At 36.6% G+C, this 72,089-nt stretch overlaps 4 protein-coding genes across 6 annotated transcripts; 1 reads left to right on the top strand and 3 right to left on the bottom strand.

Moving 5' to 3' along the window:
• Positions 1–26,945: 26,945 nt before the first annotated feature.
• LOC120069963 (disease resistance protein Roq1-like) lies at positions 26,946–44,823 on the bottom strand. 2 transcript variants are annotated; one of them, XR_016530323.1, is made up of 7 exons: positions 44,162–44,823; positions 42,832–43,936; positions 42,438–42,713; positions 29,456–30,763; positions 28,874–29,367; positions 28,313–28,570; positions 26,946–27,791 (listed from the first exon to the last, which is right to left on the bottom strand). XR_016530323.1 is itself a non-coding variant. In XM_039021807.2 (6 exons), exons 1-6 carry the CDS (start codon positions 44,716–44,718, stop codon positions 27,215–27,217), a joined length of 4,317 nt encoding a protein of 1,438 aa, XP_038877735.2. In that variant the 5' UTR covers positions 44,719–44,823; the 3' UTR covers positions 26,946–27,214. The 2 variants fall into 2 exon arrangements, 1 of the variants encoding a protein (XP_038877735.2); XM_039021807.2 differs by lacking the exon at positions 28,313–28,570.
• A 1,976-nt stretch (positions 44,824–46,799) lies between these two features.
• LOC120069965 (tagatose-6-phosphate ketose/aldose isomerase, putative (Mog1/PsbP/DUF1795-like photosystem II reaction center PsbP family protein)) lies at positions 46,800–50,923 on the bottom strand. 2 transcript variants are annotated; one of them, XM_039021811.2, is made up of 8 exons: positions 50,421–50,923; positions 49,622–49,701; positions 49,334–49,394; positions 48,837–48,894; positions 48,606–48,663; positions 48,008–48,080; positions 47,654–47,778; positions 46,800–47,323 (listed from the first exon to the last, which is right to left on the bottom strand). In XM_039021811.2, the coding sequence occupies exons 1-7, from the start codon at positions 50,742–50,744 to the stop codon at positions 47,686–47,688; spliced, it is 747 nt and encodes a 248-aa protein (XP_038877739.1). In that variant the 5' UTR covers positions 50,745–50,923; the 3' UTR covers positions 46,800–47,323; positions 47,654–47,685. The 2 variants fall into 2 exon arrangements, with proteins under 2 accessions (XP_038877739.1, XP_038877737.1); XM_039021809.2 differs by having other exon boundaries at positions 46,800–47,058.
• Positions 50,924–52,195: 1,272 nt separating this feature from the next.
• Positions 52,196–55,077, top strand: TLP18.3 (thylakoid lumen 18.3 kDa protein). Its single transcript, XM_090314641.1, has 3 exons — positions 52,196–52,742; positions 54,154–54,346; positions 54,701–55,077. The coding sequence occupies exons 1-3, from the start codon at positions 52,296–52,298 to the stop codon at positions 54,946–54,948; spliced, it is 888 nt and encodes a 295-aa protein (XP_090170767.1). The 5' UTR covers positions 52,196–52,295; the 3' UTR covers positions 54,949–55,077.
• Positions 55,078–55,194: 117 nt separating this feature from the next.
• LOC120069964 (GDSL esterase/lipase At1g54790-like) lies at positions 55,195–63,992 on the bottom strand. Its single transcript, XM_039021808.2, has 5 exons — positions 63,695–63,992; positions 62,708–62,908; positions 62,462–62,628; positions 55,742–56,012; positions 55,195–55,649 (listed from the first exon to the last, which is right to left on the bottom strand). Exons 1-5 carry the CDS (start codon positions 63,927–63,929, stop codon positions 55,381–55,383), a joined length of 1,143 nt encoding a protein of 380 aa, XP_038877736.2. The 5' UTR covers positions 63,930–63,992; the 3' UTR covers positions 55,195–55,380.
• Positions 63,993–72,089: the final 8,097 nt, after the last annotated feature.

Below are 72,089 nucleotides of genomic sequence, written 5' to 3'. Positions count from 1 at the left end.
AGCTCCCTTAAGGGTTGATTCCAGGGCTTGAACGATGTGGTGCCACACACCTTTTCTTGGCCCGAGAGGTATTCACACATAGTTGGACTATGTTGTATTGTTCATTAGAGAAATCAGTGGTACTTAAGAAGTGAGATGTAACTACAAGGGTAAAACGGTAAATTGGCCCAACTGTACTTACGAGCATCAATAAATCAAGAGAGAATCTGATTTGCAAATGATCTTATAATATAAATGATTATTAAAAAAACATAATATTTATTGATGGTCCCTTCTTTGGATATAATATAAATTCAAGGTCAAATAATATATATATACACCATTTGTCATTTTAAGTGACATCAATCATATATATTTTGTAGGTCCAGCCTATAGAGACTTGATATTATTAAAGAATGTGCAATACTAAAATGACAATTTATTTAGTTTATATATGAATTTTCAAACTGGTCCCCTAATTCTTTTAAATATTTTAATTTCATTTTTTATTTATATTAAATTTATTTCAATTAATTTATTCCCATCAATAAATGGTACAAATATCCTAGATATATACAAATTCATTAAAAGATTTTGAAATTGTTTTTATAGTATGTGTATCAACATTTTATAATTGGTTTTAGGTAAAATACGTTTTTTCAAGATGTGTTAGACAATCAAAAGGTTTGTAGTTTGAATTAGGGGTGTTGAAATGATCCGACACTTCGAACAATCTAGACTATTCAATCTAGGGGTGTTCGGGTTTAGTTGGGTTGAAAGACTTTTCAGACCCAACCAACCCAATCCAATTGTTCGGATTGTAAATTTTTTCAATCCAAATAACCGTTATTAAAAAATGAACCCAACCCAATCCAACCATAAAATATTCGGGTTGGGTTAGTTCAGGTTAATCGAGTTGTTTATTTAAATTTGTGTTCTAAAAAAAGCAAAACACAAATATGTAAAAATCTAGTTAATTATTTTCATATATTGAATTAAGATTAACAACTCAATTTTAATTTATATAGTGAAAATTTTCTTTCTAAAGTGTAAAGCAAGTTCAGCGATTTTTTTGCACATCAGGATTGGGTTTTTTTGCACATTGGTAGAGACTAATTTTATCTTTCGCGTTGTGATCGTGCAGGTCGATTAATTGTCGATATTTATACTCAGGGGAGCCAAACACACAGTTCTTGTTGGTCATCTATATGGGATTAGATTCCATCTCTTCAAAATTTGCATTTCTTAGTTGGTAGTATTATGAATATCATATTTCTCTGTTTTATTTCTCTCTCATGTTAATTTTTATGTGAAGGTGGTAACAGTAAAAGCTTGAAGAATGAAGCAAAATCAGTAGTGTGCATAAAGAAGAAGATGGAGATCCCCAAAGGAAGCATGAGATGCATTGCAGGTAGGATTTCATGGTTAATACTTACATTGTACATGCATTTTTATTGATCAAGTTATCATTGATTTATTGATGGTTGAGAATGATTTTAACCTCAAGGCGAGGAATTTAAACCCATATTTCTTGGTTGTTTAATATAACTACATGTCGATTGAATTATGCTCATATTTTTGAATTATTAATAATATAGGGCTATACGGACTCGAACCGTAGACCTTCTCGGTAAAACAGACTTGAATTCCCTTTGTACCCGCCTGTCCTTAAAGCCTATATGCGATGGATAGACTCCTTCAAAATTTACTTATGAACCCTAGAAAGTAGTTTTGTACCATTGTGGACGTTCACATAGGCACAAAAAGGTTAAGAAAGAGTCTGAAAAAGATGAACTTTGGATTTCTACAAGTGAAAGTCTGCTATGACACAAAATTTGGATGAAGTTTAGTTCAAAAGGTAGTTATGAGCCCTGGAAAGTAGTTTTGTATGATTGTGGACGAACTTAGGCACAAAAGGTTGAGAAAGAGTCCGAAAAGGACAAACTTTGGATTTATAAAGTGGAAGTCTACTATGACTAAAAATTTGGACGAAGTTTGGTTTAAAAGGTACTTATTAAAAATAGTTTTGTACCATTGTGGACGAACTTAGGCAAAAAAGGTCGAAAAAGTGTCCGAAAAGGAAGAACTTTGGATTTTTACAAGTTGAAGTCTAATATGACTAAAAATTTGGATGAAGTTTGGTTTAAAAGGTACTTATTAACCCTGGGAAATAATTTTGTACCATTATGGCCGAACTTAGGCACAAACGGTCGAGAAAGAGTCCAAAAAGGACGAACTTTGGATTTCTACAAGTGGAACTCTGTTATGACTAAAAGTTTGGACGAAGTTTGGTTCAAAAGGTACTTATGATCCATGGAAAGTTGTTTTGTACCATTGTGAACGAACTTAGGCACATAAGTTCGAGAAAGAGTCCGAAAAAGACGAACTTTGGATTTCTACAAGTGAAAGTCTGCTATGACTAAAAATTTGGACGAAGCTTCGTTCAAAAGTCACTTATGAACCCTAGAAAGTTGTTTTGTACCATTGTGGACGAACATAGGCACAAAAAGGTCGAGAAAGAGTCCGAAAAGGACGAACTTTGGATTTCTACAAGTGGAAGTCTGTTATTACACAAAATTTGGTTATATCCAATGGACACAGAAATATATCTGTGGTAAGAAGAGTTCAACTGTTGGTCTTTAGTGGAATGCCTGGCAGTTAACGGATGGTGGATCTCGTGGCTAAAGAGTTTAGTCAGCTATTCACGTACCATTGGAGCTTCGAGCCACAAGTCCATAAGGTCCCTTAGGTAGCTTGGATAAAGTCGAGAATCAGTGTTTGGGTTAGTTTGAAATGTTCAAATTGACAAGGGGGAGTTTGATTATATATGATATAATTGAACTGGATAATTATATATGATATAATTGACTAAATATATGAGATACATTATTTTGGAGGAAATTAGATATAAATATGATTTATATCAAGTAGAGGAGAAATTACTATGATAGATATATGATATCAACTATAAGTTAAGAATATAATATGATTATATTCATTTATTAATTAATTGGTTAGTTATGTGATAATTGGCCAGATATTTCTCCTAAATCGTGCATTAGTGGGAAAATCAAATTCGGTTATTATAACTAAAGAATAAAATGAAAATTAGTTTCATTTTGCAAAGAGTTCGAAAAAAATTGCTCAAGGTGTGGAAACGTTACGATCGCTTAGTTGAAAGCCTATACGATAGCGTCTAATTGCCTAAACGAACGCACACCTCGCGTACTAAACGATCACACATGCTCTAAACAATCGCTTACTAATTACTAAATGATCGCTTAGTAAAACCTACACAATCGTGTACCTTCTCCTAAAGGATAAGCATTCAACTATACAATAGCTATCTCCCACTTGCTTGTCATTCTACACGAGCGTTCCTTTCCTCCTTCCTCTACCAATTCCATCAAAGTCCACTCTTTGGATTCTCACTCCGAGAATACAAGGGCTCTAAGTGGTGGTGTCGGCCTCGGTCCTATTTGTCCGCACGCTGCCCTTCGTGTAAACGATCTTGCTGTTGGTAGCCGACTGTTTGTTGGGCGATAAAGACCGTAGAGAGTTTGCTTCTGCTGGATTAAGTCCCAGTGAAGATAGTCTTCAACTGGTATGTGCACTCAATCTATTGTATTTTATTTGTCAAAGCATGCCTATAATTAGTGTGAAAATGCATATCTATTTGTTAGAATGTGTGTGTGGTAATTCGGTCACAATGAAATAGGAAAGATCCGAACCCACTCATGGATACTCTTGTTTAAGAGTTCCTTCACCATTTGGACTGACAAATGCCCCAGCGGTATTTATGGACCTTATGAATAGGATATTTCATCCTACTTGGACCAGTTAGTGATAGTATTCATTGATGATATATTAGTATATTCCGGCAGTAGGGAGGATCATATGACCCACCTGAGGATAGTATTGCAGATGCTGCAAGATAGGTAGTTGTATGCTAAGTTCAGTAAATGTGATTTCTGGTTAGATTAGGTTGTATTCCTTGGGCATGTTGTTTCTGCTAGTGTAGATCCCCAGAAGACAGAAGGGATAGTTAACTAGGAACAACCTACGACTGTTTCAGAGGTCGTAGTTTCCTAGGTCTAGCAGGTTATTACAAGAGGTTTGTGGAGGTTTTTTCTAAGATAGCCCTTCCATTGACGAATCTGACCAGAAAAGGCGTGAAGTTTGAGTGGTCGTCAAAGTATGAGTATAGTTTTTAAAAGCTGAAACATAGATTAATATTAGCGCCAGTGTTTACCTTGCCTACTTCAGGTAAGGAATTTGAGATTTATTGTGACGCATCCCGACAAGGACTGGGATGTGTGTTGATGCAGGATGGGAAAGTGATTGCATATGCGTCTCGTCAACTTAAGAAGCACGAAAGCAATTATCCTACTATGATTTGGAGCTAGCGGTAGTTGTATTAGCTCTAAAGCTGTGGAGACATTATTTATTTGGAGAACGTTGCAGAATATTCACAGATCACAAAAACCTGAAGTATATTTTTTTATCAAAAAGAGTTGAATCTGAAACAGAGAAGATGGATTGAACTGATCAAAGACTATGACTGCTCCATCGAGTACCACCCTGGTAAGGCGAATGTTGTAACAGATGCGCTAAGTAGAAAATCCTCGGGATCCAGAGTAATCATTAGATTAGCGACAGGAATGTTATTTCAGGAGTTCAGAAATTATAGAATCGTCTTATCATAGGATAGTCAGGGGGGGATTGATAGCTACATTCCAGGTAAGACCTACCTTAATAGAAGACCTTAAGTAGGACCAGCTAGAAAACCCTGATCTTCAAAAGATTGCTGATGATGTAAATAAGTGAATCAGAGCTGACTTTCAATTGAGAACAGATAATGTACTAGAAAAAGAGGGAAGAATGTGTGTGCCTAATAAACTACAGCTTAGGTAAACCATTCTGGAAGAAGCGCACAGTTCTACTTATGCTATGAATCCAGAAGCATCAAGATGTATAGAACCTTAAAAAGATCTTACTGGTGGCCTGGGATGAAAAGAGACATAACGGAATATATAGATTGATGTTTAGTCTGTAAACAGGTGAAACCTGAGAGGAAGAGGCCAACAAGATTACTAAACCCACTTCTAGTGCTTGAGTGGAAGTGGGAGCATGTGACAATGGACTTTCTGTTTGGATTGCCTAGGACGCCCTCAGGATATGATGGTATTTGGGTGATAGTTGAGAAACTAACCAAGATGACCAAGTTTATACCAGTAAAAGTTACATTTACGCTGGATCGTCTAGCTAAGATTTATGTAGATAAGATAGTCAGTCAGTATAGAGCCCGAGTGTCGATAGTGTCAGATCGAGACTTGAGGTTTACTTCAAAATTCTGGTCTAGTCTGCAGAAGGCTATGGGCACTAAATTGCATTTCAGTACGACTTTTCATCCACAAATAGATGGATAGTCGGAAAGAACTATACAGACACCGGAAGATATGTTAAGAGCTTGTGTGTTACAATTCAAAGGAAGATGGGATACGCAATTACCGTTGGTCGAATTTGCGTACAACAACAATTACCATTCAAGTATCGGAATGGCTCTCTATGAAGCATTGTATGGCCGACCTTGTAGGACCCCAGTATATTGGAATGAAGAGAACGAAAATTACCGGGTCCAGAATTAGTTCAACAGACAACTGAGAATGTGAAGCTTATCAGAGATAACCTTAAGGCAGCTCACGACAGACAGAAGAGCTATGCGGATAAGTGAAGAAGAGAACTAGAATTGAAAGTTGGAGATCAGATGTTTCTTTGATTGTCCACATGGAAAGGAATTCTCTGGTTTGGGAGGAAATGGAAATTAAGTCCACGATACATCGGACCATATGAGATTGTGGAACGAGTTGGCCTAGCAGCATATAGATTGCAGTTACCTATAGAGCTAACTCGTATTCACGACGTATTTCATATGTCAGTGTTAAGAAAGTATGTGTCTAATCCTATGCACATACTAGCAGCACAACTAATACAACTCAAAGAAGATTTATCATACGAGGAAGAGCCTTTCGAGATTTTAGACAGGAAAGACCAAGTACTCAGAACTAAGACGATACCTTTGGTAAAGGTATTATGGCGTAATCATGGAATCGAGGAATCAACCAGGGAATACGAAGAGCAAATGAGAAGGAGGTATCATCAACTTCTCTAATGATATATCAGGTAAATTTTGAGGACAAAATTTATTTTAGGGGGGAGGTAATTGTAAACCCCGAATTCTACATTTCCTATATAAGTATGTTTAGCCATGAGGATGTTATGTTAATTAATTGATAAGTGGAAATTTATGGTTTAATTACAAGGAGTTATGACTGAAGGAAAGGAAAAAAAATTAAATTAAAGAGATTTATTATTTGAAGTTGGCTGAGAAGCATTAAGTTATTGCTGGGTGAGGTGGCGGTTTGATATTCAATCATCGGAGGCAGCCGGAAGTATAAAAGAAATATGAATTTTAGAAGCTTGGTTTTGGCAAATTACTTGAGCGAATTAAGTGAGATCAGTGCCATTTGAAAGCTGGGAGAATCTAATTTTTAAGGTTGTTTGCAGAGAAAGATCTCACAGGAAGAATGACGAAAAGTAAAGAAATTGCAGAAGGGCTAGATTCTCTGATTAATCAAGGCCAGGGGTGAATATTGGAACCTCCAGGCCAAATTAAAAAAAATTTAGGGCTGAAATTTTAAGGTAAAAAAGTTAACTCAATTCTAAACAAGTTTGTAGAAGGAAGTTTTTTTTTTAAAAAGAATTCTGAATTTTATTTATGAATTTTTGAGTTGAAACAGGATTTCAGTGCATAAACAGGAAACTACTTGGGAAGATCAAGCAAGCAGCTCACCATAGAGAGCGAAAGCGAGAGCAAGACATGAATTGTGGAAATCTCGTTCAGGATGATAATCTCGCTGATTTTGTGCTGAATCTCGCTCAAGAGAAGAATCTCGCTGAATTTTTGGTGTAAATTTCATTGGTTTTCTACCTAGTCTCACTAGAAATTACATTAAGTCTCGCTAATAATTAAGAATGAAAAATCTCACTGGTTTTCTGCCTAATCTCACTGATTTTCATGCTAAGTCTCACTCAGAAGATGATCTCGCTAGTGATGATCTCTTTGGTGATGATCTCGCTAGTGACGATCTCGCTAGTGTTGATCCCGCTAGTAAGGGTCTCACTAGTAAGAAAACTATTTGAAGCATCTTGATGAGAATTCTAAGGAATCTAACAAGGAATTATGTTGCTTCAGGCCAAGAGGAGCTAGAAGAAGCCTATAAACCATTAAGAGCCCAGATGAGTTGTGAGTGACTAAAATGAACTTAATGTTTTCAATGTTTATGTCTAAAAGACCATGCAATTTTCAGTAATGTTGATGATGAGTTTGTATATTCTTAAGCAACAAATATTTTATAAATTGCATAGAATTTCTTCTCCAGCTTGTATATGTTTTAATGCGTGCCAAGGTATAATGTAAATTTATTACAAAAGTTAAGTTTTTATGATGAAACATGCGTTTCTAGAGAAAGGCTATGATAGAATGATTCTTGATGTAAATGTTTTACTATTAAAGCTTGATTTGATGCTAGAGAAGAACCTGGTACTGAAGGACACAGAGAAGGTATCTGGGTAATAGTATCTAAGATGTTTACGATACTTAGAAAACTCCACGTGCACATAGGTAGTTCTGAATGAGAGGCCGAAGTATGGGTCTCCTAAGCCATATACCAGCAAAAAGAGGCCGAAGTATGGGTCTCTTGGCCGGCTATAGACATTGGGAGCTAGAGCGATGTATGCTCGTTCTCAACTAAGGATTAATGATGTTTATTGATGTTTAATGAGTTTTCTTCTTAGAAGCTTGAAGACATGACCATGTTTATGTTTTAAAGGAAGTTGCTTGAAACATTTTTTAGTATGTTTACATGTTTTATAATAATGTGATGCATGACATAATATGATTTCTATAGTCACTCACTGGGCAACTAGCTCACAGTTTTTCTATGTTTTCCTTTTCCAGGTAACGGTTAAATTCCTAAAGGTTGATCCTACTGTTGCTTGCCACTGAAAGGCCCGACTAGTATAAAGAACTTATGTTGATAGTCTATATCCATGTACACATGTTTTGAGAGGGATCAAGGCTTTGTTAGTGAAGTTTGGGCGCAACTATAAATATTTTACCTGTAGATGTTATGTCATGACTGTTTGCATCTGATTATATAAAATTACATAGAGCCTTCTGGGGGCGAGTTGTTTGTGTACATTAATGATGTTTATCAGGTTGGTACTCAGGTTAGAGGATTAAGGTGGTAAGTGCTGGCAATAGGGCAATAGCTGCTATCGTCACATCTTCTTCCAAATTAAAAGGGTAATCTAGGAGGGGGTATGACAAAATGTCTCAATAGCTCCAAACCGACCTATGGCTCAAGTTGATGAGAAAGCGATGGAAGCAAGAATTGGAGAAGTTGTTATTTCACCCCTAGTGAAGAAAGAATACAAGATTTGATCCACAGTGCAAAGGCAGGACAAACATCTTAAAATCAGACTCAGCGGGAATCAATACCATCGGTATAGGTACAATCAACCCAGCCATACAATCGGAATATGCAAAACTTGTCTCTTGAAGCTAAGCACTAGAGGGATTTCAGGAAATGTGACCCTTGTACCTTCGATCACACTATGCATTAGTCTTGTTTGACTCCAGTTCATCTCACATATTCATATCATCAGCATTTATAAAGCATGTCATGTTAGAATCAAAACCTTACAGTATGCTCTGTCAATTTTCACTCCATCAGAAGAAATCATGTCATCTACTAAAAAGATAAAGGCATGTCAAGTAGAGGTAGCAAATCATGCATTAGATGTGACCTTGATAATTCTAGATATGCGTGATTTTGATGTGATACTTGGTATTGATTGGTTAGTTGCTAATTATGTCAGCATAGATTGCTCTCGTAAGGAGGTCATCTTTAACCCAGCCAATTTTAAGTTTAAGGGGGTTAGGACTGTGGTCTTACCCAAAGTGATTTCAGCATTGAAGGCCAGTAGGCTGTTTAACCAAGAAGCCTAGGGTATTATGGCTAGTGTGGTCGACAATAGAGAGGCCGAAGTCACCTTGACTTCAGAGCCAGTAGTAAGAGATTTTCCAGATGTTTTTCCAGAGGATCTTCCTAGACTTCCCCCACAATGGGAGATAGATTTTACTATTGAGTTGGAGCCAGGCACAACCCCCATGTCGAAAGCTCCATTCAGGATGATACCGACAGAGTGAGGGAACTTAAAGTCCAGTTGTAAGAGTTGTTGGATATGTTGAGTTTTATGTCCTAAAACTTATGGTTTGTAAACAATAGAATTATTCTAAAAATTCAATAAGTTGTTATTGAATATTTTGTTTTTTAGAAATCTAATAAACCTAAAGTCTCTTGACTATTACATTAGTACTTGAACTTTATGTGGAGACATACAAATAGATCAGGTTCGAGTAAATAGTCAAAACGATCTATAGTATATGAATAAGGTTGGATGCCTTATTCTTGTAACACTATTGGATGCGGCCTACTCTGTAGTTGTTACAAAGAGTTATAAAGTGCTACATACAAAGTGATCCTGATTTGTGCATGTTATGACATGAGGAGTGAGAGCGTCTTGTGCAAATGAGTTTTGTACAAGATCTGACCATGAAACTAGTCACTCTTAATTTATAACGTTGTTTACTGTTTAAGACTGACTATTTCAAAGCAATGACCTAGGTAACTTGACCTTAATTCTGAGCTAACTATGAACTCCTGTTTGTTCGGGATTATCCTTTGATCTGCAAATGGTAAGAGTAGACCAACGTTTTTGCTCAATAAGCCTCCCATTTTGGGGATAAAACCGGATGAATAGTTGGGGACATAGGGTGCAAGACAGAATTCACTCCTACCCGGTTAGGGTTAGTAGAGAGGTTGTTCCCTTTAAGTGTTGATTCTAAATCTTGGTCAAGAGGCCTCACCCTCTCATTGGCCCGAGAGGGATTCGATTTGTTGATTGGATCACAAATAAATTGTTCATTAAAAGATCAGTGGGACTTAAGAAATAAGAGGTAATTTCGAGGGTAAAACAGAGATTCGATCCAGCCGTTATTAGAACAACCTGTGAAGGGTTAACTTACTAATCATGGTTATATTGAATGGACAAAATATATCTACAGTGAGTAGAGTTCAACTATGGGCTTTAGTGGAATCACCCATTAGTTAACGAATGGGAGTTAGTTTGGTCTAATGAGTTTAGCCGATTAATCCCGGATTGTTGGAGCTCATGATCTGTAGGTCCACGAGGTCTCCCTACTAGCTCGTAAATGGATTAGCTCTAGAATAGCGTGATAAATTAATTTGAAATGTTCAAATTAGAATTAAACGAAATTGGAGAAATATAATTTAAATATTTGAAGATGGAATTGTGTAAAATTAATTTAATATTTGATCTTAAATTAATTAGAATTATTTAAATAATTATTTATTAATTTTATTATGAAAATTAATTTATGAAAATAATTTTGTAAAATTAATAATATTTTCACTTTTATTAAATAAATTGATTTATGAAATCAATATTTGAAAAATTGAAAAAGAAGAAAAAAAAAACACAAAAGTGGAAAATAAGCATTTTCCATTATTTCTTTAAGTGGCTCACTGACAACCCATCAACTTAGTCTTCCTTTACTCCAAGCATGAGTTGCATCTCATGCAGCTAATCTCTTTGCATGAGTGTATGCAATATATTGAAGAGATTGGAGTGTTTTTGAGGCAATGCAACCGAAAGATTTTCTCTGAAAAATACGGGTGAAGAAACTGTTCTTCTGCTGGGTTGCTACTGTGAGTTTGTATCCTCTTCCCTTAATTCAGGCTTATTTTGAGTCACACTACTTAATCTAGAGCACCAAGAGAATAGTAGGGAAGGTCTTGGGGTGGTCGACAACAAGATTCAGAGGAGATTAGTAGCTGGATTCAAGCTTTGAGGAAGTTCCACAAAGGTATGTCAGGAAACCCATTTATTTCCATAGGAGGCATGCTTTCATTTATGCCAAAATTAATGAATTAGAGTGCTTATGGATCCTGGTCACTTCCGCTATGTGATGGTATGTTCCAACAGGATAAGGGCTTCATACGACTCAGTGTGTCACCATGGGGTGCACTAGTACTTTTTGTAAAGAAGAAGGATGGATCATTGCTATTGCGCATTGACTACAGAGAATTAAACAAAGTGACCATAAAGAATAAATATCCACTCCCCATGATTGATGACTTGTTCGACCAGATGCAAAGAGCTACGATGTTCTCAAAGATTGAACTTCAGTCAAGATATCATCAGCTGAGGATAAAGGACAGTGATATACCCAAGATAACTTTTCGTTCGAGGTATGGGCATTATGAGTTCATAGTGATGTCGTTCGGTTTGACGAACATTCCAGCCGTATTCATGGATCTGATGAATAAGGTATTCAATGAATCCCTCGACACCTTTGTGATTGTTTTTATTGATGATATCTTGGTTTATTCCAAGACAGAGGCCGAGCATGAGGAGCATTTGTGAAAATTTTTGGAGACGTCGAGGGCCAATAAGTGTTATGCTAAGTTCTCTAAATGTGAGTTTTGGTTGAGGCAGATGTCTTTTCTAGGGCATATAGTATCGAAGGAAGGAGTCTCTGTGGATCCTGCAAAGATTAAGGCAGTTACGAGTTGGGCTCGTCCAACCACAGTCAATGAGGTGCACAGCTTCCTAGGGTTAGCAAGCTACTACAGGCGATTTGTGAAGGATTTCTCTTCCATAGCCACCCCATTGACTCAGTTGAACCGGAAGGGACTCATTTCGTTTGGAATGAAGCATATGAGAGCAATTTCCAGAATCTCAAGTAGAGGCTGGTTTTAGCCCAGTTCTTACAGTGCCAGATGGATCAGGTGGCTTCGTTATCTACAGTGACACATCCAAGAAATGATTGGGGTGCGTGTTGATACAACAAGGCAGAGTGGTTGCTTATGCTTTTCATCAGTTAAAGAAGCATGAACAAAATTATCTCACACATGATTTGGAATTAGTAGCAGTGGTTTTCGCTCTCAAGATCTGGATGCACTATTTATATGGAAAGATATAGATTTTCACTAAACATAAGAGTTTAAAGTATTTCTTCACTCAGAAGGAGTTGAACATGAGACAACGAAGGTGGTTAGAGCTGGTGAAGGATTATGACTGTGAAATTTTGTACCACCCAGGGAAGGAGAATGTAGTAGCAGATGCTTTAAGAAGAAAGGTAGCTCATTCAACAGCCCTTATTACCAGACAGACTCAGTTATACAAGGATCTTAAGTGGGTTGAGATTGTAGTAGTGGTGGGAGAAGTTACGACACAGTTGGCATAGTTTTCGTTGCAACCGAGTTTAAGGCAGAGGATTACCGATGCTCAAGATATTTAATAATTGATGGGGAATCATATCCAACATATATTCCTAACATCTTTTGAGGATCTATCTTAGTGTGTTGTGGTGGAGCAATTGGAACATGCACACCCAAAAATTCTCAGATGGAAAATATTTGGCTCATAACTATAAGCTAATTGTAATGGTGAGTACTTATGATAAGCTATTGGCCTAATGCAAGTGACATTGCATGCAAAATAACATGTCCCCATACATGAAGGAAGCTTAGCTCTCATAAGTAATGGTCTTGCAATTAATTGCAAACATTTTATGAATGATTCTGCTAGATCCTTTTGTATATGAAAATGAGCTAAAAGATATTCAACATGTTGGAAGGTACCAATGCACATCGGAAGCCAGGATCCATAAGCACTCTAATTCATTAATTTGGGTAGAAAAGAAAACATGCTTCAACAGAAATAAATGGGTTTCATGACATATCTTTGAAGAACTTCCTCTAAGCTTTGAATCAACTGCAAATCTCTCTACTGAGTCTTATAGTAGCCACCCTAAGATCTTCCCTACTATCTTCTTGTGCTCAAGATTGAGTAGTGGGACTCAAAATAAGCTGGAATTAAGGGAATTTGGAGAAACTCACAGCAGCAACCCAACAGAAGAACAACTTCTTATCTCACGAATTTTTCTGAAAAAATTGTTTGGTTGCCCTCTCTTAAAAACACTCCAATCTCTTCAATATATTGCAGACATCCATGCAAAGAGATATGTTGCATGAGATGCAGCTCATGCTTAGAGTTAATGAAGGTTGAAGTGGGTTGTTGAGTGAGCTAGTAGGAAGAAGACAATGAAAAATCAACTTTCCAACTTTGTGTTTTTCTTTTCTTTTTCAATTTTTTCAAATTGATTTCATAAATCAATTTTATTTAATAAAACTTAAAATATTATTAATTTTACAAAATTAATTTTCTTTAATAAAATTAATTTTCTTTAATAAAATTAATAAATAATTATTTAAACAATTTAAATAATTCTAATTAATTTAATATCAAATATTAAATTTATTTTTACACAATTCCATCTTCAAATATTTAAATATTATTTCTCCAAATTTATTTAATTCTAATTTGAACACTTCAAATTAACTTATCACGCTATTGTAGAGCTAATCCATTTACAAGCTAGTAGGGAGATTTTGTAGACCTACAGATCATGAGCTCCAACAATCTAAGATTAATTGGTTAAAGTCATTAGACCGATCTAACCCCCATTCGTTAACTAATGGGTGATTCCACTAAAGCCCATAGCTGAACTCCCCTCACTGTAGATATATTATGTCCACTTGATATAACCATGATTAGTAAGTTAACCCTTCACAGGTTGCTCGTAATAACGGTTGGGTTGAATCTTTGTTTTACCTCCGAAATTACCTCTTGTTTCTTAAGTTCCACTGATCCCTTAATGAACATGTGATCCAATCAACAAATCGAATCCCTCTCAGGCCAATAAGAGGGTGAGGCCTCTTGTTTAAGACCCAAAATCAGCATTTGAAGGGAACAACCTCTCTACTAACCCTAATCGAGTAGGAGTGAATTATGTCTTGCACCCTATGTTTCCAGCTATTCATCCGGTCTTATCCCTAAAATGGTAAGCTTATTGAGCAGAGAAAGTTGGTCTACTCTCACCGTTTGCAGATCAAAGGATAATCCCAAATAAACAGGAGTTCATAGTTAGCTCAGGATTAAGGTTAAGTTACTAAGGTCATCACTTTGAAATAGTTAGTCTTAAATAGTAAATAGCGTTATAAAGTAAGAGTGACTGGTTTCGTAGTCCAATCTTGCACAAAACTCATTTTCACAGGACACCTCCACTTCTCATGTCCCAACATGAACGAATTAGGATCACTTCATTTATAGCACTTTACAACTCTTTGTAACAACTACAGAGTAGACCGCATCCAATAGTGTTACCAAAATAAGGTACCCAACTTGCTTGAACACTAGAACTTTTCTTCAACACAAGACACAATCACTTAGCAACCTTGCTATTCTCTGACAAGGGATAAAGATGTGTGGGCTCTTCAGAGTATTTGGGAGAAGAAAAGGTTAGAACACATAAAAGAATGTGAGAGTGATTTTTTTAAAGAGAGATCTTGAATGCAATTTTTTTCACGTCTTTCACTTTTTCTCCTTCTATATTAACAATATAGAGATGAAGGAGATGTGGGGAAGTTAATACTCCCTCACGTGAAAAACCAACAAATAACTCCCAAATAGTGGAGAGTTATTAACATTATAATAAAAATAATATAAAGTATTAAATATATAATTAATTAATTAGTCTTTAATTAATTAACTATATCTTATGCAACTTAATTATATTAAAATGTAATTCTCTCTTATAATATATTGTTTTAATTAGAATCTCATTCACAGTAATTTTAACCTACAGTATTTATATGACTCTTATTCATGTAAATAATATTTGAATCTTATTCAAATATTTATCTCTCACATATTATATAGTCTTAATTATAATTAATTATATACTCTAATGTATCAATATCCAATATACTTTATATTAATCACGTTAATATAATTAATACCTTCAATTCCCTTAAATAATTTGAACAATTTAAGTTATTCCAAAAATAATTATCCCTTATTTTATCCTTAGTGAGCTTGCAATGAAACCTTATAAACCTACAAATTAGAAGTTCCAATGATATGAGATTAATTAATTAAACTCTTTAATTAAATTAATCAACATTCATTAACTGTCAGTCGCTCCACTAAAGACCGACAGCTATACTTTGTTTATTGTAGATATATTTATGTATCCATGGATATAACTAATCAACTGTAAGTTGATCCTTCATAAATTGCTTGTAACTACAGTTTGGTCAAATTAACATTTTACCCAAGTAGTTATATCTAATTTCTTAAATACCATTGGTCCCTCTAATGAACTATTAGTTATAGTCCAACTATAAACTAGACCCTTCTCCGGCGAGTGAGAGGGTGAGGTCCCTCATTATTTAAAACTCGGAATCAGCTTTTGATAGAACAATTCATCTACTTACCCTTAGATGGGAAGAAGTGAATTTCATATTGTGAAATTGTGTTCCCAACTACCCACTCAGATGAATCCCCAAAATGGTAGGCATATTGAGTGGGCGAATTTAACCACTTTCACCCATGCAGATCAAAGGATTGCTCTCAGAGACAGGAGCTCATAACTCACTTAAGATTAAGGTCAAGATGCCTATGGCCATCCTAGTGAAATGTAAGTCTCTTCATGTAACAATGTTATAAAAAGAGACTAAGCATTTTGTGGTCTGATCTGATACAAACTCTTCATATTGGATACCTTCACTCACATGTCTCCACATGAACGATTAGGATTAGATCATTTGTAACAATTTACAACAATTGTAACAATTATGAAATGGGTCGTATCCATAGTGTTACGAGGATAAGGTATCTAGTCTTATTCATATACTACAGACCATTCAGGTTATTACTTCAATATGATCCACTTGTATGTCAACTATGTACATGTTTAAGTTACATTAAATAACCTTGGACCTTAGTTTATTGAATTTGGGTTAATGCAGACTAAATGTCAAATAAAACAACATTGTATTTATTAAATAAATAAATCATGTACAAATATGTTACAAACTATGAAACCCACGAGATTAAGGCATCAACCCCAACAATTATAACTTATAATATTTTAATTCATATATATTGTTACAATGTTTGTTTAAAGTTTCTAATAGATATATTGGATTTTGATATTTAACCTTTGAGTTTTATGAAATTTTAGTTTTTAGTATGTGTTGTAGACAAATTTAAGTATTTTAAGTTAATAGAAAATGTACTAAAAAAAGAAAAGAAAAAAATAAATAACCCGACAACCCAACTCAACTCAACTCAACCCAAATTTTAAAGGTTGGGTTGAGTTGGGTTGGAGATCCTATTTGGGTCATTCGAGTAGTCAGCCCAACCAATTCGAAAATTTGGGTTGGTCCAAAAAATTTTTTAAACCAACTCATGTACACCCATAATTGGAAACATGAAATCATTGATTTCTAGTTTTGTTGATCACTAATCGAGGTCGTTGGTGAGGACATTGGGACGTCTGGAATTTGTGGTGCCAAAAATGATAGAGAGATGAGTCTTGACCCAGACCAGCCACCATCCTCTATGGCCGATGGTGGTGGTGATTTGTTTTTGTTTCTGACTTCGGTCGTCGTCTTCGTTGATTAGCTGACGACTCATCTGCTGCAACCACAACCTGAAAAACAGAGTGAACAAGTGGAACTTCTTTTCCTAAAATTTTTGTTTTCCTTTCTATAATGTGTTTGGCAGACAACCTAGTTTGTGTTTGTAAAAACTGTTTTTGGATTATATGACTCAAATAGTCCAAATTTTGAAAACAACATTTTTATATCTTCATGTATCCAACTTTTTATTTTTAAATGTAAAATACATAATTACATTAAATAAAGATTAAAAACATTTTAAAATACAATGTCATGCTATAAACTCAATTCATTCTTTCTAAAATATAATATGTATTAAAGTAATTGTTTTAAATGGTAAAACTGCTGAAAATATTTATAAATATAGCATAATGTTATTGTCTATCAATGGTAGACCGCGATAGACATCTATCACTAACACTAATAGATGGCGATAAACATCTATCCTAGGTTTTAAAATGTTACACATTTGGTCTTTAAGTTTTGAGTTTTGTTTCAATTTAGTCAATAAGTTTCAAAATGTTATAATTTTACCCTTGGAATTTGAGTTTTGTTTCAATATGGTCCCTAGGCTTCAAGATTTATATTTTTTACATAAATTTTAGTTAAATATTCACTATCAATTATTTACGTCAATTTCTGTTAATTAGTTAAAAACAAATATAAGTGAAATTTTTAATTTAATTTTAAAAGCGATAAAAAAAATAGTGAAACTTAATTAATTTTAATTCATTTAATCATTTTCAATTTATTTGATGTATCTTGTATATAGTTTATAATTTAGCTTTAATCGTGCTTTTTAATAATTTGTAATTCGGTTCCTTAATTTGATGTCATTTTATAAATTGTAAACCGGTTAAGTTGATTAGTTGTAGCTTATATTGTAGTTCATGCCATATAAGGGGTTGGACCTTTCATTTTAAGGGAGGATTATTACTTACTCTTCAAAGTTATTTAGTTTAACACACCAAAGTGGTATTAGAGCAAGAAGATCTGACCCTGATGGTGGGCAAGAAGCCAACTAATGGCAACAACCCCGAAGCTTCGGATAAAGAAGCAGCCTCATCTACCACCTTATCACTAAGGACTTTAGCGGGACGTATGCAGTCCGTTGAAGCATCCATTGATGGTATTCATCGACTTCTGGAGAGAATGACAGTTCGAATGGAAGAAATAGCCAATAGTGTGACCGAAGGATAACGGCCAAGAATGCAAGATGTTCAGCCTAGAAATGTGGACCAGCCCCAAGATCGCCAAAATTTGAACATTCCATAACAAGTGCATCCATAAAATGCTTAAGATTTGTCGATTTTCATCCAAGGAAGACCAAGGATGCAACCATACCATCAGAGATACAATCAAAACACTAATTTATCGAGTAAGGAAGATGAAGAGAATGAAATCCAGTTGGGACAATGGAAGGCAGGAGCTAACCAACATCGACAACACCAACCAGTAGGAAAAGCATATAAATACACAGTTAAATTGGACATCACAACTTTCAACGGAAAAAGAGATATAGAGGAGTTCTTGGAATGGTTAAAAAACGTGGAAGGATTCTTTAAGTACGCTAACACCCCAAACCATAAGAATGTCCAACTTGTAGCTATCAAATTTCATGGAGAAGCCTGGGTTGGTGCCCATTATTTTCATTTTCATATCCGTAATAGTGCGAAAAGAAGGAAGACCCAATTCCAAGTTGTTCAAAAATAGTGGCGTTGAGTTTCTCGACCCTTTGCCTTAGGATTAATCAGTTCTATTTCTCGATGTGGGCAAGGGAAGGGATATAACTCAACGGTAGAGTGTCGCCTTGAACAAGTTGAATAAATTGTTTTATAAGTGGAAAGAACCCTATCACAAGTTTGGAAAGGTTAAAACATATGATGAAAGTGATGGAACACGAGACATACGCAGTGGAATTAGGATCTAATTACACTCTAATTTCTTTTAATTTAAAGGAAAAATACATGCAATTAAAGGAAAACAGTAATTAACTTACCTTCGAAGCTCCCGATGGCTGCTTTTCCTCGTTGAATCTCGACCCGAACTCTTTCAGACCACCACTAGAGTTGACCTACTATTCTCTGGACTCAGAATCGGGTTGTGGGACCCGGTGGATGAAGAAAACGAGAGAGTGAAAAGAGATAGAAAATAAGATGGATCTTTGGGTTGGGTTATGAATTTTTCTCCAAGAAAATAGTTTTTTTTCAGCCTAAATTTGAAAAGGATTTTTTGCAAAAATGGGCAAAAGTCTTTCAACTAAATTGAAAAGCTCAATTTATAGAAAAAAGTCATGCAACAATTGCATGAACCAAATCTATAAAAACCCAACACCTATAATCCACTATCTTAGTGGATTTAATGTCTCCACTATAAGCCAACACCTAGCCTACTATTTTGTTAGTGGAATTATCCAACAAAAGTTTGGATTTTCCCATTAACTTTAGTCAAAGGGTAAAATAGTCATTTGGTCAAAGTCAAACTTTGACCAAAAAGTCAATATTTTGACTTTTTATGATTTTTCCCATGTTGATTAATTTTGACCTCCCGAGCATGAATCCACATTCATTTTCTCGAAATTCAAATCACGTTTGAATATAAGGTCGGTCAAAGTTTGACTTTTCAAAGTAAAAAAGTCAACTCTTTGACTTTTTACATCTTTGACCATTTCCATTATTTCCGAGCTTTCGAATATGAACGTATTCATATTCTTGATATTTAGATCACATTTAAATATTAAAGTTGTATCTCTAAACTGAAAAACCCGACCACTATATCACATATACTTGTCGGTTTCTCTCTCTTCACCTAATTCGAACAATTCAAATTATTCTATCATACTGTTCTAAGTTTATTCCATATGAGCTAGTAGGGGAACCTAATAGACTTATAGATCATGGGCTCCAACAATCCGAGATTAGCTAGCTAAACTTTTTAGATGAAGCTAATCAACATTCGTTAACTAATGGGTCATTTCACTATAGTCCCGTAGTTGCACTCCCCTCACTATAGATATATTTGTCTCCATTTGATATAACCATGATTAGTAAGCTAATCCTTCACAGCTTGTTCGTAATCTTGGTTGGGTAATAAAAACTGTTTTACCCCCAAGACTACATCTTGTTCCTTAAGTTCCATTGATCCTCTACTGAACAATTTGTTTAAGGTCCAACATATAAACCGAATCCCTCTTGGGCCAAGGAAAGGATGAGGCTCCTTGTTCAAGACCTGGATTCAGTACTAAAGGGAACAACCTATCTACTATCCCTATAACGGGTATGAGTGAATTCTGTCTTGCACCCTATGTTCCCAGCTATCCACCCGATCTTACCCCTGAAATGGGAGGCTTATTGGGCTAGCGATGATGAGCTGCCCTCACCTATGTAGATCTAAGGATAATTCCGAGTGAACAGGAGTTCATAGTTAGCTCAGGATTAAGATTAAGTTACCTAGGTCATCAATTAACGAAATAGTCAGTTTTATACATAAAACGACATTTAGAACATAAAAAGCGACTATTTCATGGTTCAATCTTATGCAAACTCATTGCATAAGATTGCCCCCACTCACATATCTTTATATGAACGATTCAGGATCACATCGTTTGTACTAACTACAAGTGGGCCGCATCCAGTGTCCCCAGAATAAGGCGCCCAACCTCATTCATATACTATAGACCATTTTGGCTATATATTTGAACTTGATCCACATTTATGTCATTACGTAAAGTTTAAACTACATTAAACAGCCTCGGGACCTTAGTTTATTGGATTCAAGTTTACTATTTCAATAACAACTTTATCGAAAAACAAAACAGAATATATTTATTAATTTACAAACTACGAGTTTTAGGACATAAAATCTAACAGAAAGAACATTTCTTGCCAACTAACTATGAACAACACAATCAGTACCAAAATCTTTGACAAAGGACGAAATCTGTAGCTAAATACACTGAAGATTTCTACCAATTGGGCACAATAACTAATTTAACTGAGAGTGAACATTTGATTGCAAGATTCGTAGGGGGCTTAGAGCAGAGATTCGAGATAAAGTTAAACTCCAACCCTTGGGATTTCTTACTGATGTGATTTCCCTGGCAGAAACAATTGAGGAGATGAATGACAATCAGTTTAAGAGATTCGGTAGAAAGATCCAGTGGGAAACTCCGCCCAACAATTCCAAAAAATAAGCACCGAGTACATCAAAGAACCAACCTCCAATTAGACAAGAAGATTTGCCCAAGAATTAAGAAACTATCAAAGAAAAGCAAAAAGATTCAACTACCGAAAATACAACGAAAAGAAACATACAATCCTTATGGTAGACCGACACTCAGTAGGTGTTTTCGTTGTGGAAAAATAGGAACCCTATCAAATAATTGCCCTGACAGGAGAACAGTGGCTATGGTCGATAAAGATGATGATCAAGATCAAGAACATGAGGAAGAAACCGAGGAAAGAATTGACCTTTTGGAACTTGACATTGGTGATCCTCTTACTTGCATTGTTCAACGGATTTTACCAACTCCAAAGACTGATCAAGGATCACAATATCATTCCTTATTTAAAACACAATGCACAATCAAAGGCAAAATTTGCAACATGATTATTGACAGTGGTAGCTTCGAAAATATAATCTCTAAGAAGCTTGTCCAAGCCCTCAACCTCAAAGTAGAGCCTCATCCAACCCCTTATAAGGTCAATTGGATCAAGAAGGGAGGCGAAGCACAAGTCACAAAGACTTATGCAATCCATTTTTCTATCAGCAACAAGTACAAAAACTAGATTGTTTGCGATGTTATTAATATGGACGCATGCCATATCTTGTTGTGACGTCCTTGGCAGTATGACATTCAAGCCACTCACAAAGGACGCGATAATATTTATGAATTTTCTTGGCATGGGAGGAAGATAGTTCTATTACCGATCACCAAATCCAATACCCCTGGTTCTTCAAAAGACACCAACGGCCAGCTTTTTAGCATCTAAAATGGTAAGCAATCTATCAGACAATGTGAAGAAATGATGTGGGGCTTGACAGTAAAAGGAGAATCACAACTTGTCCATAATACATAATTCCCAAAACCAATTCAGAAGTTATTCAAACAGTTTCCAGCTCTTACCAGCCTACCCCCCCCCCCCCCCCCAAGTGATATCCAACATCAGATCGAATTTATTCCAAGGGTTCAACTTCCAAACCTTCGCACTATAAAATGATCAACCCCCAAGAGTACAAAATTTTACATGACCACATCCAAGATCTTCTAACAAAAGGATGCATTCAGCCAAGCATTAGTCCATATGTCGTTCCAACCCTCCTCACTCCAATGAAGGATCGAAATTGGCGGATGTATGTTGATAGCAGAGCCATTTATCGTATTATCATAAAATACAGGTTCCCTATTCGACGGATTGGTGATCATTTAATTTGGACCAACTTGGAGAAGCACATATTTTTCTAAGCATGATCTTCGCAGTGACTATCACTAGATTTGGATCAAGCCAGGAGATGAATGAAAAACTACCTTAAAAAAAATTAAGTCCTATTCGGGTGGTTGGCCATGCCCTTTGATCTTTCCAATGCACCCAACACTTTCATGCAACTAATAAATAAAGATTTTCTTCTACTTCTGAACAAATATATGGTAATTTATTTTGATGATATCCTTGTGTTCAGTATCACCATAGAAGAACAGTTACATAATGTCTTCACTTTATTATTTTTAAAAAAAAAACTGTTGCATATTAACCAAAAAATGTGTTTCCTAGCAACTCAATTTCTTTTCTTGGATTTAACATTGGGCACAATGAGATCAAAGTAGATCCTCGAAAGTAGAAGTAATATCCAATTAGCCAACCCCATCAACCATTAAACAAATACAGTCCTTTTTAGGTCTCGCTTCCTTTTATCGAAAAATTCGTTCCAAATTTTAGTACTATTATCTCTCCTTTTATTGATTATCTTAGAAAGAATAACTTTCAATGGACTCAAACACAAGATGATAGTTTCCAGACCATTAAAGACAAATTATGTCATAGCCCTGTGTTGTGGTTACTTAATTTTAACTTGCCTTTTCAAGTAGCCGTCGATGCTTGTGGGGTTAGTATTGGAGCAGTGTTATCTAAAATTAATCACCCATTTGAATTTTTTAGCGAAAATCTCACCCCATCCAAACAAAATTGGAGCACCTATGAGCAGGAGTTTTATGCACTCATTAGGGCCCTAAAACAATGGAAACACTACCTACTTTATAAAGAATTTATCCTACTGACTGATCATTTTTCTTTGAAGTATTTGCATGCTCAAAAACAAGTTAATCGAATGCATGCTCGGTGGCTCTCATTTCTACAACGATTTGATTTTGTGATTAAGTATCAAGCAGGGAAAGGATAACAAAGTTGTTGATGCTCTCAGTCGAAATGGAGAATTATTAACAGTTTCAGCTGGTGAGATTACTGCTTTTCATCATCTTTTAGAGCTTTACCCATCTGATAGTGACTTTGCTACAATATGGTATAATTGTTCCAATAATACTAGCAATGGTGATTTTCATATCTTTGATAATTTCTTGTTCAAAGGTGATTGTTTATGTATTCTCCACACTTCATTAAGAGAAGCACTTATTAAAGATCTACACTCAGGCAGCCTAGCCAGCCACTTTGGCGTTACCAAAACTTTTGAATTACTTTCTTCTTGGTTTATCGGCCCCAACTAAGAAAGGATGTTCATAATTTTGTTAAATGGTGCTTTATTTGTCAAATGATTAAAGGAGTTTCCACCAACGCTAGCCTATATACTCCTTTTTCAACTTTAACTTCTATATGGGAGGAACTTTCAATAGATTTTGTCCTTCGTCTTCTCAAAACTCAACGAGGTTACAACTCTATGATAGTTATCGTGGACAGGTTTAGTAAAATGGTTCACTTTTTAGGGAAGTAGTCCATCTACATGGCATTCCAAAAACAAACGTTTCTAACCGAGATGTCAAATTCCTCAGCCATTTCTGGAAAACCTTATGGAAAAAGTTCCATACTTCTCTCAAATATAGCACAACAAATCATCCACAAATGGATGAACAACCGAGGTTACAAATCGTTCTTTGGGGAATTTAATATGCTGCTTGAGTGGAGCGCATCTAAAATAATGGGATTTAGTACTTCCCCAAGCTGAGTTCGCATTCAACTTCATGAAGAATAGATCCACAGGGAAGTGTCCCTTTGAAATTGTTTACACTAAACTTCCATCTTTAATAATAGATCCTGTTCAACTTCCTTCTTCTTTTGAAGCTAACACCGATGCCTAGAAGATGGTTGAAAGAATAATTCGTCTCTATCAAGATATCCAAGCCAACATTGGACGCTCCAATTCCGCTTACAAAAAGGTTGTTGATCAATATAAAAGACTGTAACAATTCAGTGAAGGTGATTTGGTGATGATCCATCTACACAAAAGTAGATTTCCAACCAGACATATAATAATATAAAGAATAGGAAGATGGATCCTTTCAAGATTCTTCGCGCTTATGGAGAAAATGCCTATCTCCTTGAATTACCTTCAGATATCCACATCAATCCTATTTTCAACATAGTCGATCTTCACCCATAAAATGCTCCAGATAGCTTCCAGCTGACCACTTAAATTTCAAGGACAAAATTTATTATACGAGGGATGGAATATGATGTATCTTGTATATAATTCATAATTTAGTTTTAATCTTGTTTTTTTAATAATTTGTAATCTGGTTCCTTAGTTTTATGTCTTTTTATAAATTGTAAACTGGTTACCTCGTCAATCGGTTAAGTTGGTTAGTTGTTAGGTCATTTGTTAGCTTATGTTGTAGTCCATGCCTATACAAGGGTTTGGACCTTTCATTTTGAGAGAGGATTATTACTTACTCTTCAAAGTTATTTGGTTTAATACACCATTATTAGCACAAATTAACATTAAAGACAAAAAATAATTATTTAGTAAATAATTAAAGTTAAAAGTGCAAATCTTGAAACGAAGGGACCAAATTGAAACAAAACTCAAATGTCAAAAGTAAAACTGTAACATTTTGAGACCTAATGACTAAACTGAAATCAAGCACAAAATTTAAGAACCAAATGTATAACACTTCGAAACTTAGAGACTAAATAGAAAATAGACCTGAAACCTAAGGACCAAATATGTATTTTTTTCATATGTATGAATGAAATTCTTTTATCACTCCACCACTTCTTTTACCTTTCTCTCAAACTTTCCCTCTTTCAAGTTTTTTCCTTCGCACTTTAGGGAAAAAAAAAGATTTTTTTTATGAGTTTTTTTTTTTTTTTTTTTTTTTTTTTTTTTTTTTTTTTTTTTTTTTTTTTTTTAATTTAGGTTCATATTTTATTTTAGCATTTGATTTATGTATCTTAAAATAAATCTTAAAATAGTCCTTTCTACTATTAGCTTATTGTTAAATTTGTTTTTTTTTTTCTAAAAAAAAAAAAAAAATCTCTCCATTAGCCTTCTGTCTACAAATTTTATAACATATTCACATTAGGTATTTTTTAACATGAAAATTATTATTATTATTTAATCATTTTGATTTTAAAAAAACTCAAATGACTAATTTCAAAATTTATCAAATGCAAAATAATAAAATGAAATAAAATCTAAATTACAAAGACTAAAATCGCATTTTTTTAAAAAAATCCAATGAAAAAAAAGGTGGATGTGAATGAAATTTCTGGACAATTTTCCTACCTTTTCCAATGCATTATTGGAAATTTGAAACCCTAAAATAAAAGCTTAGAAGTTTCATACAAGCTATAAATATTCTAAAGGAAGTTCACAGCTTTAGTTTAGTTTTGCATTGTTTTTTCCCCATAACTAAAGGCATTCTTGAAAGAAATGACATTATTATATATATTTGGTACACATATTAAAGGTAAAAGACAAACTATCTTTTATAGGACTAATTTTTTTAAACTTAAAAATAAGATTGGGATAGTTGCAAATATAGCATCTAGATCCAAATTATTTGTAGAGATAGCATTATATAACTGGCAGATATAGGAAATTTAAATTTAACTTTTAGAGTCTATCAGTGATAGATCATATTACTAGTAAGGGTCTATTAGTGATATATCATATCACTAATAAGAGTCTATCACGAATAGATTTTGCTATATTTACAAATTTGTAAAATGTTACTATACACTTAATAATTATCCCTAAAAGTGCTATCTAATGCAATTACTCTTCTTAAACATAAATCATGTCTTAATAGATTATTAGCTAGATTATTAGCATTTTCTTACAAATGTGGGGGGTGGGACTTCTAACCTCGAGTTTAATAGTACAAGTTTTATGTCAATTAAACGATGCTTATGTTGATAAATGATTGGCTTTTATCATCAGAAAGTTAAAATTAACGGATAATTGCAATGAATAGTATTTTTAGCATTAATAATTAAGTGTATAGCAACAGCTAAACACTTGCAAATAAATTTATGAGTGATAGACTCTATTGCTAATAAAGTTTTATAAGTAATAGACTTTTACTAATGATATAGTCTATCACTGTGACTCTGAGAACTGAATCTAAATTTTGTTATATATTCAAATTCTTTTCATTATGCTATCTATATGTTCATACTTTGAATTTGATTATTATATTGAGAGTGCCTCTAAATTAAATATGTTAATGAAAAAATAAAAGTCGTCACCCAATACTTATAATCTCATCAATAGGCAAGTTGGTCGACCTTGATTCTTAATGTTACAAAATTAATGATCAATTTTAATGTTCTAATAATTATCAACTTCAAACCCTCATATTTTAGTTTCTTTTAAAAAATTGTACCAAAAAGAGCAATACTTAAGTTTATCATGAAATACATTCATCTTTTTACACTTCACCTCAATTACACAGTAAAAAGAAACTAAAAAAATATTAAATAAGAAAACTCAAAAATATTAAATCAATCCAACGTGAACATAACTTAAATTAAACTTGTACTATCAATTTCAAAGTAAAAGTTTGATCCTTACATCCCACATATTGTCAAAAAAAAAAAAAAAAATACATATATACACAATAAAAATAAAATACATATATACTTTTATTAAGTTTGATCGAAATATGCTCGCTCTTTTTTATTATTATTATTTTTTTTTATAAACATTGAAATATGCTTGTTGTGTGAACACTCATGTGTTAATCTCTAATGTTTAGGTTTTATTATTGTTATTATTAATTTAATTTGCATTGTATAACAGTTGCCTGTATTAATTTATGGCATATGTACTCCCAAGGCTTCAATAGGAATCAGTAGCAAGTGATAAATATTTTAAATATACATCATGAATATGTCCTCTAGGTAAAGGCAAAGAAACATAATTAGTTTCTCTTCATCTTCCACAAATCTTTGAATGTCATTATGAAGAAAAGAACTACGCATACATCACACTAACAACAGAATTTGCCTTCCATAAATGTGAACATCTTGAAAGGTGAAAATAATCAATTGATGGTAGATATTCTTCTCGAAACAAGAATGTCTACTAAGAACTTTACAACTTTGTCATGATCTAAGATCTGCTTGGAATAACTTTTCCATGTACTTCCAAGAAGGCTCTTCTCTAATATCATCCTCTTTTATATCAACCACCCTTATAAATCTTGAAGGAAACATATCATCAGTTCCATGAGCCACTCCATTTAGATCCCCAAATCTATCACGATCATCAAAAATTCTAAGATACTTTTGGGAGGATAGTCCATCGCTTGTGACATTACTTCCTCTTTCACAGCCTCCAGCCTTCAACCGGGATGAAAATGAGCTAGAAAATCCATGTTCATTAACAAGAAGAAATCCACCAGAATGATTTAAAGCCTTTCTCCCAAAGGACTCGCTCCTTTCGTCTCTCCAAAAGTAAGTACTTTCAACTTTGTCGCATATAGATTTGGCAAGTGTTGTCTCTGCCATGCCTTCCATGCCACGTATCCTTGTAACACCTTCAGAAGTTACATGTAAGGGAAAATTCATATGTCGTTGCATTTTGGAATCATCTTTCCAAACTGGAAAATTTTCTGCATGCAACATTGCATTACAATCTGATTTCGCAGAGACTTCTTGAGCGAAGAATTTGACAACATCCCTGTGCCATTATGAATATCATACACAAGAAACACAAGTGAAAAAAGAGCACAATCTACTCAAAACAATATGAAATTTTAAGGTGATCTATGAATACAAATAACGAGCAAAGAATCCTACCAATCACAGAGATAACAAGTAAAGTGCAAACAGGACATAGAGAGTTTGGTAACTCAGTTCGTTAATATACTGTCTATGACAGGGGACAGTGTGCCTTGGAAAGATAAATTCACTAATATGAAAAAGTCAAACGTCTACGACGTTGTACTTAAAATAATGACAATTATAGTGACACATGTAGAATCTAACTTATTGGATCACCTAGACTCCTAGATGTGAGACTCCTCAATAGAACTTAAGCTCCTCCTAGGTATGCAGATATTAATGAAGAATCACTTAAGCTTCCCCTGAGTGTGAGACTCCTAACCATGGCATTATCTTTCCTCCTTCAAATGAAAACCTTTTCACTTTATAAACCTAAGCTTCCCCTAAGATTGAGAACAACTTCTCAGTCAATGTTACCTTAGGATCCTCCTAAGAATGAGAATCTCTTCTCAATTGATGATGCCTTAGGCTCCCCGTAAAGATAAGGATCGCTTCTCAAGAATAATTCAACCACCTCAAGACAACGATAAAGCAAGCCATTGAGAACTGAATATGCTTCACGAACTTTTGAATCAGAGAGAGGTTTGTTCTTTTGTCACAAAACACAATAATACTTCTCTCACAACACACAAGGAGCAACCCTAGGAAGATAACTTCTTGCCCTTAAATAGTGTACTACAAAAAGATGGAAAATATTCTCATTCAAATTCGGCAGATCATAAAAAGAGCAAACAGCCCAGAGTAATAATTGTCAACATACATCATACATGTGAACATCTTGAAAGTTGAACATAATCACTTGATATAGACATTCTTCTCAAAAGAAGCATGTATACTAAAGACTTCACAACCTTATCATCTATGATCTGGTTGTGAAGTCTTTAGTATATCTTCAAATAGACAAAATAATATTCCAAAAATTTTCTAAAACAGGACAACTAATCAAGCCTTCTTAAAGCAATTAATAATCTCACTCACCGGCTCGGCAATTCATCCGGTTGATCAAAATCTGTATAAATTACCCCTGGCCCCTTGACATCATTTTGTATTCCATGGACCTCTTCAGTGAGATGGACACCACAGCTTCTTATAGTTACAGTGACCTCAGAACACTTCACAACCTCAAACCAGACTATGACATGATTCCACTCATTCATCTCCAAGGAAGTACTAAATGTTGGAGAAGAAGTTGTTACTAACCATGTATATTCTGATGTTGATGATGGAAATTTTCTCATAAAACAACTTTGGAGTCTACAGCCGATGAATATGTTACATGAAACTAAAGCCATCCCTTGATATGAATCTCCAACCACTTGGAAAGTAACATACGTAGCCAAAGTTCTTTCAATATTGAGATCATGTTGAAAGCTAACCCTTATTGAATTTGATATAGTCTGATAGCTGAACCATTTTGGAATCCTAATATTCATTAGAATAAACTCTCTTGTAAAGTCACCGAGTGCAATATCCTATCGCATACATATTAATATGTACAGAATGTTAATAAGAGACAAGAACATGATATGAACAAAGAAAATGGAATGGTAAGAGATGAACCTGCTTCCTTGATATTATATCCATGATGTTGTCCGGACTTCTAGCCAACAATTCGCAACCAGTGGCATCCACTTTTTGTATACACCAAGGAAGGTTTGGAATTTCTTGAAGAAACTTGCAATTCCTCAACTGGAGATTCCACAAGGACATAAACTTATGGAGACATGAGGGTAGACTAGAGAATTTGTTTTCCGACAAGAGTATGCTAGATAAGAAAGGGGCGACATTACATAAAATTTCCAAAAAATCTACATTTGGTATATTGCAACATTGAAGATCCAACAAGGTGAATTTGGAACATAAGCTTTCTTTTGGGACTAGTAAATGGGGAAATTCTGAACTCGATAGAGTTTCCATAATTTTTGAAAAAGAGCATACTGGATGGGTGGTTGGGTCCCATTTATGGGAAAACATTTCAAATCTAGAACACCCACCAAGACGAAGATGATTGAGACTCTTTAACAAATAAATTGTACTAGGAAGGGAGATGAGGTTTGTGCAACCATCAAGGTTCAATAGCAAAAGCGAAGTAAGGTATCCAATTGATGAAGGTAGCTCCCTTATGCCAGTAAAATCCAAATGCAATGACATTAAGGATTTCATGTTTTCAGCAATTTTTGGAAACAGTTCGAGCTTACAGCAGCCAGAGAGTTCTAAATGTTTAAGAGACTTTAACTTGAGGTAGCTTGGAAGCTTTTCAAGGTTAGTGCATTGTCTAATGTCCAAGGTAACAAGACTATCCAAACATCCAATAGACTCATGAATCACTCTTAAATTCGTGCATTGTTCAAGATACAAGCTTTTAAGGTTTAATGCAGAAGAGAAGTCGGGAATTTCGTCAAGCTTTTTGCAGTGAGCAAGATTCAAACATTCAAGAGACTTTAATGTAAGGTAGCTTGGAAGCTTTTCAAGGTTAGAGCATTTTCCAAGGTCCAAGGTAACAAGCTTATTCAGTGATCCAATAGACTCGTGAATCATTCTCAAATTTGTGCATTCTTTAAGATACAACTTTTCAAGGTTTGATGCTGCAGAGAAGTCGGGAAGTTTCACAAGTCTTTTGCAGTGACTGAGCTTCAAAACTTTAAGAGACTTCAAAATGAGATAGTTTGGAATCTTTTTAAGGTTCGAACAATGATCGAGGTCTAGGGTAATAAGCTTACCAAGAGAAACAACTGACTTAGGAATCGTTCTTAAATTTGTGCAGTGGCTAAGGTACAATTCTTCAAGGTTTGATGTTGCAGAGAACTCGGGAATCTTTTCTAATAAAGCAGAGTGGCTAAGATCAAGCAGCTTCAACCTCATACAATCCTAAATACATGGAAAGAAACAAAAAAGAAAAGAAGTAAATACTGATATAAACATAATTAAAATAAAATATTATTATAAAAATAACATAAATTGCAAAAATAGAAAAAAAAAAATTATAATCTAGATAAAATGCCATTATTTAATTTAAAAAAGGATTTACTACCTTTTATAAGTAGACAAATAAAAATTTGTTTTTGTATAAAAATGCTATATTGCAAAAAAATAAATTATTGAAAAATAAAAGGGGAGAAGAAGAAGACAAGGGGTACGTGGAAAACCCTAGACCAGGAAGGAAAAACCACAATAGAAGAATTTTTATTAATCTCACACATACAATCACCATGTATAACCCGTATAAATAGACCGAGGCTAACCCTAATACCGTAGAGAAATATAAAAAGACTAAAATGCCCTTAGGGCAAATACAACATTTTCAACACTCCCCCTCAAGTTGGAGCATAGATATCGGTGAGACCTAACTTCCTAATACACATATCGAAGCTTTGTCTCGGTAACCCTTTAGTGAGGACATCTACCTACTGATTAGAAGGTATGTAGGGAATGCAAATACTGTCATTATCCAACCTTTCTTTAATGAAGTACCTATCGATCTACACATGCTTAGTTCTATCATGTTGCACAGGATTGTTGGCTATATTTATAGCTGCCTTGTTATCACAATAGAGCTTCATAGGAGTTTCGCTGTCTTGGTGAAGGTCAGACAAAACTTTCTTCAACCATATCTCCTCACATATACCCTGACTTCTAGCCCTGTATTCAGCCTCAACACTGCTTCTGGTAACCACTCCCTGCTTCTTACTTCGCCAGGTCACAAGATTCCTCCATACAAAAGTGCAGTACCCTAAAGTTGACTTTCTATCAATAACGGACCCTGCCCAATCAGAATCAGTGTAAGCCTCAATGCGTCTTCTGTCATGTTTCCTGAACAATGGGCCCTTTCTAGGAGTGGACTTCAAATACCTCAAAATTCAAGTAACAGCCTCCATATGCCTCTCGTAAGGTGCCTGCATAAACTAACTCGCCATACTGACAACATAGGATATATCTGATCTAGTATGAGACAAGTAAATTAGCTTTCCCACTAGAAGCCGATACCTTTCTTTATTAATAGGTGTTCTGTCAGAAGAGTCTCCTAATTTTACGTTGACTTCAACAGGGGTATCAATAAGTTTACATCCAATCATCCCTGTTTCTCTCAACAAATCAAGGGTGTATTTTCGTTGAGAAACCGATATTCCTTCTCTCGATCTTACCACCTCCATTCCAAGAAAATATCTCAAATTCACCTGCCATTTTCTGTAAGTCTGATGATTTCAGTGGTATCATCTCTGATAAGACAATATCATCAACATACACAATTAGAACGACCACCTTTCCGATGCAGACTTTTTCGTGAACAAGGTATGATCTGAGTGCCCCTAAATGTAACCCTGGAATTTAACAAAGGTGGTAAATCGGTCAAATCAAGCTCTCGAGGACTGTTTCAATCCATATAGGGATTTCTTAAGCTTACAAACCTGATAACCAAATTGAGCTTCAAATCCAGGAGGAGAACTCATATAAACCTCCTCTTCTAACGTACGGTTCAGGAAAGCATTCTTCACATCAAGTGGATGGAGAGGCCAATCTCTGTTGACAGCAACTGAGAGAAGAACCCAGATCATATTCAGTTTTGCTATTGGAGAAAAAGTTTCTGAGTAATCGGTCCCATACGTTTGAATAAACTCTTTAACAACCAATCTGGCTTTGTATCTATCCAGAGTTCCATCAGACTTATACTTAACAGTAAATACCCATTTGCACCCAACGGTTTTATGTCCTTTAGGAAGAGTCACGAGATCCCATGTCTTATATGTTTCAAGGGCTTTCATTTCCTTCATAACTGTTGCTTTCCATTAGGGAATTTCCATAGCCATATGCACATTAATCAGCATTGTTACAGTATCCAGGTTAGTAGTGAAGGTTTTAAACCCATAAGACAAGTTATTGTAAGAAAGGAAATTATGCATAGAATGCTTGGTATATGACCTAGTCTCTTTTTGTAAAACAAAGGGAATATCAAGAGTAGCATCATATTCTCCTACTTTACCTGATTCCACAATAGCACGAGGACGGTTGTCACACTTGTTTATACTCGATAAGTCTCCATCCTGAATCTCTCCTGATGACCCATTACTATCTTCAGTTTTGTCATCATCTGAAGTAGGCTTTATCAGTTCCACCATTCTCAATTACATCACCACCCTTAACACATTTACCAATATCATCAGAAACAGAAATGTCTTGAACTTGAGCCCATGCCGGTTCCGATTCACGGACAGGATCCAGTGAAGCAACAAGAGGAGTTATTTCCTTTCTAAGATTCTTCCTATGGTAGGAAGGATAGTATTATTTGTATTTAGGATAGGTTTAGGGAGAAAATCCACAGGAAGAGAATATGTGGACTCGTTAGTCTCTTCACTAGTACTCTCCCCCTGAAGGGGACTAACAGGAAAGAAAGGTTGATCCTCAAAGAATGTTACATCCATAAAGACAAAGTACTTTCTGGTGGCTGTATGGAAACATTTGTAGCCTCGCTGGTGAAGAGGATACCCGACAAAGACACACTTCTGAGCCCAAGGAGCCAATTTAGTTTGGTGAGGACCATGATTATGGACAAATACAGTACACCCAATCACTCGAAGAGGAACATTAGGAATGAGACGTGTGGACAGACAAGACTCTTTAAAACTTTCAAGAAAACATTTGTAGTCTCGCTGGTGAAGAGGATACCCGACAAAGACACACTTCTGAGCCCAAGGAGCCAATTTAGTTTGGTGAGGACCATGATTATGGACAAATACAGTACACCCAATCATTCGAAGAGGAACATTAGGAATGAGACGTGTGGACAGACAAGACTCTTTAAAACTTTCAAGAAAACATTTATAGCTTCGCTGGTGAAGAGGATACCCGACAAAGACACACTTCTGAGCCCAAGGAACCAATTTAGTTTGGTGAGGACCATGATTATGGACAAATACAGTACACCCAATCACTCGAAGAGGAACATTAGGAATGAGACGTGTGGACAGACAAGACTCTTTAAAACTTTCAAGAGGGGTTTGGAACCTAAGGACACGGGAGGGCATCCGATTGATAAGGTATGTTACAGTTAGAATAACATCTCCCCATAGATACGAAGGGAGAGATGTAGGAAGCATTAAGGATCGAGCAACTTCAATGAGGTGACAATTTTTGCATTCAACCACACCATTTTGTTGGGGTGTATATGCACACGAATTTTGATGGATAATTCCTTTAGAAGTTAGAAATTCAAGAAGGGTGTTATTAATGAATTCTCGTCCATTGTCACTCCGAAGGATTGCAATCTTGGTGTTAAACTGGGTTTCGACTATATTAAAGAATTGTTGGAAAACAGATGTCACTTCAGATTTGTCAGTAAGAAGGAACACCATGTAAGACGAGTGTGGTCGTCAATAATGTTAGTTTTAGGGCTTCAATCAAACCGAGTATTTTGATGATAACAAACTCAGATTTTTTGTACTAACATTTTCAGTGTTCCAGCCGAACAGCCGACGCACGCAATCGGGTCACAACCAATCGGATCCTCAGCGTCGCTCACAACCATCTCAGCCTCAAACGTTCTCCAGCCGGCGCACGCAATCGGTCTACAGCCAGTAGGCATCTCGGCATCGCACAGAATCGCGTCTTCACCAGACGATTATGGGTACGTTCTAGTTGCCGGGTCGAGTCAGATCGGTTTACAGCCGGTAGGCATCTCGGCGTCGCACAGAATCGCGTCTTCACCAGACGATTATGGGTATGTTTCAGTTGCCGGGTCGGGTCAGATCGGCGCGACTTCTTCCGCTGCACAGCAGATCGCCGAGCCGTTCATCCGTTACCCACCATCACAGCAGTCTGAGAGCAGCGCCGGTCATTGCGGCAAATGGTCACAGCATCATGGTGGACAGTTTCTTCCTCAAGTATATCCGATTCAGCCCCAGTTTCGAATGGGTGTATCCATTGAAGAAAATCCCATGGCATTTAGACAGAAAAATTCCAGATCTGAATCTCATGGGGAACTCCAACAACAATTAGCTAGTCTTCAGCAACAGATGGTCGCCCTGGGAGCCCGATTGAATGGCCATGATTCTTCCCCGATGTATTCAGAAAATCCGGTATCAATGTTTCCTAATCCAACTTCTAATCTTTTATCTGGAACAATTGGAAATTCTGCAGGAATGATCACGGGAGAGAAGTTGAATGGGCAAAATTACTTCTCTTGGTCCCAAACCATTAAAATGGTTCTTGAGGGATGCCATAAGTTTGGATATTTAACTGGAGAGATACCACGACCGAATCCTGGTGATCCCCAAGAGCGTGTCTGGAAGGCTGAGGATTCTTTGCTCCGCTCAATGTTAATTAGTAGTATGGAACCACAAATCGGGAAACCCTTACTCTATTCAGCCACTGCCCGGGATATTTGGGATGCAGTCCGAAGGTTATATTCGAGGCGTCAGAACGCATCCCGCCTGTATACTCTACGTAAACAGGTTCACGAATGCAAACAGGGGAGCATGGATGTAACATCATACTTCAGCAAGTTGTCGTTGTTATGGCAAGAAATGGATCTATGTCAGGAGATCATCTGGACCTGTCCACAAGATGGAATTCAGTACTCCAAGATAGAAGAGGTTGAGCGTGTGTATGATTTTCTTGCCGGGCTACACCCCAAATTTGATACAGTTCGGAGTAGAATACTAGGGCAGAAACCAATTCCGTCTCTCATGGAGGTATGTTCAGAAGTTAGATTGGAAGAAGATAGATCAAGTGCAATGAATGGGCCAAGTGTTATCACTACAGAGTCAGCTGCCTTCAGGGTAAAGTCCACTGGAGCTGATGGTGACAAGCAGAATAGTAAAACACCCCCAGTTTGTGAGCATTGTAAAAAACAGTGGCATACGAAGGATTAGTGCTGGAAATTGCATGGTCGCCCTCCAAATGGTAAACGTCGCCCTCCGAATGACAAGTCGAGATCTGGGCGTGCTCTAGTGGGTGAATCAGTTGAGGGGACTGCACAACCTCAAACACAGTTTCCAGTGACTAATCCTGGGGATTCAGGTACCGTAGGAATCGGAACAGTTGCTCAATCAGGTAATCCTCAATCCTTGAGTTTCCTTGCTGAGGGGAATGAGTTATGGATTCTAGATTCAGGAGCAACCGATCACTTGACTGGCTCATCCGACCGATTTCTCTCATACTATCCAAGTGCTGGAAATGAGAGGATTCGAATTGCGGATGGGTCCTTCGCTCCTGTTGCTGGAAAAGGCAGACTATCACCATTTCATGGATTAACCCTGCAAAATGTCTTACATGTGCCCAAAATCTCTTACAATTTATTATCAATAAGCAAAATACAAAAGATTTGAACTGTAGAGTTGTCTTCTCACCAGATACTGCTTTGTTTCAGGACTTGAGCTCGGGGAGGACGATTGGCACTGCCCGATATGACAGAGGCCTATATTTCCTTTCTACGGATGCTTCCTCCAGAAGCTTGTTTAGGACTAGCCTGTTATCTTCTTTTGCTATATCTGAAACAGATTATTTATTGTGGCATTTTCGTCTTGGACATCCTAGTTTTCAATATATGCGATATTTGTTTCCTCATTTATTCCATAATGTGAATGTCTCTTCATTATCTTGTGATGTCTGTATACGTGCTAAACAACATCGCGTGTCATTTGTTTCTCAACCCTATAAGCCTACCCAGCCTTTCCACCTGGTTCACAGTGATGTCTGGGGTCCCTCGAACATCAATACCCTGTCTGGTAAACGGTGGTTTGTAACTTTCATTGATGATCATACCCGACTTACATGGGTATATCTTCTTGCTGATAAGTCCGAGGTTTTATCTACCTTCAAACAGTTCTATACCACTGTATTAACACAGTTTAACACAAAGATTGCCATTCTCCGAAGTGACAATGGTCGTGAGTTTGTCAACCACACCTTCCAGGAATTCCTAGTGTCAAAAGGGATCATACATCAAAACTCGTGTGCATATACTCCACAACAAAATGGGGTAGCTGAACGGAAAAATCGCCATCTTATTGAAGTGGCTCGTTCCTTGATAATTCCAGCATCTCTTCCTTCGTACCTGTGGGGAGATGCGATTCTTACTGCAGCTCATCTAATTAATAGAATGCCTTCCCGAGTCCTAAAGTTTCAAACCCCTTTTGAGTGCTTCAAAGAGTCCTATCAGTCTACCCATCTTATTCCTGAGGTTTCTCTTCGTGTGTTTGGGTGCACAGCCTTTGTCCATACTCATGGTCCACATCGGACTAAGTTTGCTCCACGAGCTAAAACATGTGTGTTTGTCGGGTATCCACTTCTTCAGCGAGGCTATAAATGCTTCCATCCATCTTCCAGAAAATATTTTGTTACTATGGATGTCACGTTCCTTGAAGACAAACCGTTCTTTCCCGTTAGTCATCTTCAGGAGGAGACCACGAATGAAGAGACTAACAATTCCACGTATTCCATACCCATTAGCCTCAACCTAGAGCCTAGTCCGGATATTCCTGAATCTGAGCTTAGTCCCAATATTCCTGGACCTAGTCTACCTAGTCTTGAACCTAATTCGGCTCCTGTTGTTCCTGTGTCGGTTCTTCCTACTAAACAAGTGCCCTGGATAACGTATTATAGGAGGAATCTCAGAAAGGAAATTCAGGAAACCTCTGATGTTCCATCGGAAAGTGTCCAAGCGTCAGAACCAGCACAAGTTCAAGATCCCGTTGTCTCAAAGGAGAGTCTTGAAGAAAAGTCTGGGAACATAGAAAGTGACGAAATGAGCTCAGAGAAGGTTGAAATGTCAGGAAGGGATGAGATGCTTAATAATCCTCAAGAGGATGCAGAATTGTCTCAAAAGTCCGATACTGAAGAGAGACAGACGAAAACTGACAACTATGATAACACCCTGGATATGCCAATTGCTCTGAGAAAGGGAACCAGGTCATGTACAAAATATCCTTTGCATAGTTTTTTGACCTATAATAACTTATCTCCTGTTTTTAAGGCTTTTACTACTCAGCTAGATGCTCTAACAATACCTACCAGTGTACATGCGGCCATGGAAGTTCCCGAATGGAAAGCAGCAGTAATGGAGGAAATGAGAGCTCTTGAGGCAAATAAGACTTGGGAGTTGGTAGCTCTCCCTAGAGGCCACAAAACAGTTGGTTGCAAATGGGTGTTCACAGTGAAGTATAAGTCTGACGGAACACTTGAGAGATATAAAGCCAGGTTAGTTGCTAAAGGATTCACTCAGACGTATGGAATTGATTATTCAGAAACTTTTTCTCCAGTAGCTAAGTTAAACACGATTCGTGTTCTTCTGTCTGTCGCTGTGAATAAAGATTGGCCCCTACATCAACTAGATGTAAAGAACGCATTCCTAAATGGTGAGTTGGAAGAGGAAGTTTATATGAGTCCACCTCCAGGTTTTGAAGCTAAGTTTGGGAATCATGTTTGCAAACTCAGGAAGTCTTTATATGGGTTGAAGCAGTCTCCTAGGGCATGGTTTGACAGATTCACCGTGTTTGTTAAGTCCCAAGGGTTTGTTCAGGGACATTCTGATCATACCTTGTTTACCAAAAAATTACCCTTAGGAAAGATTGCTGTGTTGGTAGTGTATGTTGATGACATCATCCTATCAGGGGATGATACAGCAGAAATTACTAAGCTTCAAAGGATGGTGAGTGAATTTGAAATTAAGGATCTTGGTAGTTTGAGGTATTTTCTAGGGATGGAAGTGGCAAGATCGAAAGCAGGAATATCTGTTTCTCAGCGAAAGTACACTATGGACTTGTTAAAAGAAACAGGAATGACCGGATGCAAACCTATTGACACCCCTATTGAGGTCAATAGCAAACTGAAAAATGTTTTGGAAGGAGTCCCTGTGAATAAGGAGAGGTATCAACGTCTAGTAGGAAAACTGATTTACTTGTCTCATACTAGACCCGACATCTCCTATGCTGTAAGTGTAGTAAGTCAATTCATGCAGAGTCCATATGAGGAGCACATGGAAGCTGTGACTCGAATTTTGAGATATTTAAAGTCCACTCCTGGGAAGGGCTTGGTAGTCAGGAAACATGACACACGAAGCATCAAGGGATATACTGACTCAGATTGGGCCGGATCTGTGACTGATAGAAGGTCAACCTCAGGGTACTGTACCTTTGTATGGGAAAACTTGGTAACTTGGCGGAGTAAAAAACAGGGTGTAGTGGCCAGAAGTAGTGCTGAGGCAGAGTACAGAGCTATGAATTTGGGAGTGTGTGAAGAAATCTGGTTGCAGAAAGTTTTATCTGATCTTCACGAGAGTAGTCCTGGGCCTATGAAGCTGTATTGTGATAATAAGGCTGCCATCAGTATTGCAAACAATCCCGTACAACATGATAGAACCAAACACGTTGAAATTGATAGGCACTTTATTAAAGAAAAGTTAGACCGCGGATCTATTTGTATTCCCTATGTACCTTCAGTCCAGCAGATCGCCGATGTCTTTACGAAAGGGTTATCAAGACAGATGTTTGAAGCTTGTATTAGCAAGTTGGGCCTTGCTGATATCTATGCCCCAACTTGAGGGGGAGTGTTGAAATATGTTAAATTAGCCCTAAGGGCATTTTTGTCTTTTTACTATATTTGCTAAATTAGGGTTTCACATTATTCTATTTATATCTAGGGTTGGGTCTATTGTAAAGTGACATAAAATAATAAGTTCTTTTCTATCGTGGTTTTTCTTCCCTGAATTAGGGTTTTCCACGTAAACTCCTTGTGTTATCCTCTTTCCCTATTTCAATAGTTATAAAACAACACTTACCGAACAAGGTAGTGATGTTTGAAGGACCCCAAACATCACTATGAATCAGATGGAAAGGTCGGGAGGGGTTGTAAGGTTGAGAAGGGAACATGACACGGTGTTGTTTCGCACGCACACACACATCACAAGACAAAGAAGAAACATCCACACTGTGAAACAAATGGGGAAACAAATATTTCATATATTGAAAGTTGGGATGACCAAGGCGAAAATACCATAACAAATAATCTTTTTCAATGTTGAAAATGAACATAATAAACTAGTCTTAGAAAAACTCCTAAAGATAGAATCATCAGAAAGGAAATAAAGGCCCCTGTCATGTCGGGCAGTGCCAATGGTCGTCCCCGAGCTCAAGTTCTGAAACGAAACAACATCTGGTGAGAAAATAACATGATAATTCAAATCCTTTGTTATCTTACTGATAGACAACAAGTTGTAGGTTATTTTTGGGACATGCAACACATTCTGTAAAGTTTAACCCTTGGAGAGGAGATAGATGACCCTTCCCTGCAACAGAAGTAAATGACCAATCTGCAATTCGAATCCTCTCATTACTAGCATTTGGTGAATATGAGAGGAATTGATCAGATGAGCTAGTTAAGTTGTCTATTGCTCTGGAGTCTATGATCCATGGTTTCTTTCCTTCAACCAAAAGACTAAAGGATAGAGGGTTACCTGACTGAACAATTGTACCAACCCCTACAATACCGGACGTTCTGGTTGGCCACCTGAGAATTCAACTCACCATCCGTGGATTCACCCACAAGGGCTCGCCTAGACTTTGACTTGTCGTTTGGAGGGCGACGTCTGCCATTTGAGGGTTGACCATGTAGCTTCCAACACTGGTCCTTAGTATGCCATGGTTTTTGCAATGTTCACATATCGGAGGGGTTTTACCATTCTGTATGTCACCATCAGATCCGACTGGATGTATTTACATGTCCATTCATAGCACTGAACCTATCTTCTTCTAATCGAACCTCATAACAAATCTCCATAAGAGACGGTATCAGCCTTTGTCCAAGGATCCTACTGCGAACAACATCAAATTTGGAGTTTAACCCAGCAAGGAAGTCATAGACACGATCAACTTCCTCTATCTTCGAGTGTTGCACCCCGCCACATGAGCACTGTCTCTTATGGAAATATGAAGTCACGTCCATAGTCTCATGTTTACACTCATGAACTTGATTTCGCAAGGTATACAGACGTGATGCATTTTGTCTCTTAGAGTATAGAATCTGGACAGCATCCCAAATGCCCCGAGCAGTCGCAGAATACAACAATGGCTTTTCGATCTACCAGCAGTGAGCAAAGAAAGGAATCTTCTCCCTTCTAGATGCACTCTACGATTGCATCTTTCTTTAGGAAGTCCTGGCTTAAGAGACAAAAACGGTTGATACAATCTTCTCCCTCCCAGATGCGATCTGGTACCTCCCCAGTTAGATATTGTCGCCCTTCGAGTGCGATTCTAATGGACTGGAACCAAGAGAAATAGTTTTGTCTGTTCAACTTCTCTCCGTAAACTAGGGAAAGCTATTACTAAACGATGGCAGACTAGATGAAACATCTAAATTAACCGGGTTTGTCTAGAAGATTCGTTGAGTTCCCAAGAACAACCCCAAGGGCGGCCATCTGTTGCTGAAGACTCGTTATTTGTTGTTGGATTCCAGCGGAAGATAAACCCATCAGCCTAGAGCAAGCCACCATGACCAATTGACCCGTGTTGAGGAGGAATAGGGAGCCCTGATATAGGGTGTTTCTGCCCACAAGAAGCCGAGGACAAAGCCTCACCCAAATGGCCGACTGCTGGAGATGGACAAATCGGCTGGAAGGAGGAATGCGAAGGTAGCTGGAGCTCGATCTGTGACTGGGTCGTGGCACCGGCTCCGATCTGCAGTGCTTGCGACTGGGTCTGCAGCAGGGGCTCCGATCGGCTGGGTGGTGGAACTAACTGCATCGGACGCAGCTCCAAGCTTCTAGCGCTGGACCCTGACGCGGTTGAGAATGTCACGGACGACTACTGAAGTTTGGACGGCACAACTGGGCTGGTCCCGATCGGCTCCAAAAAACCAGTGTCGGACCCTGACACACCTGTGAAACTTCTGAACAGCTGTGGGCTTCTTTGCGGCACGACTGGACTGGTCTCGACAAGTTGTTGGACTCCTTGCAGTGGCTGAGATTGCATTGGGTTAAGGATGGTTCAAAGTTATCTATCTATGGCAGCCTGAATCGCAGCAGTATTGGTCGCTTCTGCCGTAGTTCCTTCGCCGGCTAGGATTGAAGAATGTGTCTCTTCTATAGCAGTTAGGATTTCATAATCTTGCTCTGATATCATATTGAAAAATAAAGGAAAGAAGAAGACAAGGTGTACGTGCAAAACGTTAGACCAGAGAGATAGAAAACTGAACTAGAGAAATATAAAAAGATTAAAATGCGGTTAGGGCAAATACAGCATTTTCAACATAAATAAATAAATAAAGTTCTAAGTTTTTTTTAAAAAATAAGCTATAATTGAGGATCTCAAATTGGAAAAATCAAAAGACTCCATACTCTTTATATAAGATAGATGGGCTACTCCTCAATAGGTTTGACATGGAACCTCATACTATCAAAATATGGTATTAGAATCCATAAAACCCAAACGGGTATTTGGTCCAATTAAAAGAAACTGTGATCGAAAACCCATAGTATCAAATAGCTACCCATTAAATTTTCCAAAAAAATCAATGAAAAGACTTCCAATCAAATGTACAGGTAGAAATATGTTACCTTAAATCCTTTGCCCAGATTTTTTATCAAGCTATGTTGCAAATCCAGTCCAACAAGATGTTTCGTAGTAAAGCACGACGGCAAAGATCGATGAGCAAATCCATGCCACGTAATCCACTTTAAGTTATAAGGTAGATATTCAAGATTAGTAGAAAATGTTGCATTTCTAACAATAAGCAATCTCAGATTTTGCATGTTGCTAAAAGCTCGTGGATCCACATCTAGCCTTGTGGGATTAGGCAAGTCCAACTTTATGGCTTTGACTGCACTGGTTCCCTGCAAAGTCATAAATTTAGTAATTTAACATGACTGGCAGCTTACTTCGACTGGCATTTTCCATCACCAAGTCTTGGAAATAAGCAAATTAAAGAAACTTTGGGTAAGGGTTACTCACTGAATTATCAATAAACACCTTCAAAACGTCGTGTACCAACCACAACCTACTCCTTTCTCCAGGCTCAGAAGATTCACCATTAACTATTTTACGTCCCATCTGTCGTATCAAATCATGCATTTGCACCTCATCGTTTTCAAACGTAATAAGTGAAAGATCCATGAGAACTACAATTCCAAAATCTAGATTGAAATGACATGTGTTTAATATATGCTTAACATAATTAACTTTCTCTCCCACCAGCAAACAAGAAATATCAAGGAAAATTTCCTTTACTTTTTCTTCAAGCCCATCAAAACTTATTTGAAGAATATCTTTAATGTCTTTGCTCAGAGAGTTTTCAAATTCATCTAATATAGTTTTCCATTTTGTTTGGTCTCTGGAACAAAGGAAAGAGCCCAAAACAACAAGAGCCAAAGGATGGCCTTTGCAATAACTTGTTGCACGTTCTGAAAGATCTAAGTAATTACTTGATGGGTGACTTTTCTTAAAAGCATGCCAACTAAAAAGTTCAAGGGCATAGTCACGACTCAATCCTTGAATACCATACGTCTCATCAAATTCATGGCTAGAAAGCAAATGACTGTTTCTTGTTGTCACAATGATTTTACTACCAGGGCCAAACCAATCACGCCCACCAACCAATGCTTCTAATTGCTCGAGCTTATCCACATCATCAAGAACTACAAGAACTTTCTTTGAACGCAATCTACTCCTTATGATGTTAATTCCTTCATCAAGATTGCCAACCTTCAAATCATCCTTTAAGATCTCATAGAGTAGCTTTTCTTGTTGTTGAACAAGGCCATTGAATTGCTTTGAAGCTTCTCTAACATTTGATAGAAAGCAGAATCCTTCAAATTGGTGAGCAATTTTATTGTACAAAGCTTTAGCCAAGGTTGTCTTACCGATGCCTCCAATGCCATATATCCCCATCATGTAAACGCCATCAGACACATGTTGTATCCGATGAGAGTGTAATTTCATATCTTCTAGTTTAGAATCAATTCCAACTGGATACTTAGCTACATATAACTGCCTATTGGCACAATTTAATCTAGACAATACTTCTTTAACAAGGTCTTGAATAAAATCAGCCTCCTTCCTGTTGTTAAGTGCATCATGCATAAATAAACATTATTGATGAACATGGGAAAAAAAAAATAGATAAAATTGAACTGCATCTTGAGAGTGAATCTTCTAAGATTAACGTCAGTCGTTTGTATTGGAATTATTTCAAGTGAGGCGGGTCGGGGTGCTTGTGAAACGAAATTAGGAAATTGAAAATGAAATATGGAAAAGAAAAGACAAAATGCCTGTAAGAATATACCTAGTTCCGAGATCCCAACCAGACAAGTTGGCAGCAGTAGTTAAAGCTTCCCTCCATATTTGAGTCTTCTCCATGAACTTAGCCTGATGTTTGGCCAATGCTTCTCCAAAGGTATCAATTTGTTTTCGTACATCCGAGGGATCCACCTTATAGAAAATTGGCAAAACAATCTGGCCCTTGGATTTCTTACACTCAATTATTTTCACCAATTCATCCAAACACCAGGAAGAAGATGCATAATTTCGAGAGAATATAACAATAGAAATCAAAGCTTCCTGTATAGAACTGAAAAGGGCTTCAGAAATTTGCTCACCCCTTTCAAGCTTGTCGTCTATGAAGACGTTGACTCCTTTTTGACGCAAGGCCATGTCAAGATGACTGGTGAAATTGGACCGAGTATCCTCTCCTCTGAAACTCAAAAACACATCATAACTCCACTTGAAAGTTGGAGAAGAAGATGACGATTCTGCTTCAGCAACGCAAGAACCCATCAGATATCTACCCAGAGACTTCGGAATTTCTTTGTCTATGTCTTCCTCATTCAATAATCTGACCATTTTTACAGAGCAGTTCGGAGAAGAAGTGGGACATTTTGATAAGACCACGCTTCGTTGCCACTTGCCAACTGCCCGCGCTCTTTTTGGACTACTAGACCCAATTTTCAAACACTTTCTTTAATACTACAATAAAGGATATATTTGAAACGGCCAAAATCACTTGGTCATTTTTAAAATTACCGTGAATTATATTTTTAATTAAAAAGACTATGAAATATATTTTTAATTCTTCCAAATTATTTTTGTTGATATGAAAACTATGTTTAAAAGTATAAAATTAAAAACTAAAATAATTTTGAATGGTTTAAAAGTGTGTTCTCGAGTAATTTTAAATATGACAAGTATTTTGACGATTTTAAAATCACTCTCAAATATGCATTAAGTGTCATATTTTATTTGGTTCACATTAAATTCACTATAAATAATTTTTTTTCACGAATATTTGGACTCAATATTAATGTTGGTGAATCACTTTTAAAGCACCATAATAATTTTTTTTAGATTACATTAAATAAATATTTTAGAAGTTGTTTGAGGTTCTGAGTTGAGTTATGAAATCTAAAATTAATGTATGTGAAGTTAGTAAGAGACAATCGATTAAAAGACTAATTTCCCAAGCTCAAAATGATTTTTCGCTTACTTTTATAATATTTAAGCGCTTGTTTGATACGCAATTCAGGTTATGTTTTAGGTTTTCAGATTTACTTAATTCAACGAATGTATGTTTGACAGACAATCAGAATTTTATTTTTGAAAACTATTTTTGGATTCTGTGATCCAAATAGTGCAAAGTCTGAAAGCAACATTTTTATATTTTCTTTGTATCCAAAATTTGAATTTTAAAATTTAAAATGAAAAATTATGTTAAATAAAGATAAAAACATTTAGAATAGTATGCCATATTATAAACTCAATTTTTTTTTAACTAAAATATATATTATGTAATGAACTATAAACTAAATTAGACTAAATTCCAATTTTGGTCTCCTATGGTTTGGATAAAGTTAGTCATTTAAAAATTTAAAATTTAGTTCCTATAGTTGATATAACTTCATATATAGTCCCTACTGTTGGTTAAATTTTCTTACATAGTCACTATCATAGGAACTATTTATTATAAAGCTTTTATCAAACCATTGGGGTAAATTCATTATAAACCATAAGACCTCAATTTTAATTTACTCCAAACCATAGGGACTAAAATATCTATTATTCCTATAAATTATATAATACTACAATACAACAATTTTCCAATTTACTCCAAACCATAGGGACTAAAATATCTATTATTCCTATAAATTATATAATACTACAATACAACAATTTTCCAATTTTTTAACATAAAACATGTTCATAAATTAATAATATATTTATTATTAAATGATATTTAGTGGGTAACTACAACTAATTTACAATTGTTTAAATTATAATCCAATTTTTAAATTATGGTATCAAACAAATATTTAAAAACATGAAATACAACTATATTTTCATTTAATCTCTTGTTTTCAAATTTCTATTTTCAGATTATTTACCAAATAAATCCTAAATTTTTTACTCTTGCTTACATCATCTTCAAGCAGATTACCCCACCTTCTTTTTCTTCTCCTCTCCCTCTCGAGTTCTACTTTTCTTCTCCAACGAGCAACCAAATCCAACATAGACGACCAACTTCCTTCCTCGTTTTAATGTGTTGTAGAATGAGACTGAGTATTGGAGTGAGATTGAACGAGATCAAAGAACGAGATCAAGTGAAAAATGAGAGAGGTGAGCATGATCATGAGAAAAAGGGAGAGGTGATTGCAATTGTGAGAAAGGAGGGCGTGAGATCGTGAGAAAAACAAAAGTGAGGAGAGCGATATGTGAGGAAAAAGGACAAGAGAGAAGAGCGAAAGAGTAAGAGAGCAAGAGGGCCCAATCAAACCGAATTGATCCAAATATTTGTTAATTTTGATTTTTAAAGATAAATTTCAATCGATTAACTAACTTGCAAAGAGAAAGGCCCACCGCCCATGTGATTGTAAAGTGATTGTGTTAAATGAAATTTTAACTAGTGCTAATCAAAAGAAAAAAGGAAAAGATGAGTTGAACCGTACATTCAATGAGTGATAGTCTCATTGAGACCGATTGCCGCTTCCAATAATCTCAAGTTCTAGTTTGACAATAATCATGTTAAAACAAAGGGAATGATGAAATGAAAAGCCACATGAACCAAGTACCACTCAGCAATTCTTACGACAACCACCAAAAAAGAAGTGTGGGAATCTCTATACACAATCTAAAATTTATCTTCAGCTAGAGTTCTGTTTGCTAAATAGGAAACTCACCACAATCTGCCTCCTGTTCATCAAAAAGATTGAAGGATCAAACACAATCAAATAACTCTCAAAAATTAAGTTGAAACAATCTGAAGACCAAGGTGAACATTCAAAGATCATCTCAGTATTTGCATAGGAAAGAGCAAAACTTTCTCGATGTGAAAACAGACAAAAGGTTGATCTTTGAATAGGAAAAAGGGTGGAAGATCCCAAATGAATTGGCTTATTCGAAAAAAGCCTTGTTCTTTGGAAGATCTATCTCGTGTCTGGTACTGCACGGTTCCACTCTGCAAGTAACTCATGTCAACAGAAACATCAATAGGATCTTAAATGGATTTTTTTTTTTTTGGGGCCGGGGGTTAAGAAACCGAGCTTTCATTGAGAAATATGTAAGAACCTACAACAAAAACTTTCCAAAGAAAAAGGACCTTGACAAACTAGAAGAAGGAACTCCAAGATAATGCAACAAAATCAAACTAAGATCATCGTTACAAGAGGCCTAGTGATCTTAAACAGAAGTTCATTTCATGCATAAAAAATATTTTAGTATATAGATTATAGTCCTAGATTTTATATGCTATCAAATAGATGATAGTTGAGTTTTACAGAGTACTCACAAGCTAATGAAATGAACTTTATCCACAATTGATTATAGCACTGTTAGAGATATAGCAGCAGAACGGAGTTTTATGCCATCTTCATCCCATTTGGACAATGGTGCAGTTGCTCCAGCAACAAACACCTACCACGAAGAAGCACAATATCAAAATGAAAGCTTGAACGACCTACATAATCTTCGAGCAGAACTCAGAATTTTAAAGTTATGTTTTGCATATTCAACATATCAATTAATAAGACTTTGCTAATATAAACAATTTAGCTTTGAATCAATTCTTATTCATACAAATCCTACCATGCTATAACTCAGGTCTTCATCAGAGTAAGAATTTTAGTATGTGTATATCACAAACCTGTCCACTATTAACAGTTGCTACCAATGCAACGTGTTGTTCGTCCTTCCCAAACTCGTAGAAGTAGTAAGTCCTGAATTTAAAGAAATAGAGGCAATGGGATGAAAATATGAAATTTGATATAGACAAAGAAGGCTGGAAAGAATTATGCACAGCTGCTTACTTTAGATCAAGATAATTAAGTCATGGCATTTTTTATATTCTCAAGTGTCTAAGACAGCTCGCACATACGTCAACTACTCTCACAGAACAATTGTCTAATCCCTTATGATTATCTAGAAAACTCGTAGAATGTTAAATAATCTTACGTAGATAGCTACCACCTCTTGAACTTGTTCCATCAAAGCCTTTTATTATGTACATCGGCTCTTATTCAACACAACGTCATCATCAACTCACAGCAGTTTGTTTCATAACAAATTTCAAAAGTTACCAAGATAAATATATTATATCATAGTCGTTCACATATCAAGGAGCTATGTATTAAAATGCAGTATACACTCAGTGAACACATGTAATATCTAGGAATGTTATGATCATGCATAATATCAATCAGACGTTTTTGTATATACAAACAGCACCTTGGTAGCATAATTACCTGAAACCTTCATCTTCCTTAATTTTAAACGTCCGGGCGGAAAATAAAGTTGAACCACCTATCATTTCAGAACACCAAAATCAATAGCTAGAATGAAATGTGTAACTAAGGGCAGGTGAGAAAATGGTAAAAGAACCAAATAATAAAGACCAAAATGACTACAAAAAACCACAAAAAAAGCTACTTTGTATATTGAACCCAAAATGCATGAAATAGAAGACCGATGTGTACCTGGAACAAAGATTTTTGCAGCCTCCCTCAAGGAACCTATATCGGTAATATCTTTTGCCTGTTTTTTGCAAGTAAGAATGGAAGCTCCTAAAACAGTTGTCCATAAAAAAATAAACATAACTAAATAAGCATGTACAAAGAAGTTAAAACTAAATGAAATCTTTTTATAAAAGTTTGTGATGAGCAACTTCAAAAACCTCTTTGGGAAGCTCAGATTAACAATAAGGAAATCTCTCAGACCTAAAAGGTCCAAAAGATTGCTAAACATTTCAAGACTTCATTTTGGGATTTTCTCTACGTAGAGCTTCTTGATATGAAAGAGCCACCAAGCTTTAAAAATGTTACGAGATATAAAATCTAAGTCAATCCCCTTTTGAATTACCAAATGATTAGGAAAACGAAGGCAAGTATCAGAGAGCCAGTTGGGTGCATTACAAAATGAATGCTTGGCATTTTGGTCATAAGACTTGAAAACTTCACAACCATCATCGTGCTACCTCTAGAAAGGTGATCTTAAGTTGATTCGTTGGACGAGTGACAACACTTAGAACTTCAGAGCTGTGTTAACCAACAAAGCAGAAAAGCATAGAAGAAAATGAATAGATGAGAAAGTTCACAAAAATATATATATGTATGTATATATATATATATATATATTGAACTTTTTACACAAAGGCACAACTTTGGTATACCTAGGTCAATTGACCTAACTCAAATTCTTCATCCTACCTAGAAGTGAAATACAAGTTAGAACAAACAATATGAACAAAAGGGAATATCATTACCCATCAGGAGACCCGAACCGTGCTGCAAATGTTTTCGTTTTAGCCTTATCTCCATAAAGAGAGAGTCCAGCACTATAATCCTACAAATTCCAAGCACATAACTTAGCAAGCTGCAAATGATAAACCTTTTACAAGTACAAGAAAGGGCCCCAACTACAGAGGATAAAAGAAAGAATAACTACGATAATAAAGGAAGGGGAGGTGTTGAACCTACTTGTTTCCTTCAAGCTAAATGTTCCACAAAAGAGAAAAAGGTGTGCGCACACACACATTTACGAGATTCTCAAAGCCCTAAAGCTAGAACCTTCTGCTTAATAGCATTAACATTAATAGCCACCAACGTTTTAAAAAATCCTACTGGGCGCAGGCTCACAAAATAAGGCTTGCATTCGGGCCACCTGGAAGCCCCAGGGCTCAAAGCCCTGGACATTGGGACTTTTTCATTATTTTTTAGAAATAGTAATAACTAGAGTTTGTCCTTCTTCATGAACTAAATATATACAATTTACTAAATTTAAATGTAAAATTCTTTGTGCTTAAGTCTCAAAAGATTATTGTGCTTTACTGCAAACTAGAAACTAACCATGTGGATTTCCAGACAAATATGAACTACATCGATTAGAATTGACAATTCTTAACCGTTAATAACCTTGAACTATTCATATTGGTGGAAGTAAAGATAATATACAACACTAGGGTTAAACAAACAGCAATGAGTTGAATAAGAAAGTAGAAAAGGCTAGGATAAACAGTGTTTCACTTCATATAGATCAAACATCAGGGGGACTATTGTCTATACCTCAGGCTCCGTGAGGTCTTCAAACTGAGGAGGCACCCGAATGGAAAACCCATCGCCATAGAACTGAAACCAAGACTTGGTGTTTGCTATACCAGGAAGGCCTGGTTTCGAAGTTGGAGAATTTTCAGAAGATTGAACAACTGGGCATTTTGGAAACAAAGAAATTAGGCAGAGTGAAGCTGATTTGAGGATGAAATGCCTCTTGGATTTGGAATTCAAGGATGTAGACGCCGGAAAGCTGAGGGTGGTGGCCGGAGGAACGGCGGAGGTGGGGTTTTGCTGAGGGTTTGAAGGGTGGAGGGATAAAGAAAGAGGAATGGCCATAGGGAAATGAGGATAGCTTTCATATCCAATGAAAGAAAAGGAAGCAGTAAAGTGGGTGTAGGATTGTTATATTCACAAGCAAAGATGTAACTTTCATCTTCCAAAACGGTTCCCTTCTATAGGAAAATGCATTTACTTCTTTTGCAATAATTCACATCTTTGAAAATAATAATAACAATAATTGTGGCAAGGCAACTCAAATCTTTATACTTGTCTCTTTCATTTTTTTTCTCTCAAGTTTGAAAGCAAATATAGCATTTTCTCCCTTTTCGAATTAAGACTTTCAAATCTAATGAATATTTGGAAGGCTGACTTGGGTAGGGAAGATGGAGTTTATACATTAAAATTAGAAAGTCCATTTTTAGAGTGTAGAGTTATAATGATAGAGTTTCTTAATAAATGTACAAACTTCAATAATGAATTATCGAAGATGGTGAAATTGAGTTATATTTAAATATAATTTATTGAAGTCGGCGGACCAAACATCGTTGCATATATTCCGTTATGTTATGCTACCAAACAAAAGATATACAACTTCTTAAAACCTAACATAATTCAATCCATCAATGTAAAACAAGTTCAAAATTTGAATTCGTCCCTCCCATGGGTTGAAACCAACTTTGTTCTCAAAATTTTCTTTAATTTTTTTTATGTCAAATGTTATTTTTAAAATGTTAAATTATAAGATATGTCATTGAACTTTGTCATTTCAAAATTATACCTATATTAACAAAAATTATAATATTACCCTTAAACTTTCATAAACATTTCAAAAATATTCTTGGAATACAAATTCTTTATAATTTTGTACGATATGAAATGGTGTGGTAGTGATTTAGAAAGCAAATTTAGATCAACATATCTTCTTAAGTCATTATCACATAATTTTAAGTCTCGATTTCTACTAGAAATTCTTTAATATATAATTCCAAATGTATTTTTGAAACATTTATGAAAATTAAGAGGTAATGTTGCGACTTTTGAAATTATAAAAGTCCATGGATATTTATTATAATCTAACCTTTAAAAAAAAACTTCAAAAATATCGTTGGAATAAAAATGCTTTATAATTTTATACAATAAAAAATGGTGTAGCAATGATCTAGAAAGCAAATTTAGATCAACATATCTTTTTAAAGTATTGCGGTATAATTTTAAGTCGTGATTCCTCTTTGAAATTCTACGGTATTAATATTCCAAGTGTATTTCTTAAACATTAAAAAAAAAAAAAAGGTAATGTTATAAATTTTGAAATTACAAGGGTTCAAATAAATTTTTTTAAAAAAAGTAGATATATAAGAGAGAGGGGAAAAAAATTAAGACAATTATCCATCATGTAAAATGTTCTTGAGGACCAAAATGTAGTCAATTTTTCCATGGCTCTCACATGAACACTATCCATCCTCAAGAGTATTTTGTCCCTACCAAAGAAAATCCCAAAGTAACCAATAAAACCCAAACCACACAATTTCTCATGGAAGTAACAGACCTTCACTCCCATTTCCCCTCTGTATTCCATGTCTCACCATATCTGAATCTCTTCATCTTCCTATGGAAACCATTCTCTCTCCCCACTCTCTCTCTCCTCTCCTCAACCCTAAACCTTCTTCTTCCAAGAATCTTTCCCCCTATTCCTTCCAACCCAGATCAAATATTGTTTCTCTCTCCAAGCCCATTTCACTCTCTCTCAAAACCCCTTCTCCGAAGTCTCTTCGATCATCTCTCCCAGTTCCTTCGACTTGGTTCTCTCATCTCCAACATGGGCTGGCGGCGGTAGCGATTTCTTTGGCGCTTAACTTTTCCCCATTGTTGGCCGGCCACAATGCCCTAGCGTCTGAATTTGATGTGCTCAATGATGGGCCGCCGAAGGAATCGCATGTGGTGGACGATGCTGGAGTTCTCAGTCGGGTTACGAAGTCGGATTTGAAAAGGCTGTTGACGGATTTGGAGATGAGGAAGAATTTTCATATCGATTTCGTCACTGTTAGAAAGCTCACTGTAAGTTCTTTTCTTACTCTTCAAATTCTAGAGAGGGAAATTAAACTCTTGTGGTTCAGAAAAGCTGTTGGGTCTTGAATGTCTCTGTTACTCTGCTGTGATCCAAATTGTAGAACCATTCTTGAAGAATATTTTGTGATGGCTTGTTTAAAATGAAGGCCACCACAAGACTTCCATGATAAGGTCTTAGTTCAAGCTCCTAAACCAACATTTGGATTGTTAGCCAAATTTTAAAAATAAAGTTATTTTTTTAGTTTTCGAAACTTATTTTTTTTTGAAACATCATAGAAATTAGATAACAAAACAAAAAATTGAAGGTAAGAGCACGGAATTAGTGTCATAGGCTTACCTTTTAGAACCCAAATGTTATCCTTATCGTCTCTCAAGGTTAGTCTTGGTTGGGGAAAGCTTCTCCAAAGAGTAGTGAGACAGCTATGAGCTTAATGCGACTGAACCTATGATATATAAAAAGGGAAGAGTATCTTTTTAATCTCTAGGTTTTTTTTCTTTAATTTCTATTTGGTTCATGAGTTTCAAAATATTACATGTTTAAGCTTGGTTTGGTAACCATTTTGTTTTTTATTTTTATTTTTGAAAGTTAAGCCTATAGACACTAAGTCCACATCCAAATTTCTTCATTTGTTGTTTACTTTTCACCAATTGTTTAAAAAATTGATCAAATTTTGACAACTAAATAAAGTAGCTTTTAAAAAGTTGTTTTTGTTTTTTTCAATTTAGGCATTCAGCCATTGTACATAAGAAAGATGCAAATCGTTGTAAGAAATATGGATGAAATAAGTTTAATTTTAAAAAACATAGATCAAATGGTTACCAAACGGGGCCTTAGTTCCCAAGTTTTGAATTTCATTTCAATTTAGTCCTTAAGTTTGAAAATGTTATAATTTTATCCTTGACATTTGAGTTTTATTTTCAACTTGGTACCTATATTTTAAGATTTACACTTTTAAACTCGATTTTTTCCACAAAATACTCATTTTCAATAATTAGTATCAATGTATGTTAATAAATTTAAATTTAAACAGTTATAATTAATTAAGTTTCACTATTTTCATCATTTTTAAAATTAAACTTAAAATTTTACTTCATAATTATTTTAAATCAATATAGAGACATGGGCTTTGATCATTGAAAGTGAGTATTTCATAAAAAATTGGGGTTAAAAATGTAAAATCTTGAAACCTAGGAACCAAATTGAAATAAAATTCAAATCTCAAAAGGTAAAATTGCAACATTTCTAAACTTTGGGATTAAATTGAAATCAAATACAAAACTTAAAGCTAAATGTATAACATGTTGACTCCTAGGGACTAAATAGAAACTAGATTCAATCTAGGGACCAAAAAGGGAGATGTACGAACTCTGATATGAATTAATAAACTGGTGGCTGTAGAGCAAAGCTGATGCATTTGAGTATGCTGATCAAGTTTTGGAGCGTTGGTATCCCACTGTGGAAGATGGCAACAACAAAGGCATAGTTGTTCTTGTCACCAGTCAGAAAGAAGGAGCCATTACTGGTGGGCCTGCCTTTATCCAAGCAGTTGGAGAAACTATTCTTGATGCCACAGTGACAGAGAATCTCCCAGGTAAACTAACTACCACTTCTTCAACTTATTTCACTATTCACTGTCATCGTCATTGAATAAAACTCCCACCTAAAGCTGTTATTGCAATTTCATCAGCCTCTTCAGCCAATAATTTCTGCTACCTCTTGTTAAACTTAAATTGTAACTCATTTACAAGTAGTAGATGCCTTTAAGTCCACTCGTATCTTATTGTTGAACTTCAAATTGAGTGTATGTGTTTGATGTGACGATCTTGTATCCTATCGAATGTCAATATCCTTCTCAGCTAGTAGTTGTGAACTATGCTAGTACTTGTTACTTTATTTTTTTTTTTCAAACTGCAACTGACTAAGATTGTTACTTATGTGACTGCAGTCTTAGCTACTGATGAAAAATATAATGAAGCCATATATAGCAGTGCTAAGCGGTTAGTTGCTGCCATTGATGGCCTTCCAGATCCGGGTGGTCCTTCATTTAAGGATAATAAGCGCGAATCAAACTTCAAAACAAGGGAAGAGACGGAGGAGAAACGAGGACAGTTTACTCTTGTAGTTGGAGGTTTGTTAGTCATAGCCTTTGTTGTTCCTATGGCTCAGTATTATGCTTATGTATCCAAGAAGTAACAGAAACATGCAACAGGCAGATCTTCCCATCTATTTCTCTCATTCAAATGTATAACATTGATGTTGTACAAAGAGGATCACTACGAGATGACTTGCAAGAAACGTGTTATAAAACAAGAGTTTGAGTTATTCCTATGGCTCAGTATCATGTTCATTCCCTATCACGTTTAATTTAAAAAAGATTTTATCCACCCTTAAGTCAACTTTTCAGAATTTCAAGACTAAGAGAGAAATAGAGACTGTACCTCTCTATGAAGTCGAAGAATTGTTTAAAATTCTTGTAATTTCTTATTTAGTTACACAATAAACAGTGTCTAAACATAAATGCATTGTTGGTCAGATCTTTATTCCAATTCCCAAATGAATGCTTACATTTAGACATATTAGGATGGTAAAGATATGATGGAGATGAAATTTATGTAATCAAGGAAGCTAGAACTTGAGTTTGAGAAGGAAAGGCATTTGGTCTGAGAAGGGTGGATCAGAATATTTTCCAGTGAGTATTTGTGATGACACATACTGATTTGCAGCCTCTGTATAATGAATTCCATCCCAGTTGATGTACTCCGAGCTATTGTCGCACCCTTTCGCTGTGACTAACGTCCCATTCAACATCTTTGTTTGTCCACAGACGATTCGACTGTCATAGTTGAGTGGTGGGCCTCCACAGCCACAGCAAGCCATAATAGGTTGTTCAAAACCTGCGAGTAACCAATGCAGAAAGTCAGATTTTTCCTTACATGATTAACAGTGAATGAGGCCAAAATATGTACAGAAACACTAAGATGCTGACCGAATCGGGAATAATTGGCAATGAGATTGGATTTTATCGTGTAGATATCGACATATGTGACATTCCCATCTGTGTATTGTTCCTGCAGTTTTTTGCAAAGAGCAAGGAGCTGTAGATTGAAGAGCTTAGCTGCTTGGTTGTGAGAACTAACGCACCCAAATTCATCCAGCTTTGATGGGTCGGTTCCGAATGTAGCAACATTCTGAGCCAGGCATCCCAGAGGGCCAGTGTTGTGAATCCAAAAATTCCTAGCCCCTTGGTCGTACAGTCTCTGAAATTTAGGCAAATGCAATGGCTTCACAACCATGAAATCATTTCATGTGGCCTATAGTAATGAACAGAGCTTTCTTCCTCTCCCCGTCCAGTTCTCTCAAGTTTTAATATTTTGTTAACCCCCAATCATCAATACTTATAAAAGAATGGGTAAAAAGGGAATATTACCTAAGATAGTGGATGGAGGAAAAGAATATTTAGGTGAAAAAGATGCATAACCGTGAAATGGACTCATAACCGTTTGGGAAGGATGGGGTCCACCCTTTGGGATTAAATAGCAAGGGCAGTGGGGATATGCTTTTGGGAATGATCTGAAGGAGCTTCAGAAAAGGGAGAGAAGGCAGCCATCTCGAATTGGCTGGTTACATTTTTTTGTTCTTAGTTATTTCCTTTTTTGATTTCTTGTTCTTGAGCATCATCTATTTTGTATCTTCTTCCCTTGGAGTAAATAAATAAACATATCTCAAAACATTGCTCTGTTTTCTAGGAGATTGTCTTGCTGGGTGTTTCCTTCTATTTGTAGAATCTGGATACCTAACAAATTGGTATCAAAGTCGAAAAATCATAGGGCGAACAAGGCAAACAGTGCAGAAGCAAATGGAGGAGAGGATTTAAGCCAGAGAGAAGGAGATCTCGAATATGAAAGATATGTTACTGGCTCTTTGCAAGAATATATAGAAACTTATCGAGGAGGTGAAGGAAAGCAGCTCAATCCGAAAGGGGAATGAATCGGGCATCTCCAATGGGACAAAGCTCAAACTGAAGGAAAATATGGATGAAGCGGATTCCAGTCAAGGGCAGGGATCAAACGGAATGGACAAGAACAAATACAAAAGGTCAGAGATGCCAATATTTTCTTGGGAAAACCCCTATCGTAGGTGTATAAAGTCGAACACTACATTGAGATCCATGAACTAAACGATGCTGAAAAGGTTAAAATTTTCGTTGTCAACTTTGCACTGGACGAGGTTGACTGGTTTTGATGGAGCCATAACAGACGACCGATAGCTACGTGGGGAGGAGTTGAAGAGAATACTATTTGAACGTTACCGACCGACGAACGAAGGTAGTATAGGGGCGAGACTCCTGCGAATCAAACAGGATGGAAGCTATGCGAATTATGTGAAGAAGTTCGTCACATACTTTGGCCCCTTGCCTGAATGGGCTGGAGCCTTTTCTACAAGCTGAGGTAACTAGAATGCACCCAATGGGCTTATGAAAGAGGCCCAGTTAGTGAACAACCGTAATGTAGCTCTGAAACTCACCCTAAGTGAGTCAAGCCTTGTTGGTCTTGGGAAAAACGAGGCCCAAACCTCGAGCGCAAGTAAAATGAATGTATCAGGGGGAAAATGGTGCGATAAGGCAGATTTCAATTCCTATCAAGGGGGGTCAAATGAAGAAAGAACCACCGATGAAGAGACTATCGAACAGTGAGTATCGGGAACGATTGGAAAAAGGTCTGTGCTTTCAGTGTAATGAAAAATATTCAAAGGGCCATCGCTGCAAGGTAAGGGAAAACCGTGAGCTAATGTTTTTCATCACGAATGACGATGAGACCTATGAGGAAGACGAATCGGGGGAAGTTGCCACTGAAGAGACACTTGAACTGCAGTCGATCGAATTGGTGGAGGATGCGAAAATATCAATGCGTTCGATGATGGGATTTTCGAAGAAAGGGACTATGAAGTTGAAGGGTACGGTTAAGAGAAGCGAGGTGATTGTCTTGATAGATTGTGGAGCCACCCACAATTTCATTAATCAAAGGTTGATCGATGAGTTGAAATTACCGGTCACACAGAGAGCTAAATATAGGGTTGTCGTCGGAAATGAAAATGCTGTCAAAGGGAATGGAATCTGTAAGGCAATGAAACTCCGATTACAAGGTTTGGAAGTCATAGCCAATTTTCTCCCAATTGAGCTAGGCAAGATGGACGTGATTTTGGGAATGCAGTGGCTATTTACAACGGGATTCGTGGGTGTTCATTGGCCTTAGTTGATGATGTGCTTTAAGGAAGGGGAGAAAACCGTGATACTCTAAGGAGATCCCTCAATGATACGGGCTGAAATTTCTTTAAAGGTCTTGGCGAAAGAATGGGAGGAGGACGATTAAGGCTTCTTGATCGAGTTTCAAAATCTAGAATGCGATGAAGACAAGGGAGATTTGGAGAAGGGTGAGAGCATACTGGAGGAATCACTGCTAGTAATGATCCAAACATTGTTGCAAGAACACGAAGACATTTTCAATCCATCTAATGGACTTCTACCGAAATGGGCCATTGATCACCAAATACTTCTATCATAAGGACACTTCCCGGAGAACGTCAGACCCTATAAATATGGTCATCATTAAAAAGAAGAAATAGAATGGTTGGTTGAAGAAATGTTACAATCGGGCATTATTAGACCAAGTCGAAGTCCTTAATCTAGTCTGGTGCTGCTGGTTAAGAAGAAGGACGGGGGATGGAGGTTTTGTGTTGACTACAGGAAATTAAATCAGCTGACTATAGCAGACAAGTTTCTGATTCCTATCATAAAAGAATTGTTGGACAAACGCCATGGATCTGCCGTCTATTCTAAGCTAGACCTTAAGTTGGGATACCATCAAATCAGAATGAAAGAGAAGGATATAGAGAAAACGGCTTTCAGAACTCACAAGGGCCACTACGAATTCTTGGTAATGCCTTTTGGTTTAACCAATGCTTCGGCCATGCTCCAATTGTTGATGAACCACATATTTTGGCCATTTCTACAAAGGTTCAGTTTAGTCTTCTTTGATGATATTCTTATCTATAGTCCCGATATATCAACTCATGAAACACACTTGGCTGTTATCTTCAATGTCTTGCGAGATCACGAGTTGGTTGTCAACAAGAAGAAGTGTTCCTTTTTCCAGCCATGGATTTAGTACTTGGGACATTGAGTTTCTCAAGAAGGAGTAGAGACAGATGACAAAAAGGTGAGGGCTATGATTCGATGGCCAAGGCCACAGAGTGTAACGGAGTTAAGGGAATTCCTTAGCCTGACGGGGTACTATCGAAAATTTGTCCAAAACTATGGCTACATTACTGCTCCTTTAACACAATTACTCCAAAAGAATAGGTTCAATTGGACAGCAAGTAACCCAAGCTTTTGAGGAGCCGAAGAAGGCGATGAGGACGGTACCGATTTTGGCCTTACCTAATTTTTCTCCCCCCTTTGTGATTGAAATGGATGCCTTTAGATTTGGGTTGGGAGTCGTGTTGAGCCAAAACAATAGACTTGTTGCCTATTTTAGCCAAAAGTTATCTCCTCGAGCTCAATAAAAGTCCATTTATGAGCGCGAACTAATGGTTATGGTCTTGGCAATACAAAAATGGTGCCATTATCTGCTAGGGAACAAGTTTACAGTTATCTCGGATCAAAAGGCTAAAATTTTTTGCTGGAAAAGAGTGAGATTCAACCCCAGTTTCAACGATGGTTAAGAAGCTCATGGGTTACAATTTTGAGATTTTATACCAACCAGGACTCCAAAACAAAGTAGTCGATACATTGTCCCAATTTCCTACTGACACTAACACTGAGTTATTTATATTAACATTGCCGGCACTAGAACTGCCTTGCAAGAGGTAGAGAACAACGAGGAATTATAGAAAATCATCACTATACTTAGAGAAGACTTGGACGACAAGCCAAAATATCATTTGTATCATGGTAAACTATTGTATAAGGGATGGTTAGTAATCTCCAAGAACTCATCGCTAATTCCTTCACTTTTACACACATTCCATAATTCAGTTTTAGGAGGGCATTCGGGGTTGCTTAGGACGTATAAGAGGTTGTCAGGGGAATTGTTCTGGCAAGGAATGAAATATGATGTGAAGAAGTATGTTGAGCAGTGTGAGATATACCAAAGGAATACAATAGAAGCTCTGAATCCCGTCGAATTACTACAACCATTGCCGATTCTTGAGCAAATTTGGGAGAACCTAACGATGGACTTCATTGAAGGATTTCCCAGATCTGAGGGATACAACTCCATTATGGTGGTGGTGGATTGCCTGAGTAAATACGCTCATTTTATCCAACTTAAACATCCCTTCTCCGTGAAACAAATAGCCGATGTATTCATTTAAGAAGTAATAAGGCATCACGGAGTTCCTAAATCAATCATCACAGATCGGGATAAGATCTTCCTTAGTCATTTCTAGAAGGAATTTTTCTCCATGATGGACACACTCTTGAAGAGAAGCACGGCATTCCATCCTGCCAAACAGAAAGAGTTAATAGGTGACTTAAAACTTATTTGTGTTGCTTCTGTAATGAACAACCCTCAAAATGGAGCAAATGGATCCCGTAGGCTGAGCTATGGTACAATACCACCTTCCATACATCAATCAGCACTGCCCCTTATCAAGTAGTATTTGGGAGGAAGGCACGGCCATTATTGTCTTATGGAGAAAAGAAGACATCCAATGATCTGTTAGAACAAAAATTAATGGCTTGTGACGCGTCATTGATGGCCTTGAAGGAACATTTGGTGGTGGCCCAAAATCGCATGAAAAAATAAGTAGATCTCCATCGCAGGGAATTATAGTTTGATATCAGAGAGGAAGTCTTTTTTAAGTTACAGCCCTACCGACATAAATCTCTAGCACGAAAAATGTGTGAAAAGTTAGCTCCAAAATATTATGGGCCTTATAAGATCACTAACAAAATCAACTTGATAGCCTGTAACCAGTCAATTCGAGAGAGTTGCCTTCTCTTCTAGAAAACAGAGTAACACTCTGAGATATGTTTATTTATTTACTCCAAGGGAAGAAGATACAAAATAGATGATGCTCAAGAACAAGAAATCAAAAAAGGAAATAAGAACAGAAAATGTAACCAGCTAATTCGAGAGGGTTGCCTTCCCCCATCCCAATGGTTATGACTCCATTTCACACTATCTTAGATAATATCCCTTCTAACAATACCGCCCGCCTCGAAGTGCACCTTGTTCTCAAGGTGGAAATCAGAATATTGTTCCGTTATGATGTGTACTACTTCTTAAGTAGCATCACTTTCTGGCAACCCTTTCCACTTGACTAACCATTCCTTCAAGGCTAACTCCCCTTTCCAACGTATCCCCAAGATCACTTCAGGAGACAATTATAACTCAAATTCTTTAGTTAAAGCTGAGGAATGGCGTTGAACTTGAGTGTTTTGTCCCAACTTTTTCTTCAGCTGAGAAACATGAAAGACGTTATGTATGCTTGCCTCTGGTGGAAGGTCTACCTTTTTTGATTTCTTGTTCTTGAGCATCATCTATTTTGTATCTTCTTCCCTTGGAGTAAATAAATAAACATATCTCGGAGCATTACTCTATTTTCTGGGAGATTGTCTTGTTGGGCATTTTTTTCTACTTGCAAAATCTGGATACCTAATATATTTCTATCCAATATAACTGTTAAAATTTAAGGAAAAAACTCATAGTTACTTCATTTTAACTTTGTATTTATTGTTTTTGAAATCTTGCTTACTATGGTTGTCATTTAAGAACATTTAAATTTTTGGTTAAATTTCAAAAACAAAAATAAATTTATAAAAACTACATTTTTTCCTCAAAACTTGACTTGATTTTAGAAAACACAGAGTAGAAAGTCGATAACAAAACAAACAAATTTATAGCTAAAAGGACTTAACTTTCAAATTTTATATTTCAAGGCAAATATCAATACATACTCCTAACTTAAAAGGTTGCATCAATTAAAACGTTGAACTAATAATCGTATCAATTAATACCTTGAACTAATAATTGTATCAATTTAAACTCTGAATTTTTGTAAGTGTATCAATTTACACCCTCCAAATTTTGTTAGTTTATTTTGAAAGAAAACATAAGTTTTCATTGATAAAATGAAAAGAGAATATTGTGTGAAACTTGTAATTTAAGTCAATTAAATTCCTAAATTTTCACAAGTTGGACAATTTAGACTTCATTACGATTACCTCTAAAAATCACCAATGCATTAATTCTTAATCGTATGTAGACCTCTTCAAATGTTGGTTTTACAAAATGGATGATTAGAGACTTAGAGTAAATGTATGTACGCTTTTCAAAAGAAATTTTTATCCAAAGTCTAATTTGATTTATTTACGAAAGTTAAGGATTTTAATTAATACAATTATAACTTTTAGATAATTTTTTTTTCAAACAAAACATAATAGAGGGTATAAATTGATGCACTTACAAAACATTTGATAGTTTAAATCGATACAAACTTTCTAAATTTTATGTAAAAGTCTACTCACTAAACTTTATCCTAAATGGATATTTTCCTAAATTTTATATAAAGCTCTACTCACTAAACAGCCCATACCAATCTATAACAATACTCAAATCAATCAAGAAGAGGTCAAAAAGATCCAGACAAAACCAAACAAAACTATCAATGTGCTAAAATTTAGAAAGAAACCATTGAATGAGACCTGAATTCCAGTCTCAAACTTAGCTAAAATGGTGGGTATTAAAGCAAGAACTTGATCCAGAGTTTTGGAGTAAAATGCAGCAGCAAGGTCATTCTGGCCAATATCAAACATGTAAAGCCCCTTCTGAAAGTAATCTTCTGCTGGTAGGTACTTATCGAGTTTCTTACCTGAAAGAAGAGTGGTTAATGTCATTGTTCCTTCCTTGATCATCCAAAATCTTCAAGTCGTGATAATTGATAACCATACCTTTAGATCGAAGCTCGAGAACCCTTGATTTGAAATGAATAAACTGATTCACCTGAACCCCAAACGAAAACGGGCTAAAAGATGTAGGAGTTGCTGGAAGAACAGTCGAAGCCGCCGCCGCATAATTACACCCCTTTTGAAAATTCGGCGCACCAAGAGAATCAAGATATGGATTCAAATAAGGCATATCCATTGCATCCACTGCATAAATCATCACTATGCAGTCACTTCACCAAACAAAGGTTCTTGGCATGCAACAGTGACGAAATTGATTAGACAAGGATACTGTAAAAAAGATCAAATCTATCCACAAGAGGTCAAAAAGATCCAAATTAAACTATCATTGTGCCAAAATATAAGAATTCGATTAGACATGGATTACCTTAAAAGCCCTTAGAGTTCTTGACTTAAGATTCGAACATTACAATGATCAAATCTCACTTAAATATTGTTAGCATATAATTCAACAAATGAATGGTAAATTCAAGGAACATGCTAAACTTATACAGTTGAGGCATCCTAACAAACCAATAGATTTGAACCTTGTTTCTACATGAGTCGATCAATTCTATTAGGCATTCACCATCTGTTTTCATCGGTCAACTCTTCAACAACGTGAAAGAAAAAAAACTGTCCTCCCTCTCTATCTATCCAAGGATGAAAGCGCCGAGGCCTTTGGTATGTCCTCTTGTCAAGAATTGGGGTTGATATCTAATATGTTTTTCTCTCATAACTTTCTATTTTCATGGTTCGATATTCTAGTATCCTAATTTATTCTAATATGTCAAACAAGGCTATAACAGCTTCCCAATTAAAACCATGCCACATCAATGACAAAAATACTCTACTTACAATATCCATAAAATTGAAAAGAAAAGAAAAGAAAATCAAATCAAAATTATTAAATAAAAAATAAATAATAATTTGATGTCATGACAGTTCATATCAAACAAGGAAATATGAGATTGGCGGAAAATAGAAAATTACAGAGGAAATCAAGGATGAGTCGGCCATCGCAGTATCTTCCAGAAGGGTTTCCGAAGAAGAGGTGACCATAGGGAGAGCCAATGGTTTCAATCCCAGAACTAACAAGGCAGCCAGTGTCGGAATTGGAGTCTCCGAAGTTGAAAACGGCGGGACGATTGAAATGATTGGATCTGGCCATCAGAACGCCGAGAAGGAGGAGGAGGAAGAAGAGGAAAACGGCGGCGGCGGAGGCCATGGGCGGTGGAACAGAGGATGGTGGGGAAGTGGCATAGAGCAATGTGGGGTTGGGATTGTAAGCATATATGGGTATGTGGGGGAAGAAGGAATGGTTGGTGATGGTGGGTCAGTTAGTTCAATGAGCAGTAAGCAAAAAGAGGGAAGAAGAAGGAAGGAAGCAAGCAAGCAAAAGAGGTTTAGAGAGAACCAGAAAAGGGTTTTGTGAAAAAGACTCGTGTAGATTCTTTGTTGTTGGTTGAACCCCAAGATTGGAAGTTGTTTTTTCTCGCAATCATCCAAAATTTAGTTAGTTTTTTTTTTCCTCCCTTCTTTTGAATACAACCAAAATTTATGTTTAAATATTATATTTTGATTTTTTTTATTAATATTGTATTTTTTAAAAAACTTATTAGATATATAGAGTAATTTTGAAACTTTTTATTAAAAATATTTTTATTTTATTCATACCAAAATTGGCATTTTCCTAAATTAGTTCTCACGTCTTCTTATTAGGGAAATTTTCATAAATGTCAAAAAAATTTGAAACTATTTACAAATATAGTAAAAAAAAAAAAGTAATCACATTTAGTGGAGAATGTCTTTGTTGGAAGAGTGCTGGCTGAAGGAAAGGAAGGCCGCCAAGGCTAAGGTCAAGGTAGATAAAGGTAAATATGATTTATTTATACTAGAAACATGTTTAGGGGAGAATGATGTTCTGCCTGGATAATTGATTCGGGCGCCACTAATCACGTTTGTTCTTCTTTTCAAGGGATTAGATCCTGGCGACAGCTGGAGGCTGGTGAGATGATGATGCGAGTAGGCACCGGGCACAACGTCTCAACTGTGGTAGTGGGAGGGATCCAGTTATCTTTACAGAATAGGTTTCTTGTTTAAAACGATGTATATGTTGTTCCTGAACTTAAGAGGAACCTTATTTATGTAAAATATCTGTTGAAATGTTAATATACGTTTTCTTTTAATGTGGATAAAGTGTTTATTCATAAAGATGGTGTTAATATTTGTACAGCTTATCTGGAAAGTAACTTGTATGTGCTAAGACCGTTAGCCTTAAGTTCCCTTCGTAACATAGAGTTATTTAAAACTGTCGTAACTCAATCTAAACGTCAATGAATTTCTCCAAAAGAAAATGCCTAATTTTGGCACATTCGATTAAGGCACATCAATCTCAATAGGATTGAAAAATTAATGAAGAATAGCCTTCTAAGTGAGTTAGAGGAAAATTCTTTACCGGTATGCGAATCTTGCTTTGAGGGTAAGATGATTAAAAGACCTTTTATTGGAAAAGGTTATCGAGCCAAAGAGCCTCTTGAGTTAGTACATTCTGACCTTTGTGGTCCTATGAATGTGTGAGCCCGAGGTGGCTATGAGTATTTTATCAGTTTTACTGATGATTACTCTAGATATGGGTATGTTTATCTGATGCGACGGAAGTTTGAATTCTTTGAAAAGTTCAAAGAGTTCAAGGCTGAAGTTGAAAACGCATTGGATAGACGAATTAAAAAACTTCAATTGGATTGAGGTGGAGAGTTTTTGGACTCGTCATTCCAGAACTACTTGATAGAACATGGAATCCTTTCCCAACTTTTAGCACCGAGTACACCTCAGCAAAATGGTGTAGCAGAGAGGAGAAATAGAACCTTGTTGGACATGGTTCGTTTGATAATGAGTTACATTTCCTTACCGGACTCATTTTGGGGTTTTGTAGTGGAGACTGCGGTATACATACTCAATTTTGTTCCTTCCAAGAGTGTTACGAGAACACCTCTGGAGTTGTGGAACGGGCGTAAAGCTAGTTTACGTTACTTTTATATTTGGGGTTGCCCTACACATGTGCTTGAGGCAAATCCCAAGAAGTTGAAACCACGATCAAGGTTATGCCTCTTTGTAGGCTACCCCAAAGGTACACGAGGGGGTTATTTTTTATGATCCATTGGAAAATAGGGTGTTTGTTTCCACGAACACTGCTTTCCTGGAGGAGGATCATATTAGGGAGCACAGTCCACATAGTAAAGTCGTGTTGTGTGATCTTTCCAATGAAACTACTAAAACTTTAACAAGAGTTGTTGAAGAGCCTGCTTCATCAACAAGAGTTGTTGATGGTAGTTTATCTAGTAAGTCGATTCCACCTCAAGAGTTGAGGGAACCTCGACGTAGTAGAAGGGTTGTGAACCCGCCCGTTTGTTATTTGGGTTTTACGGAAATCCTTGCTATGGTAGCAGATGGCGACATTGAGGATCCGTTGTCTTATCAACAGGCAATGGAGGACATAGACCGGGATGAATGGGTCAAAGCCATGGATCTCGAGATGGAGTTGATGTACTTCAACTCAGTATGGGATCTTGTAGATCAGCTTGATGGGGTAAGACCTATAGGTTGTAAATGGATCTACAAGTGCAAACAGGGTGCTGATAGGAAGGTGCAAACCTTCAAGGTTCGACTTGTGGCAAAGGGTTATACCTAGGTAGAGGGAGTCGACTATGAGGAGATTTTCTCGCCTGTTGCCATGTTAAAGTCGATCCGCATCCTCCCGTCCATTGCAACTCATTATAATTATGAGATATGGCAAATGAACGTCAAGACGACCTTTCTTAATGGAAATCTTAAGGAGACCATTTACATGGTGCAACCCGAGGGATTCATAGCCCAAGGTCAAGAGAAAAAAGTTTGCAAACTGAATCGGTCTATTTATGGGCTGAAACAGACGTCTCGATCTTGGAACATACGGTTTGATACTGCAATCAAGTCGTATGGCTTTGATCAGAACGTTGATGAACCTTATATCTACAAGAAGATCGTCAACGCTTCAGTAGTTTTTTAAGAGTTGTATGTAGATGATATACTAATCATTGGGAATGATTTAGGTCTACTGACTGCAATTAAGAACTGGCTAGCAACCCAATTCCAAATGAAAGATTTGGGAGAGGCTCAGTTTGTTTTAGGTATACAGATATTTCGGGATCGTAAGAACAAAGTGCTAGCACTATCTCAAGCATCGTACATTGAAAAGATGTTGCTCAAGTACTCGATGCAGGACTCCAAGAGGGGCCTACTACCGTTCAGGCATGGAGTCATTTTCTCTAAGGACATGTGTCCTAAGACACCTCAAGAGGTTGAGGAAATGAGACGGGTCCCATATGCATCTGTCGTTGGTAGTTTTTGTATGGGGGGCTCTGTACTCGACCAGACATCTGCTACGCTGTAGGCATAGTCAGTAGGTATCAGTTTAACCTAGGCCAGGGTCACTGGATAGCAGTGAAGAATATCCTCAAGTATCTTCGGAGAACGAGGGACTACATGCTTGTGTATGGATTTAGGGATTTGATCCTTACTAGATACACAGATTTTGATTTTCAGACTGATAGGGACCCTCGCAAGTCCACATCAGGGTCAGTCTTTACTCTTAACAGAGGAATTGTAGTGTGGTAAAGCACTAAGCAGGGGTGCATCGCTGACTCCACTATGGAGGCGGAGTACGTAGCGACTTGCGAAGCTGCTAAGGAGGCCATCTGGCTCAGAAAGTTCTTGATAGAACTGGAAGTTGTTCCAAATATGTTTAGGCCCATTACCCTCTATTGTGATAATAGTGGGGCAGTGGAAAACTCCAAGGAGCTTAGGAGTCATAGGTGCGACAAACACATAGAGCGGAAGTATCATCTAATCCGCGATGTAGTGCATCGAGGGGACGTGATCGTCACGAAGGTCGCTTCGGAGCACAATGTTGCTAACCTGTTTACGAAGGTAACCACAGCTACAGTGTTCGAGGGTCACCTTTAGAACATGGGTCTATAGGATCGCCCACGACTGGACTAGGGCAAGTGGGAGATTTTCTTGTACTGGGCTTTTATGCCCTAGTTTATTGTTTTGTACTTGATTATGTACACCTCACTTCACTTTAGGACAAGTGGGAGATTTTTGGGGTTGATGCCTTAAAGTCTTGTGTCCTGTAGTTTGTAAACAGTTTGTATGAATGTTTGTGATGTATAATATATGATATTTTACTTCACTTCTTGGTTTTGCTCATCTGAATGTTTTATTTGCTTTACGAAAAACCAATAAACTAAAATCCCTGGTTATCTTTATGTAACTTAAGCATGTATGTGGTGACATACAAGTGAATCATGTCTTAAGAGATAACCAAAATGGTCTGTAATATATGGATATACGAGGGAAACCTTATCCTGGTAACGCTACGGATGCGACCCGCTTTGTGGAATAGTTATAAGTGTTGTGACTTGTCACAAATGGTCTGGTCCTGATCATTCGTGTAGGGGACATGCGAGCGGGGATGTCCTATACAAAGAGTTTGTATAAGACCTGACCACGAAATGTTAACGTCTTGTTATATAACACCTTTCATGACAGAGACTTCACTTTATTAGGATGACCATAGGTAATATGACCTCAATCCTGAGTGAGTTGGGAACTCCTGTCATTGAGGGCGGTCCTTTGATTTGCATGGGTGCGAGTGGCTAGGTCACCAACTGAAACCTACCACTTTAGGGATTCATCTGATTTAGAAGCTGGGAACTCAGCTACACAAGATGGAATTCACTCCTTCCCCAAAGCAGGGGCAAGTAGATAGATAGCTCCTTTAAGGGTTAATTCCAGGGCTTGAATGATGTGGTGCCACACACCTTCTCATGGCTCAAGAGGTGTTCACATATAGTTGGACTATGTTGTATTGTTCATTAGAGAGATCGGTGGTACTTAAGAAGTGAGATGTATTTACAGGGGGAAAACGGTAAATTGGCCCAGTTGTACTTATGAGCATCTATGAAGGGTTATCATATTCATGATTAGTTATATCCAATGGACACAAAAATATATTTGTGGTAAGAAGAGTTCAACTTTCAGTCTTTAGTGGAATGCCTGGTAGTTAATGGATGGTGGATCTCGTGGGTAAAGAGTTTAGTCAGCTATTCACGTACCATTGGAGCTTTGAGCCATAGGTCCATAAGGTCCCCTTAGTGGCTTGGATAAAAGTTGAGACTCAGTTTTTGGGTCAGTTTGAAATGTTCAAATTGACAAGAGGGAGTTCGATTATATATGATATAATTGAACTGGTTAATTATATATGATATGATTGACTAAATGTATGAGATACATTATTTTTGAGGAAATTGGATATAAATATGATTTATATCTAGTGGAGGAGAAAACACTATAGTTAATATATGATATTAAACTATATGTTAAGAATATAATATGATTATATTAATTAATTAATTAATTAGACAGTTATGAGATAATTGGCTGAGTTTTTCTCGAATTCGTACGAAAGTGGGAAGTTCGATTCAGTTTTTGTAACTGAAGAATAAAATGAAAATAGTTTTCATTTTGTAAAAGATATCCGAAAATTCGCTCACAGTGTGAAAGCCTTCGATCGCTTAGTGTTGAGAGCCAATACGATAGCACATGCCTTCCTAAACGATCGCACACCCGTGTTTCTAAACAATCCCCCGCGATTATCTAAACGATCGCTTACGTTTACTAGACGATCGCTTAACGCGCCGAGTGAAACTAAACGATCGCTTACCTTTTGATAGATGATCACTTAACTATACCTACACGATCGTGTACCCTGACATAAACGATCAAGCACACCCGACTATACGATAGTCTACCCTTTTCTCCCACTTGCTTGTTTGTAGTACATGATCACTATTCCTCCTCCCCTTTACCAATTCCATCATAGTCCACCCTTTGGATTCTCACTTTGAGAATACTGAAGGCTTCAAGTGGTGGTGTCGTTCCCGGTTGTTTGTTGTTCGTGTGCTGCTGATTGTATAAATGACTGGGGTGCTACTAGACAACTACTTACTGGACGAGAAAGAGCGAGAAGAGTTCGTTCATGTTGGATCGAGTTCTTGTGAAAAAGAGTCTTCAACTGGTAAGTTCTCGATCTCTTGTATTTATCTTTTAAAGCATGCCAGTAATTAGTATTTCAATACATATCTGTTTGTTAGAATGTGTGTGTGGAAATCTGTCATAATGAAATTGGAAAGATTCGTTTCCGCTCAAAGGTACTCTTGTATAAGAGTTCCTTCAGTGGACACTATGTTCAAGACCTGAAATCAGCCCTTATGGAAGAAATTTATCTACTTACCCTTGCTTCGGGGAAGGAGTGAATTTCGTCTTGTATAGCTGAGTTCCCAACTCCCCAATCAGACAAATCCCCAAAATGATAGGCTTGTTGAGTTGGTAACTTGGCCACTATCACCCATACAAATCAAAGGACTGCTCTCATAGGCAGAAGTTCCTAACTCACTCAAGATTATGGTAATGTCACCTATGGTCATTTTAGTGAAATGTAAGTCTCAATTATCAACGGCGTTATATAAAGAGACTAATCATCTCGTGGTCCTATCTTATACAAACTCTTTGTATAGGATACCCCCGCTCGCATGTCAGGATCATACCATTTGTAGCACTTTACAACACGTGTAACATCTACAAAGTGGGCCGTATCCGTAGTGTCAACAGGATAAGGTATCCCTCATTTATTCATCTACTATAGACCATTTAGGTTATTACTTAAGGCATGATCCACTTGTATGTCTCCACATACATGCTTAAGTTACATGAAATAACCGCGGATCTTAATTTATTGGATTTGAGTAAATGCTTATAAAATAACATTTATTTTATTAATAACATTATGTTTACAAAAAACGAGACTACCAGAAGAATTAGGACACCAATCCCAACAATTCCCACTTGTCCTAATGCCTCGGGAGACTAATGTACAATACAAAAACAATACAATATACAATAAACTAGGGCATACTCTATACCCCAGTATCATCTCCCACTTGCCCTAGACAAGGTGCCGCATGTCCCATAGACCCAGACTCGCCAGATGACCCTCGAACACTTTAGCCTTGATAACCTTTGTAAACGGATCAACAACGTTGTGCTCTGATGCGATCTTCGTGACTATCATATCACCGTGATGCATAATCTCCCTGATCAAATGATACTTCCATTCAATGTGCTTGCCTCTTCGATGACTCTGAGGTTCCTTAGAATTTTCCACAGCCCCACTGTTATCACAATAGAGTCCGATCGACAAAGACATATTAGGAACAACTTCCAAATTGGTAAGGGACTTTCTAAGCCAAACAATCTTTTTAGCAGCTTCACAAGCGGCTACGTATTCGACTTCCATAGTGGAATCCGCGATGCATCCCTACTTGATGCTTTGCCAAACTACAGCCCCTCCATTCAGAGTGAACACTAACCCGGATGTCGATTTCCAAGAATCTCTATCAGTCTAAAAGTCATAGTCTGTGAATCCTGTAAGGATCAAATCCTTATCTCCATACACGAGCATATAGTCCCTTATTTTTCGAAGATATTTGAGGATCATTTTGACCGCCGTCCAGTGATCTAATCCTAGATTGGATTGATATTGACTAGCAATCCCTACTGCATAGAAAATGTCAGGTCTAGTACATAACACTGCATACATTAGGCTACCAACAGCCGATGCATAGGGAATCCGCCTCATTTCCTCAACCTCTTGAGGTGTCTTAGGACATTGTTCCTTAGACAAAAAAATTCCATGCCTGAAAGGTAATAAACCCCTCTTAGAATTCTGCATCGAGTACCTGATCAACATCTTGTCACTGTACGATGACTAAGACAAGGCCAACCTTTTATTCTTACGATCCCCTATGATTTGGATCCTTAGAACAAACTGCATCTTTCCCAAATTTTTCATTTGGAATTGGACGACTAGCCATTTCTTAATGTCAGTCAGAAAACGTACATCATTCCCAATGAGTAGGATATCATCCAAATACAGCACAAGAAAAACTAATGAGCTATTGTTGATTTTCTTGTAAACATAAGGTTAATAAACATTCTAATCAAAGCCAAATGATTTGATCGCACTATCAAGTCTAATGTTCCAAGATCTAGATGCTTGTTTTAGCCCATAAATGGACCCATTAAGCTTGCAAACTCTTTGCTCTTGATTTGAAATAATGAATCCTTCTGGTTGAGCCATGTAGATGGTCTCCTTAAGATTACCATTCAGAAAGGCAGTTTTGACGTCCATTTGCCATATCTCATAATCATAAAATGTGGCTATGGATAGGAGAATCCTGATAGACTTCAACATGACAACATGTGAGAAAGTTTCCTTATAGTCCAC

This window comes from Benincasa hispida, chromosome 6 (genome assembly GCF_027475165.1).
Source record: "Benincasa hispida cultivar pf3 chromosome 6, pf3_genome.v1.1, whole genome shotgun sequence".
NCBI lineage: Eukaryota > Viridiplantae > Streptophyta > Magnoliopsida > Cucurbitales > Cucurbitaceae > Benincasa > Benincasa hispida.
Note: the sequence above shows the minus strand (reverse complement) of the source record. Positions and strands in the feature narration are given on the sequence as shown.

What these genes read in the sequence shown, in the direction of transcription:
- LOC120069964 (XM_039021808.2), bottom strand. Translation starts at nt 63,929, where the DNA reads ATGGCCTCCGCCGCCGCCGTTTTCCTCTTCTTCCTCCTCCTCCTTCTC. An exon ending in ACTCATCCTTGATTTCCTCT is followed by an intron (nt 62,909 to 63,694) that starts GTAATTTTCTAT and finishes TGATTTATGCAG; the next exon opens with TGGATGCAATGGATATGCCT. An exon ending in TCTCGAGCTTCGATCTAAAG is followed by an intron (nt 62,629 to 62,707) that starts GTATGGTTATCA and finishes CTCTTCTTTCAG; the next exon opens with GTAAGAAACTCGATAAGTAC.
- LOC120069965 (XM_039021811.2), bottom strand. Translation starts at nt 50,744, where the DNA reads ATGGCCATTCCTCTTTCTTTATCCCTCCACCCTTCAAACCCTCAGCAA. An exon ending in TGCAAAAATCTTTGTTCCAG is followed by an intron (nt 48,664 to 48,836) that starts GTACACATCGGT and finishes CTGAAATGATAG; the next exon opens with GTGGTTCAACTTTATTTTCC. An exon ending in AAGGAAGATGAAGGTTTCAG is followed by an intron (nt 48,081 to 48,605) that starts GTAATTATGCTA and finishes CTTTAAATTCAG; the next exon opens with GACTTACTACTTCTACGAGT.
- LOC120069963 (XM_039021807.2), bottom strand. Translation starts at nt 44,718, where the DNA reads ATGGTCAGATTATTGAATGAGGAAGACATAGACAAAGAAATTCCGAAG. An exon ending in ATATAATATCAAGGAAGCAG is followed by an intron (nt 29,368 to 29,455) that starts GTTCATCTCTTA and finishes TGTATGCGATAG; the next exon opens with GATATTGCACTCGGTGACTT. An exon ending in CCGGATGAATTGCCGAGCCG is followed by an intron (nt 27,792 to 28,873) that starts GTGAGTGAGATT and finishes ATAATGGCACAG; the next exon opens with GGATGTTGTCAAATTCTTCG.
- TLP18.3 (XM_090314641.1), top strand. Translation starts at nt 52,296, where the DNA reads ATGGAAACCATTCTCTCTCCCCACTCTCTCTCTCCTCTCCTCAACCCT. An exon ending in TCACTGTTAGAAAGCTCACT is followed by an intron (nt 52,743 to 54,153) that starts GTAAGTTCTTTT and finishes TGGTGGCTGTAG; the next exon opens with AGCAAAGCTGATGCATTTGA. An exon ending in AGTGACAGAGAATCTCCCAG is followed by an intron (nt 54,347 to 54,700) that starts GTAAACTAACTA and finishes ATGTGACTGCAG; the next exon opens with TCTTAGCTACTGATGAAAAA.